The sequence below is a fragment of the Sus scrofa genome, chromosome 13, assembly GCF_000003025.6.
Source record: "Sus scrofa isolate TJ Tabasco breed Duroc chromosome 13, Sscrofa11.1, whole genome shotgun sequence".
Lineage (NCBI taxonomy): Eukaryota > Metazoa > Chordata > Mammalia > Artiodactyla > Suidae > Sus > Sus scrofa.
Genome location: NC_010455.5, coordinates 92,006,688 through 92,078,776, shown reverse-complemented (window position 1 = coordinate 92,078,776; position 72,089 = coordinate 92,006,688). Strand labels below are relative to the sequence as shown.

The following is a 72,089-nucleotide window of genomic DNA, read 5'->3' as shown; positions in this document are numbered from 1 at the left end:
CATATATGTTTGTCAAAATTATATCAATCTTTTTTCCATGTGTCTTTAATCTCTTCTTTCAAAGCAGTTACAACAAAAGACAACAAAAAATATAAACTTCCTAATGTTGCTTTCAAAATTTACTCACCAAAAGTGCTGACATAATGTGGAGTACAAATTCTCCAGGTATCCATAGGTCTTCAAGTAAGCCAGAAGCAGCTGGTTAGAAGCAGACTTTGCTCTTTTTCTTGGTCTGTAACGATGATGAATTTAATGTTGATTTTTTTTTTATCCAGGGCATTTCAATGAAGAGCAAGGTTTTAACTAAGGGAATATAAAAACGTAACTGTAGGGTTTATTACTGTAGATTTTCCATTCTGTGAAAATATAAAAACATTACTGCAGGGTTCCTGCTCAAGAAAACAGCCATCTATTTGTCAGTTATAACTAGTATCCTAATTTTCCTTTCTTTTCAATTTTGTGTAATTATAATCCATGAAAACACTGTAAACAAAGGGGAGTATTTTAAATGCTTTTATTTTACACACACACACACACAAATAGAAATGGGCCTGGACAATGATATGGATATGGATTCAATATATAGATAGGATATATAGATAGGCTATGTATAACAGGGTAAACATAGTTGCAGATAATGTCACATATAGGTGCATGCATGTGTACAGTAGACAGCCTCACTGTTAGGCTAATGTCCTTAGATTCATGCTGGTTGTTGAAGAAAGCCTGTCCATAAATCCTTACTATGAGGGCCTTTCCACAGGAAAGCTAACAACATGATGACTAGCTTCATTAGAATGAAAAACACAGACTGAGTAAGACTACCAGGAAAGGGGAAGTCAGTCTTTTACAATCTAGTCTTGAAAGAGCCATCCCCTCCCTCTTGCCCTATTCTATACCTAAAAGGGAAAACACTAAATCCAGTTCATATAAAGAGAGGAGATAACATATGTCTGTGAAGAGTAGGTGATGGGGAAATCATTTTACAAACTATCTACCACTAAGTGGATGATATTTTTTGGTCACGCCTGCAGCATGTGGAAGTTCCCAGGCCATGGAGTGAACCCACACCACAGCAGTGACCCAAGCCAGAGCAGTGGCAATGTTGGATCCTTAACCACTAGGCCACTGGGGAACTCTCAAGTACATAATTTAAAAAACACAAAGTACTAACACTGGTATTAAAAAAATAAGGTTTTATAGTCCTATACCTATTGCAGAAATTAAATCCAAAATCTTCTTGCAAAGAAAACCGTAGTACCAAATGGCTTTGATTTTGAGTTCTTTCAAACACTTAAGGAAGGCATATTATGAATCCTACATAAACTTTCTCACAAAATGGTGCTCCTACTCATTTTAAGAGATCAGCATTATAGCAATACTAAAGCAGAAAGGGTATATTACAATGAAAGGAGAAATACACCAAAATGTTCTTAATGGACATAGATAAAAATCTTGAGCAAAATATTAGCAAATTACTCATATAGAAAAAGTAGTATTTTAAAATGTTTCATTTTCTGCAGAGGAAATAGAGCAAAATGTGACATTCTGGTATGATAGTGACTGTCTCAACCTAGACAACTCAAGATTTTTAGAGAGGTGCTGTAGGAAAATGTGATTTTTCTTGGAAAACCACTATGAGGAGAATTTTCAGCAAAAAACTACCAGATCTTAAAGAAAGGTGGCCTAATGAAAATATTAACTGAGCTTTCTCTATTTTGACTACACATAATTATATTTAGTTGTTTTTTTCTAAAAACTTACATTTTTCAAATTGTACCTTTTAAAAAAGTTTTAATTTTTCATATATATATATTATTTATTTATTTATTTATTTTTGCTTTTTAGGGCCACACCTGTGGCATATGGAAGTTCCCAGGCTAGGGGTCGAATAGGAGCTACAGCTGCTGGCCTACACCACAGCCACAGCAATACAGGATCTGAGCTGCATCTGCGACCTTTACCAGGGCTCATGGCAATGCTGGATCCTTAACACACTGAGCAAGGCCAGGAATTGAACCCACCACCTCATGGTTCCTAGTTGGATTTGTTTCCGCTTCACCGCAATGGGAACTCCTTCATGCAATTTTTAAAGGTTACACTCTATTTATGATTACAAAATATTGGTTATCTTCCCCATGTTGTATAATATATCTTTATAGCCTAACTTTCACCCAGTAGTTTGCACCTTCCACTTCCTGGCCTCTATATTGCCCTCCCCCTACTGATAATTACTAGTTTGTTCTCTACATCTGTGAGTCTGCTTCTTTTTTGTTTTATTCACTACTTTGTTGTATTTGTTAGATTCTAAATATAAATATCATACAGTATTTGTCTTTTTCTGTACTTTAAAATATGTAGATTTATTTTAAATACATATGTTAACATTTTAAAATATGCAACCAAGTGGAAGGCTTGTCTAGGAGAGGTGGAGTAGGGATATTCGTCTTTATTTTATTACTTTTCAGAGTAGCTTCTGCTGACATTTTATGCTCTCCAGAAAAATTAGAAGCCCAGATTATATCAGGTAATTGCAACATGTAGAAATGAAGGAGGGTACACACCTGGAGGCTGTTGGAAGTAACTATGATTAAATTATCAGTGACGAACAAGTCAAAAGGAAAAGCATAGAACAAACTGGAATAACAAAGCTGAGCAAGAAATCATCACACTTCAAAAGCTAATAGGGAAGTTCCCATTGTAGCTCAGCTGAAATGAACTTGACCAGTATCCATGAGGACACAGGTTCAATCCATGGCCCCACTCAGTGGGTTAAGGGTTCTAGCATTGCCGTGAGCTGTGGTGTAGGTCATAAAAGCGGCTTAGATCTGTTATTGCTGTGGCTATTGTGTAGGCCAGCGGCTATAGCTCCTGGGGACTTCCACATGTTGCAGGCGCAGCTCTAAAAAGACAAAAGACCAAAAAAAAAAAAAAAAAAAAAAATGCTAATAATAAGGAGGCTCCAGAGGCTTTACATGCTGTGGGACAGCTGTGGGGGGTGGGGGGAGTCTATCAAAGATTTTATCAAAATAAATAGGCTTGGGAGTTCATGCCATGACACAGTGGGTTAAGAATCCAACTACAGCAGCTCTGGTTGCTGCAGAGGTGTGGGTTCGATCCAGGGCCAACACAGTGGGTTAAAGCATCCAGCACTGCTGCAGCTGCAGCATAGGTCCCAGCTGTGGTTTGGATTCAATCCCTGGCTTGGGAACTTACATACGCATGCTGCGGGTGCAGCCACACCAAAAAACAAAACAAAACAAAACAAAAACAAAAACAAAAAAAAACGGCTTGGCAGTTTGGCAGTGGATTGAATGGAATGATACAGTGCTAGTCTTATGGGGAGCACTTATGCCAAATGAGAGCACTTATGCCATATTCTTTGTTGTGCATTTTTATACTGGCTGCTAGAACTTTTGATTAATGCTTTCTCCTTTTCTTCAGCAGAGGGCAAAGAAGTCATGATGGGCAGTTGAAAAAAAGGTGGGGCTGAATTTACACAGGCATTTAGTGACTGGCTTGTACCCTGAATGCTTATGGAGTACAATTGAGTCTCTAATTTGAATAAAATATTTTCCTTAAAAAAATAAGAAAAAGTAATATATACAAAGTATTGCATGCTATTGTGGAACTCATCTCTGAAGAACAAAAACTGATTAACCTTATAGATTAAACAACTAGATAAACCAAATAAAGAAACCATATTATTTGTGGTTTATCCATAAATAATATTAGACAAAAAACATCCATATTAGACAAAATTCAACTCTCTCTCTTTTTTTTTTTTTTTTTTTTTGTCTCAAAGTCACCAAGCAAACTTGAAGTAGAAGAGAATATACACATTTGGTAAGAAGCAATCCTATTATGTAGACGTGATATCAAACAAAACATCAAAATAGCTAAAATCTGAATACTTTTCCACTAACATTGGAAACACAGAAGTATCCATTCTCACTACTTTTTTCCCCCATTAATGTTATACTGGAGGTCTTAGTGCAATAAACAAGAAAGAGATATAAAAGCCTTACAGATTGGAAAGGAATAATTGATTCCTTTAATTCTCTTTATTCACAGATTACAAGATTATGCTGAATTCTGATAAACACTGGGTTTTCTTTATCCACTAAATTTTTCTGTTACAGCATCCTTTGAAGTATGAGGAGGATAATGGTAAACACTAGAAATGGAAGGATTCAACAAAAGGTTTTTGAAAGACTTTTTTCAAACTATTATTATTATAATTATTGCTTTTTTTTTTTTTTTTTTTTGTCTTTTTGCCATTTCTTGGGCCGCTCCCGCGGCATATGGAGGTTCCCAGGCTAGGGGTATAATCGGAGCTGTAGCCGCCGACCTATGCCAGAGCCACAGCAATGTGGGATCTGAGCTGCGTCTGCAACCTACACTACAGCTCAGGGCAACGCCGGATCGTTAACCCACTGAGCAAGGGCAGGGATTGAACCCACAACCTCATGGTTCCTGGTCAGATTCATTAACCACTGCGCCACGACGGGAACTCCAAATTATTGAATTCATAGTGTTTCAAAAAGTCTCCATTTAGAGGCATACATACAATTTTTAAAAATCAATTTATTTCATATATAACATCTTTAAACTTAACCTATTTACTCAATAATTTATTTTCCTAGAATTAAATACTTATTGGTATATTGAGATTTGGTATATGTATATGTATTGGTTATTTGGTGCTTCTCCCATTATCATTTAGCCACTCATATTTGTAGCTATTTTCTTATATAGACTCTTTGCCAATCTCAAAAACTCAGATTAACCAAACATAAATGTTGCTTTTGTCTGGCTAAAGTAAGCTGTCTCTACCCTGTCATCAAAAGATCAAGAGAGCTAGATATTTTTCATATATAATCATTGAGATTTTGTTGCCCCGGACTAAGGAGTTGAGTTGTGTGTTAAGAAATGTATTCTATAAAGGTAGGCAGTTGATACTGAACTGGGACTAAAATAGGGTAACAACTTCATTCATGTGAGCAATAAATGGGGCTTCTCCAAGGACCTGAATCCAAGTAAATCCTTGGTATTACATAAGCAGACATTTCTTTGTGCTGAAATAAAATTTATCAAGAAAGAAAATCAAAAGGAATGTAAGAAAGCTGGATATTTTAAAATCATAATAGAAAAATAAATCTTTTATTCTCTAAGATACTAAAGTGAGTGAAGTACTTTGAGCCTAATGCATAAAACTCCTTCACTGACAATAACAATTACATATATATGTATTTAGGAAGACTGTTGTCTATAAAACACACATTTTTTAATATGAATCCATTGCATTTTCTTTTTTCCCGAAATAGTGGGGCTTATGTTTTTCTACATTGATCAGATTTTTACTATAGGTTTTCATGTAGCCAACTAAGATACTGACTGGCTGCTTTATAACTAACTTTAATAAACAGAAAAGAAACTGTTCCCTGGAATGCACTCTCTATGTGGTTAAGGACCACCCTAACTCCAGAATTCTGAAGTCAAATAACGTACATGAGCCCATCATCTAAGACATCATATTTACAAGTGATGACAGGTCAGAGGTAAATCACGCAGCTTGTTGTCATCAGCTAGCAAAGGTGCTACGAACCCTGGATTTCACATCTAGGAACCCTGGATACTTTTTAGCCAGCTCTGAACTACCATGAGTTGGAGTCTTATAAATGTGGCCTTTCTTAAACTTCTCAGGGAGCAAAGATCTCCAATTAACAAATCTGAACTGATGAATTGATTCCAGAGGTATGTGTTGGTTAGAAAGCACTGCTTTCTCAAGTGATCTATCTGTGGTAAAATATTCACTCCACAATCTGACCATGAGTGATCTGGACAGAACTGGAAAATGGGAATTTTCTCAATATGATGGTAAATCCAAATCAAAACTCTGAAGGATAGGATTTATTAAAGACTGGACTTTGATCTTGACATTGGGGTCTTCTAAAAGTGAAAAAAAATCAGAATATGTTGCTTAATTAAATATCTTTAATGAAAAAAAAAAACTACAATACAAAAAATGTATTCCTAAATCTAAAATCCTTAAAAATACAAAATAACACATTGATAAAAACAAAAATCTTAATATCAAATAATTTTTAGTAGTAAATGTTCATAAATTAAATGTAAGTTTTAATTTTAAAAAAAATTCAGTACCACTCTCTTCATAGGATGTGAAAAAGGATCTTTTATTATAATGTGAATTTCATACTTATGTAACCTGGATTTCTAATCTGAAGCTATATATATATATATATGATCCCCTTTTCCATTATTAAGAATATTTTAAATATCTAAGTATGTCAATAAGCATTGAAAAGGGAAAGACACAGCTCTGATACTGAAGAGATGTTTGATCCTGGATAAATCTAAACCATGTAGGACTATTAATTTTTAATTTTTTGAGCACTGCTTTGTCTTTTCTAGGTTTAGTTCCCTTCTTTTTTCCAGGAACACTAGAATTTTATAGTTTTTTTCTAAGCTAATTTTCCTGCAATGTGTTTCTGCTATGGGGGAAAAATGATTATTACATCAGTCATAAAATACGTATCTAGTAACCCATGTTTTTTTCTTTTTTATTGAACGGTAATGTTTGGGTAAATTAAAATTTTTAGACATTCAAAAGGTTGTTTTTCCAAACACTATCACCTTTACCTTTTATATACCTGAAGCACTAACATACTCAAGAAGAGTCAAACTGACTAGCATACTGAAAAATGGTATTGATTGCTTGTCATTTAAAGCACTGATCAAGACGAGGTATAATTGGGTAGTAGTAGTGTGTATTAAAATTCAAAGAGCAAACTTTTATTTTTTTTTATTTATTTTTTTTTATTTTCCCACTGTACAGCAAGGGGGTCAGGTCATCCTTAGATGTATACATTGCAGTTACAGTTTTTTCCCCCACGATTTCTTCTGTTGCTACATGAGTATCTAGACATAGTTCTCAATGCTATTCAGCAGGATCTCCTTATAAATCTATTCTAGGTTGTGTCTGATAAGCCCAAGATCCCGATCCCTCCCACTCCCTCCCCCTCCCATCAGGCAACCACAAGTCTCTTCTCCAAGTCCATGATTTTCTTTTCTGAGGAGATGTTCATTTGTGCTGGATATTAGATTCCAGTTATAAGTGATATCATATGGTATTTGTCTTTGTCTTTCTGGCTCATTTCACTCAGTATGAGATTCTCTAGTTCCATCCAAGTTGCTGCAAATGGCATTATGTCATCCTTTTTTATGGCTGAGTAGTATTCCATTGTGTATATATACCAAACCTTCCGAATCCAATCATCTGTCGATGGACATTTGGATTGTTTCCATGTCCTGGCTATTGTGAATAGGGCTGCAATGAACATGCGGGTGCATGTGTCTCTTTTAAGTAGAGTTTTGTCCGGATGGATGCCCAAGAGTGGGATTGCAGGGTCATATGGAAGTTCTATGTATAGATTTCTAAGGTATCTCCAAACTGTTCTCCATAGTGGCTGTACCAGTTTACATTCCCACCAGCAGTGCAGGAGGGTTCCCTTTTCTCCACAGCCCCTCCAGCACTTGTTATTTGTCGATTTATTAATGATGGCCATTCTGACTGGTGTGAGGTGGTATCTCATGGTAGTTTTGATTTGCATTTCTCTTATAATCAGCGATGTTGAGCATTTTTTCATGTGTTTGTTGGCCATCTGTATATCTTCCTTGGAGAAATGTCTATTCAGGTCCTTTGCCCATTTTTCCATTGATTGATTGGCTTTTTTGCTGTTGAGTTGTATAAGTTGCTTGTATATTCTAGAGATTAAGCCCTTGTCGGTTGCATCATTTGAAACTATTTTCTCCCATTCTGTAAGTTGTCTTTTTGTTTTCTTTTTGGTTTCCTTTGCTGTGCAAAAGCTTTTCAGTTTGATGAGGTCCCATGGGTTTATTTTTGCTCTAATTTCTATTGCTTTGGGAGACTGACCTGAGAAAATATTCATGATGTTGATGTCAGAGAGTGTTTTGCCTATGTTTTCTTCTCGGAGTTTGATGGTGTCCTGTCGTATATTTAAGTCTTTCAGCCATTTTGAGTATATTTTTGTGCATGGTGTGAGGGTGTGTTCTAGTTTCATTGCTTTGCATGTGCTGTCCAGGTTTCCCAGCAATGCTTGCTGAATAGACTTTCTTTTCCCATTTGATGTTCTTGCCTCCCTTGTCAAAGATTAATTGACCATAGGTGTCAGGGTTTATTTCCGGATTCTCTATTCTATTCCATTGGTCTGTCTGTCTGTTTTGATACCAGTACCACACTGTTTTGATGACTGTGGCTTTGTAGTATTTCTTGAAGTCTGGGAGAGTTATGCCTCCTGCTTGGTTTTGGTTTCTCAGGATTGCTTTGGCGATTCTGGGTCTTTTGTGGTTCCATATAAATGTTTGGATTGTTTGTTCTAGTTCTGTGAAAAATGTCATGGGTAATTTGATAGGGATTGCATTGAATCTGTAGATTGCTTTGGGTAGGATGGCCATTTTCACAATATTGATTTTTCCAATCCAGAACATGGAATATCTTTCCATTTCTTTACATCTTCTTTGATTTCTTTGATTAAAGTTTTATAGTTCTCGGCATATAGGTCCTTTACCTCTTTGGTCAGGTGTATTCCGAGGTATTTGATTTTGTGAGGTACAATTTTAAAAGGTATCGTTTTTTGGTATTCCTTTTGTAATGTTTCATTGCTGGTATACAGAAATGCAACTGACTTCGGAATGTTAATCTTATATCCTGCTACTTTGCTGAATTTATTAATCAGTTCAAGTAGTTTTTGGGTGGAGTCCTTAGGGTTTTCTAGGTATAGTATCATGTCATCTGCATACAGTGACAGTTTGATCTCTTCTCTTCCTATATGGATGCCTTTTATTTCTTTTGTTTGTCTAATTGCTGTGGCTAAGACTTCCAAAACTATGTTGAAGAGCAGTGGTGAGAGTGGGCATCCCTCTCTTGTTCCAGATTTGAGTGAGAAGGCTTTCAGTTTTTCCCCATTGAGGATTATATTTGCTGTGGGTTTCTCATAAATGGCTTTGATGATATTCAGGAATGTTCCCTCTATACCCACTTTGGCGAGGGTCTTGATCATGAATGGATGTTGAACTTTGTCAAATGCTTTTTCTGCGTCTATTGAGATGATCATATGATTTTTGACCTTTTTTTTGTTAATGTGGTGTATGATGCTGATTGATTTGCGTATGTTGAACCATCCTTGTGAACCTGGGATGAACCCTACCTGGTCATGGTGTATAATTTTTTTGATATGTTGTTGGATTCGGTTGGCTAAGATTTTGTTGAGAATTTTTGCATCTATATTCATCAATGATATTGGGCGATAGTTTTCTTTTTTGGTGGTATCTCTGCCTGGTTTTGGAATGAGGGTGATGGTGGCCTCATAGAATGTCTTTGGGAGTATTCCTTCTTCTTCAACCTTTTGAAAGAGTTTAAGGAGGATGGGCACCAATTCCTCTTTATATGTTTGATAAAATTCACCTGTGAAGCCATCTGGTCCTGGATTTTTATTTGTAGGGAGTGATTTTATGACCTCTTCAATTTCATTTCTAGTGATCGGTCTGTTCAGTTGGTCTGTTTCTGCTTGATTCAGTTTTGGCAGGCTGTAAGATTCTAGAAAATTGTCCATTTCTTCCAGATTGTCAAACTTGTTGCCGTATAGTTGTTCATAGTATTCTCTTATGGTTTTTTGTATTTCTGCTGTATCCGTTGTGATTTCTCCTTTTTCGTTTATAATTTTGGTTATTTGGGTTCTTTCTCTCCTCTTTTTAGTGAGTCTGGCCAGGGGTTTGTCAATTTTGTTCACCTTTTCAAAGAACCAGCTCTTGGTTTTATTAATTTTCTCTATTGTTTTTTGAGTCTCTATTTTATTGATTTCTTCTTTGATCTTTATAATTTCCTTCCTTCTGCTGACTTTAGGACTTTTTTGTTCTTCTTTTTCTAATTCGTTTAGGTGGAGGGTTAAGTTGTCCATTTGGGTTCTTTCTTCTTTTTTGAGAAAGGCCTGGATTGCTATAAATTTCCCTCTGAGCACTGCTTTCGCAGCATCCCATAGATTTTGAGAGGTTGTGTCTTCATTATCATTTGTTTCAAGGTAGTTTTTAATTTCCTTCTTGATTTCCTCATTGACCCATTGGTTTTTTAGTAGCATGTTGTTTAGTCTCCATGGAGTAGGTTTTTTCTCTTTGCTTTTCCCATGGTTGATTTCTAATTTCATGGCATTGTGGTCAGAGAAGATACTTGAGATAATTTCTACGCTCCTAAATTTATTGAGATTCGCTTTGTGTCCCAATATGTGGTCGATTCTTGAGAATGTTCCATGAGCATTTGAGAAGAATGTGTATTCTGCTTTTTTTGGATGTAGTGTCCTGAAGATATCAATTAAGTCTAATTTTCTATTGTTTCTTTTAGGATCTCTGTTGCTTTATTGGTTTTCTCTCTAGAGGATCTGTCCATTGATGTGAGGGGGGTATTTAGGTCTCCTACTATGATTGTATTCTCATCAATATCTCCCTTTATGTCTGTTAATATTTGTTGTGTGTATCTGGGTGCTCCTGTATTTGGGGCATATATGTTGACAATAGTAACATCCTCTCCTTGGATGGATCCCTTAATCATTAAATAGTGTCCTTCTTTGCAAAGAGCAAACTTTTAATAACTACCCATTAAGAATTATGATTCTTCTGTTTTTTTCTTATATACTTTTTCTAATTTAGGAAATTCACTTTTATTCACAATTTGCTAATTTGTTCCATCTCTATAGATACAGAATATTATCTGTAAAGAATTCATTTGTATTGAAATAGTATGATTTTCTTCTTTCAATTATTAATTTGGAGAATTGTATTAATAGTCATTTTAATGTTAAACCTATCACACTCTACTAGAATAAATTCAAGATAACAGTGATGTATTATGTTTTTAATATATTGATTAATTTTGTTTGATAGCATTTTCATTCAGGATTTTGCATCTATGTTCGTAAATGTGAATGCTTGTAATTTTCCCTTCTCAAACTGACCTTGTCAGGCTAAGAATCAAAATATGTTAGCTTCTCAAAGTGCAACTTTTCCAACATTTTGGATTTTTTCTAGAAGTAAAGATATTTCTTTTAAAAATATTTGTTAGAATTTGTGTTTGAAACTGTTTGATCCTAAGTGTATGTATGTGTGTGTCAAAACATTAAAATGACTATTCAATTTATTTTATGATAATAGGATAAAACTTATTTTCATTTGTCCTAGAATCAGTTCTTTTTTCAGAGAATCTTTCTATTTCATCTAAATTTAAATGTATTGGAGTAAAGGAGTTCAAAGTATACTACTGTATTTTTAATATCTGTAAGATATTTAGTTATATACCCCTTTTCATTCCTTATATTAGTTTAAGATTCCTCCTTTTTTTGTTTTGTTTTGTTTTGTTTTTTAGGGCCTTACCAGCAGCATATGGAGGTTTCCAGGCTAGGGGTCGAAGTGGAACTGCAGCCGCTGACCTACGCCACAGACACAGCAATGCGGGATCTCAGCTGCGTCTGTGACCTACACCACAGCTCAGGGCAATGCCAGATCCTTAACCCACTGAGCAAGGCCTGGGATAGAACCTGTGTCCTCATGGATGCTAGTTGGGTTCGGCAATCACTGAGCCACAAAGGGAACTCCAGACTCTCCTCTTTTATCTTGGTCAGTCTCACCAGAGATTAATACAATTAATCAATTGTATTACTTTTTTTCAAGGAACTACATTTGTTGCTCATCCTAGTATATTTGTTTTCAGTTTCATCTTCTATGTCCTCATCTTTCTCGTCTCCTTTTTTTCTCTCATTTCATCTTTTTTTATTATATAATGATTTTAATTTTTTTCCATTATAGCTGGTTTACAGTGTTCTGTCAATTTTCAACTGTACAGCATGGTGACCCAGTTACACATACATGTATACATTCTTTTTTCTCACCTTATCAGGCTCCATCATAAGTGACCAGACATAGTTCCCAGTGCTGCACAGCAGGATCTCATTGCTTATCCATTCCAAAGGCAATAGTCTAATCTATAAACCCCAAGCTCCCAATACATCCTACTCCCTCCCCTTCCCCTTGGCAACCACAGGTCTATTCTCCAAGTCCATGATTTTCTTTTCTGTGGAAAGGTTCATTTGTGCCATATATTAGATTCCAGATATAAGTGATATCATATGGTATTTTTCTTTTCATTTCATCTTTCCTTCTACTTTTTAGACATTCTTTTTCTTTTTTAATTTCATGGAATGGATGCCAACTTATTAATTTTAGTAATTTTTATGTATTTATTTGACTATATTTTCCTATGAATATTGAGATAGTTGTATTTCATAGAGTATAATCTATAATATTTTCATTACAATGTAGTTCAAATATTTTCAAATCTTCATTGTGATTTCCTCTTTCACACTTGGGTTAAATAGGAACTGAGTATCTTAATTTAAAAACATGATCATTATACAACTACAGATGTGATAAATTCATTTGAGTAATAAAAAAAAGTTAAAATGCAACCATAAAAAAAAACTTCATCAATTAAAAACAATTATTTAAACTATAAAAAAAAAATGGGGTTTTCTTAGTGATATTTTATTAGTGATCCAAAGCATTATGCTAACTGTGGACAGAGATATAATGGAAATAATTTGATTTCTCAAATTTTATTGTACATACAAAAGACTTGGATTTCTTGTTAATATGCATGTTGTTATTCAGGAAGTCTGTGGTAAGACTCATGATTCTGCATCTTTACATACCTATATGCTGCTAATGTTATTAGTCTGCAGAGAATGCTATGAATAGCAGGGGTCTATCTGGGTTCAGTTCTTTGAATTGATTGAAACTTGGTCTATAACCCTGCATATTCTTATTTAAATATATATTTTGTGTGTTTGAAAAGAATGGAATTCTGTTGCTTATTATTTTACATTCATTAGTCACAAATTTGTTATCCATGCTGTCCCAACAATCACTGAAAAATGTTAGTAAACTTCTTCCACTTTTGCTATTATTTTGCTAATTTTTCCTTTGTTTCTATCCATTTTACTCTGTGTATTTTGAGAAAATGTTATTTATTCATATAAATTGATAGGACTTTTTTATCTTCCAGTTGAATGGAATTGTCTTAGGAATGTTGCATATTAACTCTAGTAATAGTTTTTCCTCTAAAACTATTTAATTATAAAATAATTATAACAATTAGTATTTGCATGACATCTGTATTTGCATGACATCTTTTCCTATCTTTTTTCTTTCTACCTATCAATATATATTTTATTACATTCTATTCTTATGTTGGATTGTTAAATTTTATGTAGTCTGCCATTTTTTTGATTCTACCTGAATTTTAAGTCCATCTACACTGAAGTTTTTTTATTAATATATTTTGTTTATTATTAAACTTATCTATTATTGTGCATTCTGTTTATCTCACCTATTCTATTACTTTTCCTTTATTTTATATTCTTTTGGAGTATTGTTTTATCATTTCATTTTCCTATGATATCTTTTTATTTGTACCTTTTAAATAATTCTTTTATAGATTATACTAGGGATTAAGATAAAATTCATTAATTTATCAATGCCTAATATTAATTATATCTTTTAATCTTAGACAATAGAACTTTATTGGAATACTTTAATATTTTGATTCGTCCCTTCATGTATTGGCTATTGTCATTGTGTATATTAATTTTTATTTTTAAATGACAAGACTCAATTATTATTGTTTTATATAGTCAATGTTCATTTACATTTTGGTTTGTCAATATATTTACTTTTTCCTGAATGTAATTTCTTTCTGCCTTTTTGATCCTCCATCTGCAGTTAATGTTCTTCTACCTGAAATAATCTTTAAAATCCAAAATGACAGCATGCTGGGTTGTGATTTCTCTTGAGTTTTATATGTCAAAAAAGTCCTTTTTTTTGTCTACAGACTGGAAGGATATATTCATATTAGCCTTTCTCACCATATTCTTAATGTGTATTCTCATTATTTTATATTTTGTATCTTTAGTCTCTCTGTTCAATATTACAAATGATTTTTCTTCTTCCAATTTTCTATATTACTGTATTGCAGCCAATATGCTAACAAACACCTCTATTGTCCTACCAAGAGTGAACCCTAATATAAACTATGGACGTTGGATGATTATGATGTGTAAATATAAGTTCATTAACTGTAACAACTGTACCACTCTGGTGGGGGATGTTGATAATGAGGGAGGCTATGTATGTGGGGCAGAGTGTATATTAGAAATTTCTTATTTTCCTCTCAATTTTGCTGTGAATCTAAAACTCTCTAAAATATAATTTTTGTGTGTGTGTGTCTTTTTGCCATTTCTAGGGCCGCTCCCGCAGCATGTGGAGGTTCCCAGGATAGGGGTCTAATCAGAGCTGTAGCCACTGGCCTATGCCAGAGCCACAGCAACACGGGATCCGAGCCGCATCCGCAACCTACAGCACAGCTCACGGCAATGCCAGATCCTTAACCCAGTGAGCAAGGCCAGGGATCGAACCTGCAACCTCATGATTCCTAGTCAGATTCGTTAACCACTGAGCCACAACGGGAACTCCTAAAATATAAAATCTTAAAAAAAACCCTACATTGAGTGTTTAATTTTGATGGCTAATATTTTAAGTTATTGAAGTTTTAGGGTTTTTTTTTGTTTTTTTTTGTTTTTTTTTTTTTTTTGGAGGTTTTGAGTTTGTTTTTTTAGGGTCACATCTGTGCTATATGGACGTTCTCAGGCTAGGGATCAAATCGGAGCTGCAGCTGCTGGCCTACACCAGACATAGCAACACCAGATCCGAGCCACATTTGCAACCTATGCTGCAGCTTGTGGTAATGCCAGATTCCTAACCCACTGAATGAGGCCAAGGATTGAACCCATATGGCTCATGGATACTAGTTGTGTTCTTAATCTGCTGAGCCACAATGTGAGTGCCTGAAGTTTTATGTTTATTTTTCAAATATCTCAAATTACTTTTTATAATTTTTCTATAAGCATATTTCCAGGTTTTAATATACATTTTTATTTACATTAAACATACTCTATAAAACTTTTCTTAATGATAACAATATCTGAACCTGGGTGATACTTTTTCCTGTTCATTAGTTCTTATTTTTCCTCTTTGTGTATCTGCTACCTGCAACTCACTATTGATTCCCAGGATAAAAATTTAGTTTTATAAATAAACTGAAACCTAGGGTCTATGTTGCCTTCTCTTAGGGATGACCTACATTTGTTTCTAGGAAGCATACATACACATATTATGATATATTATAATGTATAATATTCTGAATATATATTGTGAATATACACAGAGTATATACAATATTCTCACGTCCTAATTATTATTATTGCTATCATTTATTGTTTTTCTCCCATGAAAAAGGCTAGTATAATATATAGGACATTATGTCAGTGTTTTACATAAAAAAGAAGTACTGAAGTATGAAATTATTCTTCTCAATGTTTCCTAATTAAGTAAAAGAAAAAATACTTATACATTATAATTTAAATTATCAAAAATTATTAAATGAAAGATAAAAGAAAACAGAGCAAGTGAAAATGCTGAACATCTTACTTGCTGAGTCACTGCTGCAGCTAAATTCCCTCCAGCACTGTCTCCAGAGATGCCAATCCTTCCAGGATCTTCACCATAGCTTTTGAGAACTTCTGGGTATAATTTAATGCAGTGTATACATCTTCAAACTGACTGGAAAAATGGTACTTTGCGGCTGGTCTGTAGCTGTAGATAGAAAAATAATCTTTCCTCAATCATTGATTTTTAGTCACATACCAAAACAAGGTATGTACTCCGGATCAAATCATCAAAAGTAAAATTTTGTTGTCATCCACGTGATATTTAAATGTTTTCTATTAATTGGAAAACATGTTTTCCCTAATCATAAAATTTGACTGGCATTCAGTAAATATTGCCATTTTTACAATCAAATTTTAAAGTCTGAATGTTAAATTTGTTTCAGTTTGGGGAAAGATTTCCTTAGCTGCTATCTTTTCCTAGCTAAAAATATTTACAGAATGATTGATTTTGGTAACTGCCAAATGTTTTTTGAAAAATCAGTCACTACTTTTACTTATTTGATTCTCCAGAATGACTTTTCCAACCTTATCAAAATATTTAAATTTGATATGACTATTATTACATTAGTCCACTAATTTTGCATTTGTAAAGGGTTAGGTAGGTTCTTAAAGAGAGTGTGTTCTATAAAAAATTTAAAACTCTTCCTAAAGTGTGCTCTAGAATGGACTTCTGAGATAGGTTCTGCCTCAACTTTAATGTTAACTTGTGTAATACCTGCTTTCATTAATGAATCACCAAGTTCTAGGGAACATTCCAAGCATTGTTAAATGTATTACAACATCTAACCCCTATATCAATGCTGAAATATGTCAATTATTATTATTTAGAGTTAAATATCTTTTAAAATATCACACAGTTACCAATTTGCAAAGCCTAATTTAATTCCAGTCCTCTGACTTCAAAGCCCTCATCCTTAATACTCTGCTATTTATAGGGAAAAAAATCCAGAGACGGTAGTTAAAGTCTGTGTCATACTGTAGGTTAATTTTACTTGAAAAATTTCTTGACTTTCTGGCCTTTGTTCTTTCTTGAAATATGTGTTTACACCTTTTCTCTCCAATGCTGGAGTGGACAGTCTCTAACTTTAGGTTTGTCCATAGTCAGTGTCATCAGAGGCACTGATTAACTTTTGGCATAATAAGACACTCTATGCAGTTGAATGTATACTGATATGTAAGGCATGTGACATCAGATCAAATCAGCACAGCTCAACTTGGTTGATATGACAACTGCATCAAGTCTGTCTGCTGTCCATCTTGACAGAAGGTCATAGTAATGAAAGCTGAAATAAAAGAAAAAAACACTAGACCACTAGTGAGAACTGAAAAATGATGCTCTTAAGTTAATGAAGTTTACTGTGATGACTTTTTATTTTTGCCCTTTATCTTGAAATTCTACCTAAAGAAAAAAAATCTAATAGTAGTTTCACACTGATCAATGCATATACTCACTCACATGTGACCCATTCTTTTCGATTATCTTTTTATTTGCCCTTGATCAGCTTTCCTTTCCATTTGCCAATTTTTCAAATTGACTATTCCAAACTGGCTTTGTTTAGCTGCCTATCAAGTGCCTGGCAAGTAGTTAGAGGCTGGGAATGCAAATTTGAAGACTTTAAGGAGCTGACTTTAAGGAGCTCTATGGGGTATAGGGCACATATATAGGTCAACAACAAAAATACAAAAAAACATCTGCCTTAATTAAGAGTATAAAGCAGTGTTGAAATATTGGGAGAAATCTCTCATTAATCTTCCCTGGGGTTCTGGGTAGAATTTAGAAAGAATTTGAGTAGAAACTGTAAGTTTGCATCAATGTTTTCAATGAGAAGTGTGTGTATGTATGTTTTTGTGTGTGTGTATTTTGGGAAATGGCACCTATACAGGTACAAATTTAATAAAACAGTTTGAGGAGCAAAACTTTGAGCAGTGGCCCATTTGAAAGACAAACTGTGGTACTTTTTTTTTTTTTTAGAAACACAACTTTAGAGCAGTTAACAATAACTCTTATGCATAGTAAGCATTAAACAATACTTCCTCAATTACTTTTTATGTTCCCACTGCCAACATACAATCTCTTCACTAAAGCCTTCTATTTCTTCCCTCTCATAGCAAGACTTGCCCCTCCTGTGTGTTGGCAAAACTTTGCCCTTGGATCACTTTCACTATTCACTCATCATAACTAGGCTAACATCCTATCATTCTGTAATTTCTGCTATCACAAAATCAATAAAAAATGTTCGAGGCATTTTTTTCTTTTAACATTTCAGGATTCCTTCAGCATTTGGTACTGCTAACTCTATCTTCTTTGCTGATGTTTTCTTCTCTCAGGTTTTCTTTATATCTCTGACCACTCTTAGTCACATGGAATGATTGTCACATCTTCCTTCGACATTTGAAAATAGCTTCATGCCTATACTCTCTAAGTCTCCCAACCTAGAACACCAGCAATCAGAATGCCCTTTAGACCTAGGGACTGGAGCCTTGCCCGGGCTCCATACTTTAGAAGAACTGTTTGGACTTCTGTGGTTGCCTGAGTCCCCATAGGGCATAGATCCAGCAGAGCAAAGTGGCATGTCTTTTCCTTGAAAACCATACTCTCAGTACCCTGGACCTTGAGCCTTGAACAGAGTCTTTTTACTTTTAATCTATAACTCTATCCTATGTAATATCCTACATGAGAAAAAGGTACTAAATGTCTTATTTCAACACAAAAACTAAATTCTTTCTGGAGTACATTTTGACCTGGGAAAGGGAAGAAATGTAGGAGAAAAAAATTGAAAAGAAAAGACAACCCATTATTTTGCCCTATACTGTTAAGCAGACTATACTTTAATATTTAATTTAAAGAAATGTGAAGTCTTTCCATCTGTCTGGGGCCTTTAGGAAAGCGTACTCTGAAATGAAAGACTCATTTGAGTCTTGAAGGATAAATAAGACATTTCTAGCAATATATTATTAAGTTCAAAAGACAAAAGAGGAGTTCCCGTCACAATATTAGAATAGTTATATATGAAGTGGAACTTCCATTATCCTTACCATTACTACCCAAACACCAGCCACTACCGTAGATAAAAAACAAGCTCCTTCTTAATGATTTTGGTTTCCATTGAGGCACATATATACAGACAGGAATGTTGTTAAATATTGTATCTTTCACAGTTACATTTTCATCTGATGTTGGTGGAACATCTAAAAGGTTGAAAGGAACATCATGGATTCCACAAAGTGGTTTAGTCCCAACTCTTCATCAAACAGGACCTAAAATGAAACACATACATAGACACACACATTTTAAGCATCAAAATGGTTTTGAACAAAGAAGTGCACATTAATATTCAATATGACCTTGAGTTCCCATTGTGGCTCAGTGGAAACGAACCTAGCTAGTATCCATGAGGATGTGGGTTTGATCTCTGGCCTTGCTCAGTGGGTTAAGGATCTGGCATTGCCAGGAGCTGTGGTGAGGGCCACAGACACAGCTCAGATCCCATGTTGCTGTGGCTGTGGTACAGCTGCAGCTTTGATTCAACCCCAGATGCCACACAGGTGTGGCACTAAAAAGCAAAAAAAAAAAAAAAAAAAAAAAAAAAATCAATATGACCCCAAAAGTCTTAATTACATTTTCTCAGAAAAATCACCCATGATACCAGCAGAAAATATAGAAACTCAGATACCATATTACCATATGATGAATTACTACAAGCGACACTACTACTTATACACACCTTTCACCCAATAAGAATACTAATATGGCATATATACAATTTTGTGTTAAATAATGTGAATGCCCAGCAAATCCAGGCAAACTCTTCACCATAAAAAAAAAAATCAGAGCCAAATGAAATACTTAAGTTATAAAAGGACAGCTTACTATATATAGAGGCAAAATTCTTTGGAAGAGTTGTAAAGATGCTGGGGAAGGAAAAGAATTTTTAACTTGTAGTTGAACTCAGACTTGGAGGGAAAGTAGAGTTTGGATGATCAACTGAGCAAAAAACCTTTTGTCAGATTAAATGAGGTTAGCCTAGAGGAAAAATATGTGATATAGAAAGTACAGGTCATTTGTTATTCCTATACTTACAGACTTCATGAAGATGAATGAGAGGAAAGAGTCCTTAAGAAGAATTTAATAAAATTTACACCTACATATATTAAAATCAAAACAAAAGCCCAGACACTATGATAAATGTATTGATAAATTCAGTTTGGTTAAGATTAAGAATTTATATTAAAAAATCTTCTAAAGTGATTGAAAATACAAGCCACAATGTGAATAATGACACTTGCAATTCAAAAGACAAAAGACTTCAATAGTTGTTTCATGAAATGTCTAGAATGACTGGGGCTCCATGGAACAAAAATACTCATTTTTCAAGTATATAAATCAAAAGGAATGGCTTATACAACAAGATGTAGAATAAGCATTGTTTTAACCTTCCCCCATTTCTCCAAATTGTATTAAAATGATGGAGAGAAAGTTTAATACAACTGTGTTAAGAGAGCAAAATACTATTAGCCCTCCATATCTTAGCATTTTGATCTGTGGTTAGTTGAATGGATGCAAACCCACTGATAAGGAGGACTGACTATATTCATTGTTCTATGCCATTTTATATAAGGGACTTGGGCATCCACAGATTTTTGTATCTGAGGGGGAGGGGACTCCTGCAACCAATCCCCTGTCCACTCTGATGATGAGGGACAACTGTATTATCATATATGCTTCTCAAATTTCATATTATAGGTATCATAATGACAAAAGCTAGTTTAAAAAAAAAAACATTAATCCTAAGATGTGTATGCACATAGTAACAGAGCTTTATAATACAGGAATTAAGAACTGAAAAAAAACTGAAAGGAGAAATAGAAATATCCAAAACTATTAGTTGGAAATTGACACTCCTACCTCATAAATTGATAAAGCAAGTAAATAGGAAAAGAGTAATCATATAGAAAATTTGAAAAACACTAGTAACCCAACAGAACTAATGGACATATTGAGGACATTTCACCCAATGACAGCAGAATACACATCTTTTCAATTGCATGTAGAACTTTCACAAAGATGTACTACTAGATGACAAATTTGGGGGAAAAAAATCTCAACAAATTAGAAAGGATTACAATCATTCAAAGTATGTTCTCTCTTCATATTAAAATTAAAATAAAAATCAGAGCATAATGATTTATGGTGAATCCCCACATACTGGGAAATGAAACAACATACTCCTAAATAATCATTAGTTAAGGAAGAGCTATCTCTAGACAAATCGAAAAAACATTTTGAACCAATTAAAAAAGAAAACATACCATAATAAAAATTTGTAGAGTGCAGATAAAGCACTGAGTGGAGGAAAATTTACAGCTTTAAGTGCATATTTTAGTGGGGAAGAGATCTAAGCTTCCTCCACTAAGAATTTAGAAATAGATGAGTAAATTAAACCGAAAATATGGAGAAAAAATAAAGGAAAAAAAACAGAAATTAATAAAATGGAAAATACATAAAGAAAATTAAAGATTTATTCCTTGAGCAGATACTATAAAATGGATCTGCTTCTAGTCAGACTAATCAGGAAGAAAAAGAGAAGTTGCAATTTACCGGTATCAGAAATGAATGAAAGGACACCATTTTGGATACTCAGACTGGTAGGCTTTGTAGGCAGCAGTCAGTGTGTGCTCAGATAAAGTGTCCTGTGCACCCAGTGAGTGTGCAATGTAGGGCACAGTGGGCATGGGAGCGACTCACTGGGGCCAGAGCCTAGGAGAAAAAAGAGGTTCTGCAAGGGCACAGCACAGGGATTGTTACAGAAAATGGCCTTGTTCAATTCATCCTCAAATGCCACAAATATTAAATCTCTTGCCTGAGCACTGGGACAGGAACTGTGGTGCTAAGGAAAGTGGACAGCTACATACTAAGAATCAAACCAGACAACTTCCTCATGTTAAAAAAAAAAATCAACTTCAAGAGTTATCTCAAGGTGTAGCGGTTTGAGGATTTGGTGTTGTCATTGCATCAGCTTGGGTCACTACTATGGAGAGGGTTTCATTCCTGGCCCAGGAAATTTCATACAGTGCAGGCATGGCCAAAAAAAAAAAAAAAAGCAGCAAAAACAAACCAAAAAAACCCCCTCAAAGTATATTAAAGACTTAAATGTAAGACTTGAAACCATAGGACTCCTAAAAGAAAACACTCTTTGACATCAGTCTTAACAATATTTTTTTTGGATATGTCTCTTCAGGGAAAGGAAACAAGCAAAAATAAACATTTAAGAAAGACTACATTAAGTTAAAAAGTTTTTGCACATTGAAGGAAACTATCAACAAAATGAAAAGGCTCCCTGCTGAATGGAGAAAATATTTGCAAATGGCATATCTTCTGAGGGTTAATACCCAAAATATACAAAGATTATTAAAAATTAATTGTAATCTTGTATTTGACAAAAGCAACTGATTTCATTTGCAATTACATGAATTGAAAACAAAGTTGCTAAAAGTATAGATTTTGTTGACCTAATCAATAAATTTATAGAAAAACAAACCAGAAAAATCTTATGATCAAAAACATTACATTAATAAATTATTATTAGTTACCATAACACACAAATTACATCAAGCTATATATTTTTTGCAACTTGTAACTTTTTATTATTCATGTATCATTGTTACCCGTATTACATTTCATGAGTAATAAAATATTTTTAAAGGAAAATGCTTTGTTTTGCTATTGTTGTACTTTTTGACCCACTTTTTTGTTTTTGTTTTTGTTTTTGTTTTTTTTGTCTTTTTGCCATTTCTTGGGCCACTCCGTGGCATATGGAGGTTCCCAGGATAGGGGTCTAATTGGAGCTCTAGCTGCCGGCCTATGCCAGAGCTACAGCAACTCAGGATCCGAGCCATGTCTGTGACCTACACCACAGCTCACGGCAACGCCGGATCGTTAACCCGCTGAGCAAGGGCAGGGATTGAACCCACAACCTCATGGTTCCTAGTCGGATTCGTTAACCACTGCACCACGATGGGAACTCCTTGCCCTGCCTTTTGAACAAGTGTTCTTGTGTTTTTATTTTACACTAGGCTCTACATATGATGGGGCCAGCTCTGATATGCACTTTGATATGTACATTGTACATGATATAGGTGCACAGATTGGGGCTAGACTATTATTTTGCTTCCAAAATGAAGCATATATACCAGCCACTATCATGAACACCAGTGCACCTGTAAAAACTGCAACAAAGCTGGTAGTTACAAAGGTGAAGGCATCTGATAACCTTGTGCAGGCATCCCCAGACTTGTCACATAATAGTAGCAATATGACTTAGTTTAAATGATTATCTTTGGGAGAGAAAGTTTCTGTTTCCTGAGTTTCTTAGGCAGAATCTAAGGGTTCCTTGACTCCCTCCCATCAAGAAGTCAACAAATAGGCCCCTTCCCAGTTCATAGCTCTCTCCTGCTTCCCTTCATATAACTGCTGGTCCTGCCAGTGAGAAATGCTAGGGAGTGATGTCAATAAACTGTTCTAAATTTGAGTGACTGTAGTGATGTGCTACACTGATTTATGGTGGGTTTAGTCATGGTTCAGGTTTAGAGTTTTTCTACAACAAAAAGGTAAGTTTACTTGGTAGGCTTTTTTGTTCCCCAATATCCAATTATAGTACATTTCATAAATTACATTTTTGGGGTCAGATTATTTCGTCTAGATGGAGTATATCAAATCTGTTGCCTCTATTCAATTAGAACTACTTGGTGTCCATGATGTCAGAGATATCAAAACCTGAAATTTTAAGTTTGTAAGCAGATTCCAGGATTCTTGGAAAGAAAGGAAGACCTTTGTTGGCAAGCTGAGATGAATTTTGCAAGAATCATAGAAATCAAAACTAGAATATCTTCTCAAGCTCTTGAGAAGAGACTTGATTTGCTCTTGGAAACACAATCATTAGCATTTATTAGAGTCATACAAAATATAGATATTGGTTACCATTTGCATTCCAAAAATATTTCCCTGAACAATCTGAGGACTTTTATCACAGCTGAAAATGTGAAAGTCACAGGCATTCCCTGACTTGGTGGATATTCTTATAAGTGCCAGTGAACTTTTAAATATAAGGAAAAAAATCCCAAATTGGGTTCACGGTAGGCTCCTGTGACAGTTTCCTAGTCTTCTTGTGTATGCTGCTCTGGATTGACATTTGGCTTTCATCCTGGCTACCTGCTGTTCGTTTAAGGCAATGTGGCCCCTTTATTTTGAATGCCAACCTTTTTCTTAGAGCACTGTACTACCTTGCCTATCTTAATCTAATATACTATGATAGCTTATGTAGGAGGCACTTCCTTTTGGCAACTTCTCAGAGGCCTGACCTGCACGAATCTTTTACAGGGATCTCAAATCAACAGAGATTTTAAAAGGAATGATACTGGATAGCAAGCTGAAAAAAGTTAAGCTCAATCTATAATCTCTCACTTTTTCTTAATATAAATTTCAACTGGAACAAGATTTAACTGCAAAAAGACTGGAAGAGACTATGGGTGAATATTACTATAATCCTTGGAAATTGAATTCCCTGATGACTCAGTGGGTTAAGAATCCAGCATTGTAATTCTGGTTACTGCTGTAGTGTGGGTTCAGTCCCTGGCTTGGGGACTTCCACATGCCATAGGTGCAGCAAAAAAATAAAAAGAAAGAAAGAAAAAAAAGAAAAATCCTGGGCAAGATCTTTCTAACTGCTTATCAAAGTCTAGGAGATAAAATTAAAGTATTCAGAAATTCTAATTTTAATTTTTTAAATGAAGAATAATAAAAATACTTCATCATGGCCAATTTATTATATTAATATTAATGACAAAATGAGAATAAAATTTGCACTTCTTCTCACATAGGTCTCATGTCCTCATATAGAAGAAAATAAAGAAGGAACAAAAACCCAATTAAAAATTGGGACAATGCAGCTTTCCAGGTAGCTCAAAGAAGAAATTCAAATGATCTTAAACATAGAAGATTCTACAACTAAGAGAAATAAAAAATAAAATTGTACTAAGATATAGTTTATCACTTATGGCTGATAAAAAAAATCAAGAAAAATCACAATACACTGTTGAGAAGCTGACAGGACATGTATGGATATTTTCATGCTTTGTTGGTAGTAGTGGAAAAGAGTTACAGAGCAATTTTGCAATAATTAGCAAAATTCCCACTGGCTCAACAATCCCACTTCACTGATTTATCATCGACAGAACCCAGCCTCCAAGTGCTTTTCATGTATTATTTTACTGGTTGCAATAAGAAAATACTATAAAGAACAAAAGTTTGTACCTCAATAGACCTGATTAGGTGAATTATATTTTATACATATAATGAATCCACTGTAGTATGTAAAAGAATGAAAGGGCTTTATATGTGAAGATGTGGACACATCTGTAGGATATATAATTAAATTAATAATGTTAAAACTTCAGTAGAACACTTGTTGTGTTGCTTCTTAGGTAAGAATGAAAGGGGGATAAGAATACTGGTATTACTTGTATAAAGAATCCCCAGTATGAATCACAAGAAACTGGTGCTCTACAGTAAATTGAGCTGAGAATAGAATGGATAAAGACAGGAATGGGAACATGATGCCTCACTGTATACATTTTTCATATTGTTTTGATTTTTGAACTATGTGGATGCACTACTATTCAAAAAATAAAATTTCTTTAAAATTATTAAAAAAAAATGCGGTATGTTACATAAGGTAGCGAGCTCTCCACTCCTGGAAATGTGCTTGTTGAGATCAAAAATTTCTCCCAGCCAGAACTCTAGCAGTTTCCAATCTCTACCCCAATCTTTGCTGACTACCCTTTCTCTCTCCATATATATATATATACATATATATATATATACACATACACATAAATATATATGAATATATATAATTTGTGTGTGTAATTGAGAAAGACAGACAGAGACAGAGAAGCTTAATTTTGTGGTGAAAGGGTGAGAGGAATAAACTGGGTCAGGTTCCCAGTGCAATAGTCATAGTAGAGATGATAGGTCCAGTGGCAGTAATTCATTGCCACTAACCACACCTCTCATGGTTCTTATTAGGCATCTTCAGTCAGCCAGTCTATACTATAAGAGCCTACTGTCATGTCCACAGTATATATTCCGAATCCATTATGAGTGTTTAAATCTCATAGTTAAATACAGAGTAGCTCAAAACTCATCACTTATGAGTTTTGTGTGAAATTTTAAAACCACAAGAGTAGAAAAAGTTCAACAAAAATTGTCATACACATACATATATTTTTACTTTACTACTACTAGAATAAATTCTTTTAGAAATGTAACCTGAATGGCTCTTTGGTCACCTTGTTGGTGGTCTGCTTTGAGATCATTCAGAGGTATAAGAAAGAAGTCAGAATTTGACAATAGGAAGCAAAGGAAATGTAGAACTTGAAAAAAAACAAAATAAAACCAGAATCTTAGAAAATTTGCCTCTCTGATTAATAAATGTTTCCACTTACCAAATACAATGGTGTTTTTTAAAAAAGCATTAAACAGTATAATTTTCCATGGTTCTTCAACATTATCTGGGAGAGGTTCATAAATGTAATATGCTATGAGAACCCCCAATATCAGAAAGCCAAAGGATTTTTTTCCCCATATTGTAACTGTTCTGTTTCTCAAGCAAGACAATATTATACCTCATTTCAATGTCTGAAACTAAATAGGCACTGGTGCAAACCCCACCGAGAATTATTGTGTAAGGTTCTGGGCCACAGAGTTTCCTCATTAGTACAATAGGATGTCACATGGCAGGTAATAAGGACTAGTGTTTCTAGTAAGAGCTCCGAAGTTTCAGTGTGCAGTTTATAAAAGAGAATACTAACATTCTGGAAAGTCATGTCACATCTGCCACAACTAGCAAACCAAATATTTGTGGAATACCAATTAGGAGAACAGTATGCTACTTTCAAAGATCCTGGAAAATGGAGTAGAAGCACATTCCAAGAAGAAAAGAAACGAAAACAAAAGGATTCATAAATAACTTTTGAAATATCATTAATGATATATTTGCTTTTTAGGGCTGCACCTGCAGCATATGGAAGTTCCCAGGCTAGCGGTGAATTGAAGCCACAGGTGCTGGCATACACCACAGCCACAGCAATGTGGGATCCAAGCTGTGTCTGCAACCTCCACCACAGTTCATGGCAACTCTGGATCCTTAACCTACTGAGTTAGGCCAGGGATCAAACCTGTATTCTCCTGGATACTAGTAGAGTTAGTAACCTGCTGAGCCACAATGGGAGCTCCCTATATTTTTTTCATTAAAGTTTTATTGACGTATAGCTGATTTACAGTGTGATGATTTTTGAGGTACAATAAAGTGATTCAGTTACATACACATACATATCCATTCTTTTACAGATTCTTCTCCCACACAAGTCATCACAAAATACTGGGTAGTGTTCCCTGTGCTATGAAGCAGGTTTTCATTGAACTTCCATTCCTTACACAATAGTGTGCCTATGCCAATTCCAAACCTCCAATTCATCCTTTCATACAACCTGTTTCCTTTGGTAACTGTAAGTTTGTTTTCAAAGTCTGTAAGTCTGTGTCTGTTCAGTAAGTTCATTTGTCTCATTTTTAGATGCCACATATAAATGATAACATATGATGCCTATTTTTGCCTGATTTATTTCACTTAGGATAATAATCTCTAGATTTAGCCATGTTGTTGCAAACGGCATTATTTCTCTTTTTATGGCTGAGTAACATTCCATTGTACCACTTCTTTATCTATTCATATGTTGGTGGACACTTAGGTTGCTTCCATTTTTAGCTATTGTAAATAGTGCTACAGTTACATTGGGGTGCATGTATCTTTTTGAATTATGGCCTTCTCTGGATATAAACCCAGGAGTGAGATTGCTTGATCATGTGGCAGTTCTGTAATTAGGTTTTAAAGGAACTTCCATACTGTTTTCCATAGTCGTTTCACCAACTTACATTCCCACCAACACTGCAGGAATGTTTCCTTTTCTCCACACCCTCTCCAGCATTTATTGTTTGGCTATTCAACTGGTATGAAGTGATACCTCATTATAGTTTCAATTTGCATTTCTCTAATAATTAGCAATGTTGAACATCTTTTCAGTGGTTTTTTTTGCCATCTGTATGTCTTCTTCAGGGAAATGTCTATTTGGATCCTCTGCCCTTTTGTTATTGGATTTTTTTCTTTTTTTTGATACTGAGCTGCAAAAGTTGTTTGTATATTTTGGCAATTAATCCCTTGTCGGTCACTTCATTTGCAAATATATTCTCTCATTCTGTGGGAAGACTTTTTATTTACGTTTCTTTTGTTATGCAAAACCTTTCAGTTTTACTTAGGTTCCTTCATTTGATTTTTTTTTTTTTTTGTCTTTTTTCCATTTTCTTGAGCCACTCCTGCGGCATATGGAGGTTCCCAGGCTAGGGGTCTAATCGGAGCTGTAGCTGCCAGCCTATGCCAGAGCCACAGCAACGTGGGATCCGAGCCGCGTCTGCAACCTACACCACAGCTCACGCAATGCCGGATCCTTAACCCACTGAGCAAGGCCAGGATCGACCTGCAACCTCATGGTTCCTAGTTGGATTCCTTAACCACTGAGCCACGACGGGAACTCCCATTTGATTTTTTTATGTTTTTATTTTTTTACTCTACAAGGTGAATCCAAAAAGACATTTCTGAAGTTTATGTCAGAGAGTGTTCTGCCTATGTTTTCCTCTGAGTTTTATAGTATTTAGGTCTTTAATCCATTTTGTAAAAAAATTTTTTTCCCCACTGTAAGCATGGGAACCCAGTTATACATACATGTATACATTTCTCCTCCCATTGTTGTGTTGTGATGTAAGTACCTAGACATAGTTCTCAGTGCTACACAGCAGGCTCTCATTGTAAATCCATTCCATGAGCAATAGTTTGCCATCTGTTGACTCCAAGCTCCCGATTCCCCCACTCCCTGCCCCCCAGGCAGGCACAAGTGTCTTCTCCAAGTCCATGATTTTCTTCTCTGTGGAAAGGTTCATTTGTGCTGTATATTAGATACCAGATATGGGTGATATCATATGGTATTTGTCTTTCTCTTTCTGACTTATTTCACTCAGTATGAGAGTCTCTAGTTCCATCCATGTTGCTGCAAATGGCATTATGTCATTCTTTTTTATGGCTGAGTGGCATTCCATTGTGTATGTATACCACATCTTCCTAATCCAATCGTCTGTCGATGGACATTTGGGTTGTTTCCAGCTCTTGGCTATTGTGAATAGAGCTGCAATGAACATGTGGGTGCATGTGTCTTTTTTAAGGAAAGTTTTGTCCAGATACATGCCCAAGAGTGGGACTGCTGGGTCATATGGTCATTCTGTGTATAGTTTCCTAAGGTACCTCCATACTGTTCTCCATAGTGGTTGTACCAGCTTACATTCCCACCAGCAGTGCAGGAGGGTTCCCTTTCCTCCACACCCCCTCCAGCACTTGTTATTTGTGGACTTATTAATGATGGCCATTCTGACTGGTGTGAGGTGGTATCTCATGGTAGTTTTGATTTGCATTTCTCTAATAATCAGGGATGTTGTGCATTTTTTCACGTGCTTATTGGCCATCTGTATATTTCCTTGGAGAAATGTCTATTCAGGTCCTTTGCCCATTTTCCCATTGGGTGATTGGCTTTTTTGGTGTTGAGTTGTATAAACTGCTTGTATATTCTAGAGACTAAGCCCTTGTCCGTTGCATCATTTGAAACTATTTTCTCCCACTCTGTAAGTTGTCTTTTTGTTTTCTTTTTGGTTTCCTTTGCTGTGCAAAAGCTTTTCAGTTTGATGAGGTCCCATGGGTTTACTTTTGCTTTTATTTCTGTTGCTTTGGGAGACTGACCTGAGAAAATATTCATGAGGTTGATGTTAGAGAGTGTTTTGCCTGTGTTCTCTTCTAGGAGTTTGATGATGTCTTGTCTTATATTTAAGTCTTTCAGCCATTTGGAGTTTATTTTTGTGCATGGTGTGAGGGTGTGTTCTAGTTTCATTGCTTTGCATGCAGCTGTCCAGGTTTCCCAGCAATGCTTGCTGAATAGACTTTTCCCCATTTTATGCTCTTGCCTCTTTTGTCAAAGATTAATTGACTATAGATGTCTGGGTTTATTTCTGGTTTCTCTATTCTGTTCCAGTGGTCTGTCTGTCTGTTTTGATACCAGTACCACACTATTTTGATGACTGTGGCTTTGTAATATTGTTTGAAATCTGGAAGAGTTATGCCTCCTGCTTGGTTTTTGTTTCTCAGGATTGCTTTGGCGATTCTGGGTCTTTTGTGGTTCCATATAAATGTTTGGATTGTTTGTTCTAGTTCTGTGAAAAATGTCCTGGGTAATTTGATAGGGATTGCATTGAATCTGTAGATTGCTTTGGGTAATATGACCATTTTTACAATATTAATTTTTCCAATCCAGAACATGAAATATCTTTCCATTTCTTTACATCTTCTTTAATTTCCTTGATTAATATTTATAGTTCTTGGCATATAATCCATTTTGAGTTTATTTTTGTGTATGGTGTTAGGAAGTGTTCTAATTTCATTCTTTAACATATAGCTGTCCAGTTTTCCCAGTACCAGTTATTGAAGACACTATCTTTTCTTCAGGATATATTCTTGCCTCCTTTGTCATAGATTAGTTAATCACAGGTGTGTGAGTTTATTTCTGGGCACTCTGTACTGTTCCATTGATCTTTCTCTTTTGGTGCCAGCACCATCTTGTTTCTATGACTGTAGCATTGTAGTATAGTTTGAAGTCAGAACCCTGATTCTTCCAGCTCTGTTTGCATTTCTCAGCATTGCTTTGCCTATTCAACGTCTTTTGTATTTCCATACAAATTTACTTATTTTTTTTGGTTCTAGTTCTGTGAAAAATTCCACTGGTAATTTGATAGGGATTCACACTGAATCTGAAGATTGTCTTGGGTAGTATAGTCATTTTGACAATATTGATTCTTCCAATCCATGAATACAGTATATCTTTCCAACTGTTTGTGTCATCTTTGATTTCTTTCAACAGCATCTTATTGTCTTCTTCTTATAGTCTTTTCCTCTTAAGGTAGGTTTATTTCTAGGTATTTTATTATTTTTGATGCAACAGTAAATGGTATGATTTCCTTAATTTCTTATCTTTCATTGTTAGTATATAGAAATGTGAGAGATTTCTGTGTATTAATTTTGTATCCTGCAACTTTACTGAATTCATTGATGAGCTCTAGTAGTTTTCTGGTAACATCTTTAGGATTTTCTCTGTATAGTATCATGTCCTCTGAAAACAGTGACAGTTTTACTTCTTCTTTTCCATTTAGATTCCTTTCTTTTTCTTCTCTGATTGCTATGGCTAGAATTTCTAAAACTTTGTTGAATAAAAGTGTCAAGTAGATATCCTTGTCTTGTTCCTGATCTTGATGGAAATTCTTTCAGCTTTTCACCATTGAGAACAATGTTAGCTGTGGGTTTGTTGTAAATGGTCTTTATTATGTTGAAGTAGGTTCCCTCTATGCCCACTTTCTGGAGGGTTTTTTTTTTTTTTTTTTTTTTTTAAATCAGAAATGGATGTTGGATTTTGTCAAAAGCTTTTCCCAAATCTATTGAAATGATATATGAGCTTTATTCTTCAATTTGTTAATGTGGTCTATTATACTGGTTGACTTGAAGATATTGAAAAATCCTTGCATCCCTATGATAAATCTCACTTGATCACGGAGTATGATCCTTTTGATATATTGTTGGATTTGGTTTGCTAGTATTTTGTGAAGGATTTTTGCATATATATTCATCACTGATATTGACCTGTAATTTTCTTTTTGTGTGGTATCTTTTTCTGGCTTTGGTGTCAGGGTGATGGTGGCCTCATATTTGGGAATTTTTTGGAAGTTTCAGGAGGGCATGTGTTAACTCTTATCTAAATATTTGATAGAATATTTAGAAGCCATCCATGAAGCCAGCTGGTCCTGGACTTTCATTTTACACAATTTTTTAAAACACAGTTTCACTTTCAGTATTTGTAATTGGTCTGTTCATATGTATGGGATTTGCTTGTGGTACAAAAATGCCCCTCTTACCGTCTTTTTGTGGCTTCTTTTTTGTATTTGGGTGTAGAATTTATTAGTAGTTGCCAGTATATTTTTTCAGCAATTGTTCAGCAGCAGTTAGTTGTGGTTTTGTGTTTTCACGATAGGAGGCGAGCTTGAGTCCTTCTACTCTGCTGTCTTGTCTTTAATCTTTTCATCATATCTTTAATAAAAGCCAAGTAATTAAACACAAATTGATTATCTTAAGTGCTATGTAGTGACTGGAGTAGTTTTGGAGTGAATAATGGAAAAAGCCTAAGCCAAGTCTTAGGACCATTGTTTGGTAAACTGGGGAAAGATAAAGGACTGTGTAAAATAAAAGGCACTGAAGTAGAATTTCTAAGTCCAATTTATAAAGTGCATTTCTCAGTTTTATAACTTGCTCTTTTGAATTCTATCTTGGTTAATATATAAGCTCGATTGATATGTTATTAATTAACTCCACTGAATACTATCAGAAATGAAGATGTCCTACATGTGTCCTTTAGCTAATTCTGCTGACTTTATGTAAAATTAGTGTTTTATTTGTCAATGTTCTACTTTCTAGAAAGCAAGAAAAAATTTGGATAACTCCTTTTTCTGTGTTGCTAAGGGAATTCCTATATAGAGGGTGGGTAGCCTAAAGGAAAAAATTTAATTTACAGCAAGCAGTACTTGCCCAGGAGAGAAACAAACCTAATGCTGTGTTTCACTACAACATTTCTAATACTAGTTATCTTAAATAGCATGAGATTTAAGTAACCCTGATCTGAATCTAACTGGAGATTTTTTGTTAATGATCAAGGGGACTTTAAACAGACATATTGACTCATCAGTACTATATGGAGAGCTAGTTTTCAATTCTTAATTACCATAACCATTGTGGAGCATGCCCTTTCACTCTAGTTCTTAAAAAAAAAGTCTCCTTTTCCTCCTTTGAAAATGATTCAGTGAATTTCTTGTCTGGTATGTGTACTCTGCCTGCCAATTAACTCAGCATTAAAACAAAAGTTTTCATAGTCTTTGTTTTATTATTTGACAGTAGGGAGAAAGCATTGAATAGGATTGAATAGTAGGTTAAGGCCTGTGTGAAAATGTTTAAAGATCACCTATTACATTTCTTTCTGTTTCTCTGTCTCTCTCTCATTCATTCTCTCTTTGCTTTATTCAACAGTCTCTTAAAAATATACACTTTAACTTTTACAACATTAAGGTGAAAATTAGTAGTAAGCCACAGTAACAGATATAAGTAATAGAAATTGTAGTCAATAATTTTCTTATGAAAAAGCAAATATTTCTCAGATAAAAATAGAGACGTGGAAAAACCTTTATTCTTTTTTTCTTCTTTTAAAAAATTTCTTCTTTAGGAACCTTCATACTGTTTTCCTTAGTGGAAATACCAGTTTACATTCAATAGTGTACCAGGGTTCCCTTTTCTCCAAATTCCCATTACCATCTACCTCTTGTCTTTTTGAAAACAGCCATCCTAACAGATATTAGGTGATGTATCATTGTGGTTTTGACTTGTATTTTCCTGATGACTAGTGATATTGAGTACTTTTTCTGTACCTATTGGCTATTTTAATGGAAGAAATTTTCATATATTGGGTTACGGGGAAGTCATTCTGGATTCTACACAATTTGGCTTGAACTTTATGCTAAGTAGAATAGCCTATCTTATAGCCTGTCAAATATCCAGGGCATATCTGTTTAAACCATTAAAGAAATGAATGTAGTTACCATATTGTTTAGAATGTCCACTTTCAACATAGGGATAAGTGCCCCACTCATGTCTCTAATGCTAGTACTCCTTTGAAGACAAGGTTTTCTTCCCAGACACCAACATCATGCTATCAATGTGTACATGCTATTCTGTCTCTTTTGAAACCTTGAAAGAATGTACCTGTCATATTTGATGTTTATTCTTTTTTTTTTCTGATAAAATATAAAAATGTACTTCAAGCATCCAAAATGGAACCATGTGGCCATTGCGAATGTGGTTTTGGACATGTTCCTGCATCACTGAGAATTTGAAGTTTCTGAACTATATAAAATTCAAGACCACCACCAGCCATTCTCAAAACGTGTACAAGAGTTACTGAACCTGAATTTAGGTCCACTCAACACACAGGAAAGTCAGTCTACTGACACTGGACTGTGGTGAAGGAAAGTATAGCACTTATTGCAGGGTGCCAAGAAAGGAAAATGGACAGCTGGTGCTCAAAAGACCCAAGCTTCCTGACAGCTTTTGGAGAAGGGTTTTTAATTGCAACATTAGGGGTGTGGGTTGTAGAGTACCTGATAAACTTGTGGATTGTCTTCTGATTGGTTGGTGGTGAGGTAACAGGGTGATGTTTGGGGAGTTAATATCATCAGTCCTTTGCTTGCAGTCTGAGGTCAGTTTGCTTGTGCTCAGTAGTTTGTTTGTAGGAGTCTGGTTTCCATGAGAACAACTTAGGAAAGTGCGTCATTGTTACCAAAGTTCTTCAGAGAGGTCTCTATTATGTGGCTCATCTACTGGTTAAAGTGTTACCAGTTTCCTGGCCCAATAGCTATTCTTTGTTGCTACATGTAGGTTATTTTCGTAATCATTAAATCTTGGGCCAGATGTTTGAGACTCAGGGGAGGCCTGAAGCAAATCCTTTCACATCAAGGGACAGGAGACACAAGGGGCTTGGATGGTTAAGAGACCCCCTAAAGGTCCTGCTTGGTTTCACTAGTAGCTGCCAGGTGCAACTTCATGGCCTCAAGGTCTCCCCTTGTGACTATTCAACCATTTCCGACCCTAATTAATCCTTGCTTAACAAGTACCGTTGCTTCTTGCCAGCTCCAATCCTAATTCCTGACAAAAAGTTTAACTTTGTGCATTTTGCTTATACAAACGTCCTTCATTTTGTAGTGTTGCAGAATACGATTCAAGTGCTTCCTGAATCTATGAATCCTGAGCTATGTCTTCAATTTGGCTCAAGCAAAACTCTTTTCTATTCCTATTATAGATTGTTTATTAATTATTCCCATCAACAATCTGCATGTCTCCTTTGAAAAATGTCTATTCAGATCTTTTGCCCATTTTTTAAAAGGTTTTTTTCTTGCAATGACTTGTATGATTACTTTATATATTTTGGATATTAACCTTTCATTGATATGTCATTTGCAAATATTTTCTCCCATTCAATAGGTTGCTCAATAGGTTGCTCAACAGTTTGATGTAGTTCCACTTGTTCATTATTGCTCTTGCTTTTGGTGTCAAATTCAGGGAATCATTACCAAGACCAATGTCAAGATATTTGTACCCCCAGGCTTACTGCAGCATTATTCACAGTAGCCAAAGTATTGAAAACATTATCAAAAAAAAAAAAAAAAAAAGCGTTTGCTGCCCAAAATATATAGAAGCCAACATATGGCACTGGTTTTTGAGGAAAGAGCAAGATTTATTGCCAGGCTGAAGGGCAAGGAGACAGGTTCAAATCTGTTTTCATGATTCAGGGTTCAGGGGAAAATTTAAGGGGCTGGGGATAAAAGCTAGTATGCAGAAACACTGTGGGGCAGGTTTTGATTGAAGGGCTTTGGAACTTGGTCATTTATGGTAAGGATGGTAAAGGGGCTTCAGCATCAGATCTTTAAGACATTTCCTTTGCTTCTGAAAGGGTTCTGGCACTCAGGTTCTAGTCATTTCCCATTCCTTTGGTTTGGTGTGAGGGAAGAACTTCGGTGAAGTAAAAAATTTCTCTTCTATACATGCCTTGATGAATGACCAGTAGTCCTGTTTTATTTTTTGTTTTGTTTGTTTTAGTATAATGACTTTTATTTTTTTTCCATTATATCTGGTCCTGTTTTGTGGTCTTTGAGATACAACTCACTATCTTGTTAGAAACAGGATATAGAACCAGTTTGGGCTCTGGTTCTGTGGTTACAACCTAAATAAGCATCTATAAACAAATGAATGGATCAAAAAATGTGAAAAAATATACATATTTAAACTTTACAAAAGGAGATCCTCTTATTTGCAAGAACATTGCTGAACCTGGAGGGCATTAAGCTGTGTAAAACAAGTCAGACAGAAAAAGACAGATACTGCATGTATCATTTACATGTAGAATCTGTTTATTTATTTATTTATTAAAGTGAAACTGAGAACAGAAAAGTGGCTCCCAGGAGCTGGAGTGGGTGGAAGAAATAGGGAGAAGTTGGTCAAAGGGTAAAAACATTCATAGTAATATAAGATGAATAACATTTGAAGATTTAACATGTAACAAGATGACTACAGCTGACGACACTCTTATATAACTGAATTTTGCTAAGCGTTAAATGTTCTCATCAAAAAAAGGATTGGGTTTGGGCAAAGAAGATATGGGATTTTTGCCACTCTTCTATAGTGCTGCTCTTCTCCACCCAAGATTATACTTAAGGGAAGCTCCTTCAGGATTCTCCCCAACTTTATGTTTGTGTGTGTGTATACCTTTCTCTTCAAAATATAATTTTGACAGGTTGTCTTTCTGGTAACTTTCACTGCTTGAGAAGGAAGCCCTCGTAAATTCTATTTAACCAATCCATGTTTTATGTACAGAATCACAAAAAGAAACAGAGGATTCCAAATGTGAAGAGAGAATACTAGGATCAGTACACTTTGGGTAGAATTCTATCATGTTTCAGTCTTGCATTCATCACTTTGAGGCCAGTTCAATTCCAGTGTAATCAAAGTTTTGCCATGTGCTAGAGATCAAGAAGCTGATGTTCTAAGTAAAATCAAGGTACAGAATGCTAATAAGCAAACCCTCTTCTGTTCAATTATAACCTATCTAATGAAGATATTTATTATCTAAATATAATTACACTATGATTACAATATTAAAATGAGATATTGAAACTTACATAATTATTAGCTCTATGACCAAAGGGCAAGTTCTTAAATTATTCTTGATGCAATTAATTTCATTTATAACATCTTATAGATGTTGCTCATGATAATCCACAGGAAGAGGTTGTGGAAAGGACAAAATCAGAGACAGGGAATGTCTTACAAAGATTAGGATGTGGGATTGAAGGGTAATTAGGAGTGATGACTGATGTGGAGAGGGGTAAAGACCTACTAGTAATAACCAAACCTGATGGCTTAGGATTCAGGAAGCACCCAACAAGGTAGGGAAACCTATAATTATTTATCCTATTTTACTTTACAAAAACCAAAAGTAGGGGTCTGGATGGACTTTATACTAGAAAGTTAATCTAAGGTAAACAACAGAGAATTTTATTGTTGCTGTTGCTTTGTTAGCTATTGCTCCCTCCCTCTACTATATATTCAGGCTAGAATTCTAGGAAAACATCATAGAGTTAATATCAGTTTGTTGCATCATTATTATTTGTACAATTTTTCAAAAGTACTTTCTGTCATATCTCATGTCCACATTTAAATGTATCCTTCTATTCCAAATTACAACCATGTCCTCCAGGTAGTTAACATACATTATTTTGATTTATGGGTAGGTGGTTTGAAGGAGGTAAAAGAGTGAGAGATGCAAGTAAAAAAGAAAAATGAAAAGCCCTCTCCAACTGAGTATACAATTATTAAAACACACAAGTATCCTAATGATGTTCCATGGGGAACCATAGGTATGATTCATTTATACATTCAACCCATGTAATATATGACCACAAACATTCCTATTTATTTTCCACAAGTAATTTTAATCATTTATTCCTATAGAATTTGTGACCCAACTGCTAGCTGCTTCTTTATTTCTCACTTATGGTTTTATTTGAAAAGATACTAATTTTGTTTAGGATGATATACCCAGGTTAAAAAAATATGACTCCTTAAGGAAACTTGATAGTTAAGGGTATCCACGTGAAACACAGTTCTGTAAAATGAGACAAAAAATGAGGCATGTACTGGATGGGACTTCTAGTAATGCTATCATTTTTCTTGATTAAAAAGATAGATGAAAAATTGTGATTCTCCCATTCCCCCAACGCACAACTCTTTCTGATAGCTGAGCAGAAAAATAAAGAAACCTTGATTTCTGATGGCTGTGGGGAGACTCCCTGGGGGGAACAGTAGCCCTGAGCTAATTTCCTCAATGTTTCTCCAAAATTATCTCCAAATATTACATAAAATATGGTTATTACAGTTTATTCTCCATGGCCTATGTTACGGACTGAAAATTTATGTCCCCCTAAATTTTGTATGTTGAAACTCTGCCTTCTAATGTGATGGTATTATATGGTAACTAGGAGTAGATGAGGTAATAAGAATGTAGCTCTCATGAATGAGATTAGCCCTTAATAAGAGTCATGAGAGAGCTTACTCCCTTCCCTCTTCTCTGCCATGTGAGGATATAATGAGAAGTTGGCAGTGTGCAGTGCAAAAGAGGGCTCTCACTAGAATTTGACCATGTGGACACCATAAACTCCAGAACTGTAAGAAATAAATTTCTATTGTTTATAAGCCACCAACTCTATGGTATTTGGTTATAGCAACCCAAACTAAGACAGTCCAAGAACACAGAAATTTAATTGTACTTTTCCCGCTACTGAGTCCACATGGACAAAAGAACTTTCAGAGATTCAAATTTTTCAATTTGGTTTTGTGACTTCTTCCATGTCCTGAGCTTCACTCACCACTGCTACATGTAGAGCTACCATCTCCCACATAAACGGCCCTAATCTGTCACAAGAATGGAGTCTTATGAGATGACTGCCATTAATTTTGGTATCCCAGCACAAGAATAGATTTGCATTAAGAAGTGAATTTTGCAGTGATAAACAAGTGACATTATACTGAGTGAAGTGCTCTGAAAAAAAGCTGGCATATAATTTATATTAGTGCCTATAAGGTAGCATTTCAAGGCTTTAAAGCCATGCCAGCTGCAGCTCTGGCTGTTTGCAAGCCAGATGTATTCACTTAAAACTTTCTTCTCAACAGTAATACTATTAGCCAGTAAAAGAAAAGAAAAGGAAAAAAAAAAAAAACCAAAAAAAAAAAAAACTAGGGCTATAAATTAGAGCTATAAGAAATGAGCAACAGCAGCAAGAAAAAAAAATAGAAAATAGGTATTCTCTAAGGTAAAGAAGTTAGAACAACACTTAGAATAAGGAATAAAGAAGAATGTTGAGTTTCAAACAAAATACAATGGCTATGAGGAACTTAGGTCACAGATGAGAAACATACATTCAAACACAACCCTTTGATTCTCACTAATTTGTTTCCTATTCTGAAGCTCATATACTTTTATGAACCACTGCTGAGATTTTTACTATAAGTTTTGACTTAGCCAACTCACATGTTGATTTTCTAGTCTATATCTGATTTTAAATCCTTGAATGGAAACTGCTCCATGGAATCCGTCCTCAATGTGGTCATGGGTAACCCTAACCCCAGCTTTCTGAAGTCGGGTGACATACATGATTCCATCATCTCTTAAGACATCATACTGACAGGTGAGGACATAGGTCAGGGGCAATTTATGTAACTTGCTGTCATCAGCCAGCAAGGGGGCTGCCCTCACGTCTAGGAACCCTGGATATTTTTTAGCCAGCTCAGAACTCCCATAAGTTGGACTGTTATAAAAATGCCCTTTCTTAAACTTCTCAGGGAGCAAAGAACTCCAATTAACAAATTTGAATAGATGGCTTGATTCCACTGGTACATGTTGATTGAAGAACATGGCATTTTCAAGTGATCTGTCTGTAGTAAAGTATTCACTCCAGAACCTGACCATGAGTGATTTGGACAGAACTGGAAAATGTGAATTTTCCCGATATGATGGTAAATCCACATCAAGAATCTGAAGGGCAGGATAAATTAAAGACTGGGTCTTGAGTTTAATCTTGACATCTGGGTCATCTATGAGCTGAAAATAATTTAAAGTTAAGTTGCTAAAATAATTTTTATTGAAAAATATATTTTTATTCAAAAGCAATAGGCTGATGATAAATTCACAATCTCAAAAAGATAATCAAAAACAACAAAAATATATTTCAAAGAATGTTCCAATTTTTAATTATATCCAAGAATAGATGCATATATTTAAATACTGTGAATATAAAGTTATTTGTACTACTTACTTATGGGTGGGGAAAGAGATCATCCAATTTGTGATTAAAAAGCAAAAGATCTACTCTTACAAGCAAAAATGGCAATAAGAGGAAACTGATTTTTTAATGTAAAAAATTTATGGACATATATTATTATACCAACAGGCATTTACATATAAGGAAAATATCATGTCACCAGGAATTCTAATTTTGCTCTGACACTAAACAAATGAATCCTTGGTAAAAGCTTAATCCATTTTAATGTTTATGTGTTTTAAATATTCAGTTACTCTAGTGCATAAGACAAATTCATGTGTAAATTAATATTAATATATTTGGATGTACTAAAATTTTCTTATCAGTAGGATGCATGACAAAAAATATCTGGAGAGCAGTAATATTAAGGATCCAGTTTAGGATATTTTTTTTAATGTACTTTTAGTTGGAATGGCCCCATTGTGTCTAGATTAGCTTCTCAAAGTTGTGGTCCTTGGACCACTAGTACCTGCATCATTTGGAGATTTGTTAGAAATGAAAATTCTTAGGATCTATCCCAGACTCACTAAATCAGGTAGAGAGGAATCAGCAATTTGAGTTTTGACAAGTCTTTCAGTTGATTTTGATGCACATAAAAATTTGAGATCTGGTGTAAGTCATAAAAAGTAATTATTGATGCCATATGCTTCTGAGAGTAAAGTATAATAGCTAAACTGATGCCCATTTCTAAAAACCTTATACAATATTGAAAAAAAAGCACATAACTATGACATTTCCTTTGATATAAATATGACAATATTCAATACACACACATAAACACACACAACTGCAAAAGCAAATTTCACCAATGTTCCATCTAGTCTCAGTTAAACAATGTTACTGTGACTTTAAATGCTTTTTCTGCAAGAGATCTGATTTTGCTTCTTAATCTATCAACATGGCAAAATTCAGTTATTTTTATAAACTATACCTTTCCTTGCATTATTAACAACTTGGGCATAAGTCTGGACAAAACATTCATTCAAAAAGATATGTACCCCTATGTTCAGTACATCACTATTCACAATAGCCAAGATAGAAACCTAAATGTCCATAAAGAGATGAATGGATTAAGAAGATCTGGTGAATACATACAATGGAACACTACTGAGCCATAAAAAAGGACAAAATGATGCCATTTGCAGCAACATTGATGCAACTATAGATTCTCATACTAAGTGAAGTAAGTAAGAAAGGGAAACAAATACTATATGGTTTCACATTTATGTGGAATCTAAAATATGTCAAAAATTATCCTATCTATAAAACAGAGATAGATCATGGCCATGGAGAGCAGACTTGTGGTTGCCAGGGGGGGAAGGGGAGGGAGTGGGATGGATGGGGAATTTGGGGTTGTTGGATGCAAACTGTTACATTTGGAATGGATGGGCAATGTGGTCCTACTGTACAGAACAGGGAACTGTGTATGACTGGGTCACTTTGCTGTACAACAGAAATTGAAGAAATATTGTAAATCAAGTACATACTTTAATTAAAAAAAGAACTTGGACAGGGTGTATGTTTGATATATATTTTGTCCTAATATTTTATTCATGATAGTAATATTTTAGTTTCCTGAGTGTGATTAGATCATTGTTTTCCTTTGTGAAACTGTCCTTGCCAGATTGGTCACACAGATCAAGCTTCTCTGAAAATAACCGGAAAGTGTATACTTTTATCCTCTTCTCTGGCATATTTTTCATTTATCTGGAATTATTTCTTCTTTAATGCTTGATATAAATTACCTGTGAGGTTTCTTACTGGGACTATTTTTTTTACTATTGATTTAATTTATTTAATAGTTATAAAATGGCTCAGATTTTTATTTCTTGTTGTGCTTGTTTTGCAAGTTACATTTTTCTTGGAATTTGTCAATTTAAACATTATTAAATGTTTTAATTTCATTTTTTTTCAAAATATCTTTCATGAATTAGAATGTACATTCTTAACTAATCAAAGGCTAATTCTTGTTCATGTTGAAGGGTCTGCAGTATTGTCCTGTTTTCAATCCTGAAAATAATTATTTGTACCTAATTTCTGTTTGTTCGCATTTGTCTTACCAGAGATTTAAAAGTTTTATTAGTACTTTAAAAACATTAATCTTTTGATTTTTGTTCACATCTACTGTAAACTTGTTTTGAATACCTTAATTCCTATTATAATAATCTTCATTCTCTTTCTTTGATTTCTTGAGTCAAATGCTTATTTCAGGCTTTTTTCATTTTCTAACATAAGCTTTTGAGGAAAAACAACTTCCTACAAAGATCATCCTAATTGGGAAAAACATATAAAAGACATATTATTTTAAATAATGACCAATTGATCCTTAATACTTTTTCTTTTTTGGGGCCACACCTATGTCATATGGAAGTTCCCCAGGCTAGGGGAGGAATTGGAGATGTGGCTGCTGGCTGTCGCAGAGGTTGTAGCAATGGCAACACAGGATCCTTATCCACCGAGCAAAGCCAGGTATCAAAACTGCATTCTCACAGATACTATGTTGGGTTCTTAATTTGTTGAGCCACAGTTGGGAACCCCTTTAATTAACAGCAAAAAAGCCAATCACCCAATGGGAAAATGGGCAAAGGACCTGAATAGACATTTCTCCAAGGAAGATATACAGATGGCCAATAAGCACGTGAAAAAATGCACAACATCCCTGATTATTAGAGAAATGCAAATCAAAACTACCATGAGATACCACCTCACACCAGTCAGAATGGCCATCATTAATAAGTCCACAAATAACAAGTGCTGGAGGGGGTGTGGAGGAAAGGGAACCCTCCTGCACTGCTGGTGGGAATGTAAGCTGGTACAACCACTATGGAGAACAGTATGGAGGTACCTTAGGAAACTATACACAGAATGACCATATGACCCAGCAGTCCCACTCTTGGGCATGTATCTGGACAAAACTTTCCTTAAAAAAGACACATGCACCCACATGTTCATTGCAGCTCTATTCACAATAGCCAAGAGCTGGAAACAACCCAAATGTCCATCGACAGACGATTGGACTAGGAAGATGTGGTATACATACACAATGGAATGCTACTCAGCCATAAAAAAGAATGACATAATGCCATTTGCAGCAACATGGATGGAACTAGAGACTCTCATACTGAGTGAAATAAGTCAGAAAGAGAAAGACAAATACCATATGATATCACCCATATCTGGTATCTAATATACAGCACAAATGAACCTTTCCACAGAGAAGAAAATCATGGACTTGGAGAAGACACTTGTGCCTGCCTGGGGGGCAGGGAGTGGGAGGAATTGGGAGCTTGGAGTCAACAGATGGCAAACTATTGCTCATGGAATGGATTTACAATGAGAGCCTGCTGTGTAGCACTGAGAACTATGTCTAGATACTTACAACAGAGCACGACAATGGGAAAAAAAATTATGTATACATGTATGTGTAACTGGGTCCCCATGCTTTACAGTGGGAAAAAAAAAAGAGTTCTTGGGGGAAATAACAATGAAAAGTAAATGAAAAAAATACGTTATTTTAAAAATTTCCATACAAAGAAGGGTACTTTGTTATTTATCCTTTCCTCATTGCTTTCCTATATTATTGCACTGTGGTAAAAGTCTAAAAGTTGTATGAACTAAATTCTGTGATTTTTTTTTTTGAGTCTTGTTTTATGGCCCAGTACTTGGTCAATTTTTAAAAGTGATTATGTGTACCTGTGCTTGTTTCTGTGTACTTTGTAGGTCCATTGAGATAAATGTATTGATTATTATTCCAGTTCTTTATAGCATTATTATTTTTGCTGGCTCTTCTCTTAATTACTGTAAGAGGTATTTTTAATTAATTTCTCAATGTGGTTGTAAGCTTGTGTATTCCCCTGTAGTTTTGTTAATAATTTTTTCATGTTTACAGCCATGTTATTAACTCTATACAGATTTACAATTGTTATGTCTAATCTTGGTGATTTAAACTTTTTCTGTAATGATATGGTCTTCTTTACCTAAAAATTCTTTCTGATGTTATTTCAGGGTACACCTTTTCCATTTATTTACTTTTATATTTTCTGTATACTTATGTTTTTAATCTGACAGTTTTGGTCCTATAACCAGATAATTTTTAGACCACTAATATTTATCTACTAAAATAACTCGTTTCAATCTACCATCTTATTTTGTGCATTTTTTTTTCTCTATTTTTCCTTCTTTCAGGTCAGCCAACCTTTTGGACAAATTTTTCCTTGTGATTGTTTATAAGTTATACACTGTTTTCATTCTTTAAATGATTGTTCTAGGATGACAATGTGTATTCTGAACTTCTCCAAGACTAATGAACTTATCAAAGGCCAATTCTTAATCTTTATTTCTTCTTAGACAATAAAAAGAGCTTATAAAACAAAATCTATCTTGCCCTCTTTCCTCACATTTTATTTTTGTATATCTTATTATCTTAAATTACCCAAGTTTATTAAGATTTATCCACATCTTACCACATTCTTGCTCTTTTCTGCTTTCTTCATTTTCATTTTGTCTGAAACACTTTAAAGTATCTTTTAGTGTGTTCTGTTAAAAGCAAGCTCTCTTGATTTTTTTATTTGAATATGTCTATACTTTGCCCTTATTCTTAATATTTTTGTGGGGTACAGAATTAGATTGACAGTTGTCTTGTGTTGCACTTTGATAATATCATTCCACTGACTTAAAATTTACATTCTTGCTATTGAGAAGTAAGTTGTATGACTTGTACTTCAGTGAAGGTACTCTTTTTTTCTCTGTCTTAAATTTTCCTTATTTTTGTATCATTGTTAGTTATCTATAATTATTTTATTGTGGGTGAGAAGTTATTTTTATTTTACTTTATTTTCTTTTCTTTGGTTGCAGTTTTATTTGAATCAATATGACCTGCCTTTCAGCTTATAAATTGTCTCTTCAGGTGTGTAAAATCACATGAGCAATTCCAGACAGTTTTGATTTTGATAATTTTATTTTCTAGTTTTAGAATTTTTGTTTTTCAAAACCACTTTTCTGTTGAAATTTTCAGTCTTAATTATAAATTAATTGAAAAAGTAGGGGAGTTATTTTATATTTGTGGTTGATAACTACAGTATCTACATTTGTGGAATGTCTTTCCATTGGCTATTGATTTTTCGCTTTCCTTCATGACTTCCTGTTTACTTGTTTTCCTGGATATGTTTTATCCAGAGCCAGATACTGAATTTCCAAAAATAGTTGCAGCAAGAATTTAAAGTCTATGATAATACTATATTTCTTCAGGGAGAATTTGTATATATTGCCAAGCCACTCCAATATCAACCACTCACACCACCTTAATTTAAGTTCAAGGCCTGAGATTTCCTGTGACTATCTAGGCGATGTGAATTGAAGCAAAGCTCTAAATACACATAAGATCTATTTTATATCAGGTCCCCCGACACTGACAGCGTATCATTTCAGGGCCTCAAAGTGAGGAGTGGTTTATGAGTATCCCTGTATTTGGAGGGCCCTAGAATTTGACTTCAATGCTATACCCCGAAAGACTTCCAAAAGCCCATCCTGGTTGAATATGCCTTTAATTGGCATATGCCTATAGGGCAAAGAGGACATTGAATGCCAGCTTATTTTTGTGTGTGTGTGTGTGTGTGTTTTAATCTTAAAAAAAAAAATTGGCTGAAAATTTATCTTATTAGTTTCTCGATGCTTTCCAGAATATTATGATATATTACACTATATTACATTATACTATACTATATAATATATTATCTGGGTTTTCTGGTTATCTGGTTTCTTAATAATTACGGGTCAGAATTGGTTCACCTAATAGAAGCCTAAACCACATAAGAGGAAGGGCTCATTATACAACACAGTAAAAAGAATTGATGCTTGAAGAGATTAGGTGGTCTGCCCAATGTCATAGCTGACACTGCTTTTACAAAATTCTGTCTCTTGAAGTGTTCTTTGTATTGCATTGATGCCTTTCAGAACAGCAATGTAGGGCTCAATTTCTGAGAAGTATCAGGTTTATATTCTCCTGTACTTTTAGAACAAACCAGAGAATTTATATGTTTCTTTTGGCTAGAAATCATAAGGTTATCCTAAAGGTACCAATAGCCAAAATTTATATACTCTAAATTTCCTATAAAACGAATAATAAAATAAATAAAATTAACAGCAAAGTTTGTTTTGTCACATAATAAATTTACATGCAATATTTATTATTAGAGTTAGTTATTAAATTGCAGACATTCATTTGAAAATCTATAAGGAATTTTTTTCCTATAGGACATTGTTTCTAAGCCATCAGTGCCCTGTGAACTTCCTAGGTCAGATACTTGGTGTCAAAAACACTTTTACTTACAAACTATCAGACTTATAATAATGTAACACTTTAAACTGATAGTTAATAGGCATCTGGTTTTAGTTAAATGCCACAGAAATAGTGTGATAAGTGATATCTGAAAATCATAATTCCTCGTGTAAATAAATATTATCTATGAACCTGCTAATATTTTTCTCTATAGGCAATTAGGTTTTCCTGATAAAAACAATTTTCATGCAAGTTTAGCATACTCTGCTGAAGAATACTGGAATCATCTGATTCTCTATGGCTATGATGATTGATATCACTGGTTAATTTCACAATCCAACCCCTAATATAACAAAGCAGTATGGTACTCAGCCGACCTATTATTTTTGTTTAAACTGATGATCTAGAGAGGATTTTATCATTTTATTTTTAAAAATATGACAGGAAGTAAGGGTAAAACCACTAGATATATAATGTTCTCTAACACTGATCTCTATGTATCTTTAATTTCATATATTAATACAATAACATAATTGCATTGATATTTCTATGCTTGAAATAACTATATTTAACTATAGAATATTTTTTTAAAAAACAAAACAAATCAGACCATCATACCTGTTGAGTCACTGCTGCAGCTAAATTCCCTCCAGCACTGTCTCCCAAAATACCAATTCTTTCAGGATCTACACCATATTTGTCAAGAACATCTTGGCGTAAGAACCACTTCAGTGCATTATATACATCTTCAAATTGATTTGGAAAATGATGTTTAGGTGCTAGTCTGTAGCTGTGGGCAAAGTAACAATGTTCTGTAAGTCAGCTATTTTTGTTTTAAAAATGTGTGTGGGAATTCCCATTGTGGCTCAGCAGGTTATGAACCCAACTAGTATCCATGAAGATGCAGGTTCAATCCCTGGCCCTGTGCAATGGGTCAAGGATCCAGCATTGCCATGAGCTGCAGTTTAAGTTGCAGATATGGTTTGGATCTGGTATTGCTGTGGCTGTGGCATAGGCCAGCAGCTGCAGCTCCCATTCAACCCCTAGCCTTGAAACTTCCACATGCCATAGATGCAGGCCTAAAAAGCAAGCAAACAAACAAACAAAAATGTGGTGATAAATTTGTATTCATTATACTTTATTAGTAGCCAATAGCAAATAAATCTTAGGAATTATTCTATTCCAACTTAATGATCAAGTTGACATGCAGTCACTACTGTTTTATCATTTTCTATTCTTTCTAAATTTATTGTTTATTATTGATTAATGACCTAGAATGCTTTTTGAGAATGGCTTTTTGCCTATATTCCCATATGTTATTTGGTGACTATTTTTACTTATTTATTTTATTTATTTATTTTTTGTATTTTCTAGGGCTGCACCCACGGTATATGGAGGTTCCCAGGCCAGGGGTCTAATTGGAGCTACAGCTGCCGGCCAACGCCACAGCCACAGCAATGCGGGATCCAAGTCATGTCTTCAACCTACACCACAGCTCATGGCAACACCAGATCCTTAACCCACTGAGCAAGGGCAGGGACCGAAGCTGCAACCTCATGGTTCCTAATCGGATTCGTTTCCACTGAGCCACGATGGGAACTCCTGGTGACTATTTTTAATGAAGGATTAGACATGAAATAAACTATGCTAAAAGATTTCATCATCTAGTCCTCAAAACAACCCAATGATATAGAAAATATATGACTCTCAGTTTACATATTAGAAAATGGAGCTAAAATGATATTTACCGGGCATAGTCATTTAATTAATTCTAGGGCCAGGCCTTGAACCTCATTCTCTGATTCTGAAGCCCTCCTTCTTCACTCTGCAAATTAAGAATAGGCTAAAAGTCCAGTGGAGGTCATTTGTCCATGAGATATAATAGTTTCATTTTATTCTAACAATTTGACTTCCTGTTTTAGATCCCTGTTTGACATAACTATACAACTCTTTTCTGGTCATGCTCAAGCTCACTTTCTCTATTCTCACCTTCTCAATTTCATTTGAAAGACTTCCAAAAGAATCAAGGAATGACCAAGATGTCTCTGAGCATCTTACTAGATAAGGCACCTGGCTAAAACCCAAACACATTCCAGTTCTCTTACTTGGTTGAAATGACAATGGCATCAAGTCTTTCAGCAGTCTGTCTTGACAAAAAGTCAGTATCAAACCAAGCTGAAATAAAAGACAATAAAATTACAGACTGACAGATGAACTGGAGGGTTTTTCCTTCAGCAGAAAGCCTACTACTAACATTGTTCTTCATTGAAATGTTCTCAGAAAAACATTTCTAAAGTTTCATCACAGCAACAGAACATATATTCTTCTGCTCAGTGATCCTTTTACATGCTCATTGTCCTTCCCCACATTTTCACAATGGATAATTTTAACCAGCTTCATTATCTTCAAAATACCTGCTCCCTTTATTTAGCAGGGGTTATGTATTGACAAACCCCAGGAAGTCACAGTCTACTGGAAACAGGAACAGGGAGGGGCAGGCATACCAAAAGCAATATTACAAAATATTACTTTCTTTTTTTTTTTTAATTTTCAGGGCCACACCTGCAGCATATGGAAGGTCCCAGGCTAGCGGTTGAATGGGAGCTGCAGCAGCTGGCCTACACCACAGCCACAGCAATGCCAGATCCAGGCTGTGTCTGCGACCTATACCACAGCTCACGGCAATGCCAGATTCTCAACTCACTGAGTGGGGCCAGGGATCTAACCCATGTCCTCATGGACACTAAACAGGTTTGCTACCACTGAGCCACAATGGGAATTTCAAAATATTACTTTTTTAAATGGAGGGGTACAGAAAGTGCTGCATGGAAATAGTATTAGACTTCATCAAAACCACCAGGTGAAGATAAAGAAGTGTAAAGAAGAAGCAGGGAAAGCTGAGACCTGATTAATGTATTCATATTTTCTAAAAGCAGACAAGAAAGTGTATGTTTTCCATTTTTTGTTGTTTTTTTTTTTGCCATGCATATGAAATGGGGATAAGTTACACATGTTTGCTATTGGCTTGGGGAGATTCTCCCTTTTGCATGTAAGAAATTTTAAGAAAATAAAATAGAACTTGCCAGAAACAATAGGAAGAAATCATAAAGTGCTAAAGGGAAAGTACCAGCAGTATGACACTGTCAGAAAGGTTACATCACATAGGCCACGAAAAGCGGAATACATATTATCTTGTGATTTTTCAAAGTTCAGTGTTGAATATTCTTAAAATGTCAAATACACTTTAAGTTTTAAACTTTTATTTAACATTTACTATGAAAAGTCATGCTTATATTCTGGACTAAAACACATCTTTTTATCTTTTTCTTTAAAATAGAAAGCTCAGTCAAACACTATTTTGTTTCAGGGCTTATTCTTACTAAGTTCCCTTACCTTGTAAGCATACTTCTATTTCTTCAGGTATACTCTGAATGCAAAAATTTTTCAAGAAGTGCTTTGGGCAGTGGGGACTCATGAAAACTAATGAAGCATGTCATAGTCAGATTTTGTCTTAGAAATATTGCTTTAATGCCAGCTAATGACTTTCCCACCTGAATTTATAGAAAATGATAGGCAGGAGAAATTGCTCCAATTTACATCAATACCTCTTTTCTTCCTATCACAGAGAAAGTTATGTTCCTCCTCATGTATGCTGTCATACCTCTCTGCACTGAGAGTCCAGTTTCCTCCTAGAATTCTCTAGGTCAGGCAAACATCATCCCTTCCTTCCACTCCCACCACTCCCTATTAGTCTAACATACCTCTATTAACTTCCACCTTTATCTTCAGCTTATAAACATGTTCATAGACCTTCTATATATAAATACAAAATATATAATGTAAAATACATATTTATATGTAAATAAAATTTTATAAAAGTAAAATTATATGTAATAAAATGTTATATATTAAACATATATAGAAAACACATAAATAACTGAAATGGATGTGTTTTCGTAAAATAAAAATAAAATATCCTTACTCAATTCTGTGCTTCTTTTCCATCTAACACTTTCTTATTTCCTTCATATTTTTATTTCCTTCATCTAAGCTTACTGAAAGACTGGAGTCACCATCTCCATTTCCTCACTTCTCATTTACTATTCAACTCACTTCATTTTGCTTTTCATTACAACATTCCATCATTTCCACAATTAACAAGTTTAATAATAAATCTATAAATTCAGGAAATACTTTTCCTTCTTACCTGTTACTTGCTATAGCTTTTGGTATTAATTATTCACTTTGGAAAAGAGATTTAAAATAATTCCTTTAAACAGCATGGGTCCAAAGAGATAAATTTCAGAGAGCTGAAATGTTCTCTGTAATAATGTTTAACAGATATGCCTTCCTGAAACGTCAGAGTCAATATCTTAATAAAATGTATGTTAGGTGATTAAAATTTTCAACACAGGATACATACCAGCACTCCCCAAACACCAACCTCCACCATGAATATAAAATAAGCCCCTTCTTAATGTCTGTGACTTTCGTTTTGGTACATATGTACGGACAGGAACACTGTTGAAAGTTGTCTCCATCACGATGACATTTTCATCAGATGTGGGTGGGACTTCTTGAAAGGTCATTAAGAAATTTACAGTGTTTATGAAATGACTGATTCCCAATAGTTCAACAAACAGAGCCTAAAGGGAGAGAGAAGGGAAAAGAAAAACAAAACAAAACAAAACCCGGATTACAAATATCAAATGCCAATGTTGTTTATGAACATAGAAATATGTGTTTGTGCTTCTAAAGGTCCTCTGTCACACTGTCAAGAGTGAATTTTAATGGGTTCAGAAACCTTATTATAATAGTTGCCTCAAGTAAGAATAAGATATTTAAAGATTTACTGAGGTATAACAACTTGGCAGATTTTATGCTTTCTACTTTGAGTAAAAAGATAAGCAAGTTAAATTCTCCAAATAAGCTTATGGTCAAGTGGAAGAAATGGATACACAGACAATTATGAAACAACATGACATGTACAGAGAACTTTGACAGAAGTCAATAGGGAGATAAACTAGTTGCCTGGACATAGGACCCAGGGAGGGGTTTTCAAATAATAGGTGAACTCTAATATGAGTATTGAAAGGGGAGTAGAGTTTGGCCAAACAAATAAAAGAGTAACTCTCACTCGAGGCCAAAGGAACAAACACAGGGAAACTCCTATTAAAATCAGAGAAATGCAGGCAGTAAAACTATGAAGTAGGAAAGCTAGTAAGACTATTTTAACAAAGCATGATTGACAGAACGTAGTCTAGAGGAAATTCTCAGAAAGGAGAACTTTTAAGACGTTCTGGAATTAGGTAACTGACTTGCTTACATTTAAAGATAATAATGGCCTCGCTGCCAGTATCAAATGTGACATATTAATGCATGAAATGTAGTAGCAAAATGGTTATTGAATTTAACACCTGTAATAGTCCCTATAAGGGAGAGGTTTGAGAGAACAAGTAGATGCTACAATGAAATATTACGGTGAAAATACTTAGTTCAAGCACTGACTGTACCTGAAAGACTATTAAAAGAATAATTACATCCCTGGGGCTTTAGTTTTTCAGCTCAAATCATGGCAACTAAAGCAGATGCTCTGTATACCATTTTTTTTTTTTTAAAGAAATCGCTTATTGCTTACATCTCTGTAAGTAGAACTAATGCTTATTCTTGCAGATCGAGGAATTAAAATGCAAGGTGAAGTCACAGTCCTGACAAATATCTTAGTTGAAAATTAAAGCCCAGACTTACTTTCATATCTAAGTGACATTCTGAGTACTGAGTTAGAAACATGTGTATGGATTCTGAACATCCTCAACTCCCAATCTGTTAAGTATTCCCTAACAGAAACAAAAGCAACCAACTTCAGCAGTGGATACATTTGAGGAAAATTAGATGCTGAATTTCCCTGGTACTGTAGAGGAAGATATCCAAAGGCCTATACAAATAAAAATATTGGATCCAATATATTATTTTAACTCATAACGTATCACCACACTATGTATTTCAGCAAAGTTCAGAGGATACTCTCTATACCAATATATTGAGAAATATCTTAGTGAGTGGAGCTCTAGATGATGTAAAAATACCCACGATGGTAATCATCTGCTATCCAGAAGTGACAGGGGAAAACTCTGACATAGACAAAGAACTTAGAGTTTCAACAGAGATAATGAGATTCCAAAGTGTTGTAGGCTAAGCAGCAGAGATTAAATATCAAATACAAGGTGGAGTTACCATTGTGGCACAGCAGAAACGAATCTGACTAGTGTCCAGGAGGATGTGGGTTCCATCCCTGGCCTTGCTCAGTGGGTCGAGGATCTGGTGTTGCCATGAGCTGTGGTGTAGGCCAGCAGCTACAGCTCCAATATGACCCCTAGCCTGGGAACTTCCATATGCCGTGGATGCAGCCCTAAAAAACAACAGATAGATAGATATAGATAGAAAGATAGACAGAGATAGAGATATATTGCTGTACATGTATATCTATATATATATAGATATACAGATATCAAATACGATGCTTATGTAGTTATAGAAATGAGCAACAGTGTTGAAAATCTGAGTCCTCTAGCAGCAACTAAGTGATGTCCAAAAGACTGAAATGGTAGGACAACTGACTGAAGTCAGGCTTAATCTGTATTGTTATGGCTTTTCATCCAACATTCAGAGCTAAGCCTCTTCACAGACTCAGACCCTTTGAATTAAGGAAAAGTCGGTATCCTCACTGGAGGTGCATGAGACATGATTACAAGTATGTACCATAAGTCAGCCTCCAAGCTTTTCACCGGAGAACCAAAAGCTTTGGCTTAGATGACTTAATTGGAGAAAGAGGAATACCCAAACTTTGGAAACAGAATACTAAGTACTGGTTCTGAAGTAATATTAATTTCTGTGGATTCCAAAGCAGCCATGGCCATCAAAGAGAGTAGGGGTTTAAGGATATCAACTATAAAGTGGGGTTTTAGACTGATTCCATCTTAAAATGGGTCGAGGGGGTCTGAAAATCTATGCTCTGTTTATTTCTTCAGTTTCTCTCAATGGATACTTGAAACAAATATAGTTGGCAACTGACAGTATCCTTATATTAGCTGCTTATTCCATTAGTTGAGAGATTATTATGGAAGTCAGGACCATGTAGAAACAGTAGAACAAAAAGCAAGAGTATATCCCAGGGAATCAGAAAGAGCCATGCCACAACCAAAGATTTGAAAACTTAACAGGTGATGAGTTCTGCTCTGAGATATTTCTGTGCTTTTATTTCCTTCTTTTACCCCAGTTGCAGTTACTAAGTCTCTTCTTTCTTCCTTTATGCATAGCGCCTGTCTATGTAACCTTCAAAGGACTCCAAATTCACCAAAATAAAATGGCATCAAAGAAACAGTCATTAAAATAAGCACACCTTTACCTTTTAGCAATTATAAAACTTATCATTTTACCCTTTTGTTGTTGTTTAGTTCAAAAGTTTCCTATTTTTTAAAGACTCCCAACTGAATGTTCATTTTCTCTTACAAAAACTGTACTTCCTGCAGCCTTCCTGACTTTTAAAGGAAAAGATACAGGAGTTCCTGTTGTGGCTCAGCTGTAACAAACCTGACTAGTATCCATGAGGACACAGGTTTGATCCCTGGCCTCCTCACTCAGTGGGTTAAAGATCCGGCATTGCCCAGAGCTGCTGTGTAGGTCACAGATGTGGCTCAGATCCTGCATTTCTGTGGCGTAGGCCAGCAGCTGCAGCAACCATTCAACTCCTAGCCTGGGAACCTCCATGTGCTGCAGGTGCTGCCCTAAAAAGACAAAAAATGAAAAAATAAAATAAAGGAAAAGATACACTGAAATTACTTCTAGCCTGCTTATTGGATTGACAAGATTATTGAGGAGCATCCCCTTTAAGAGCCCTATTTCCTCTGGAATCTTTGCAGGAAGAAAGCAAAGAGTCAGGCAGTGATGAAGGGACTCAGGCCAACCTCAGGGAAGTCCCTGAAGTCAAATCTCTTCAATGTACATGAGTTATGATATGACCTCACAATATGAACTGAATCTTTCCTGTGTTCAAAACATACTGCTAAAAAGTGTAATTAATGCTCGACGCCTGTGATATAATACCCAACCTGCAAGATGTCTGTGACATAATTTCCAACCTTCATGGACTATTGCTAAAAGCAGACACTTACATAAATAAGCTCTAATAAAAGGCAGAATAAAGAAAGACCTTGGGTGGTTACTCAAGATAAGAAGAGAGGGATCAATTCTGACAAACATGAAGAAAATTTCTGATGGGTACTCTATTTTATTTCAATCTGTTAGATCTGAAAAATTACGGTTGTTCAAAATTTTTAGATTTAGCCAGAAAGGCAAGAAAACTTGATCAAAGGTCTGAAGGAAAGAAATTTCAAAGGGTTTACAAAAACCTTTTTATTTGGAAGCTAATGAACTTCCTTGGCCTATATGGTTGAAACTATAGTGGGAAGCTCTGTTGAGACTGAACAGTGGGGAGTTTTTTCAGAACACAGTGTCTATTTTCCTTTGTACAAGTATTAACAAGCAATTTAAGGTATTCTAACTAGCCAACGACAAAATAAATGATATATATATTTATATGTATCATTAAATAAAATGATCAAAGAAATTACCTCTCTGCCTTAATTTGTGATGGGGTTATGTCCTGATCAATCGATCCATTGTAAACTGAAAATGTCTTAAGTCAAAAATACATTTAAATACACCTAACCTACCAAACATCATAGTTTAGCCTGGCCTATCTTAAATGTGCTCAGAGAATACTTACATTAGCCTACAGTGGAGAAAAAACCATCTAACACAACATTTACTTTATAATAAAGTATTGAATTTGTGTATTTTACTGAATACTGTAATGAAAGTGGAAAACACAATGGTTGTAGGGGCACAGAATAGTGTAAATGTATAGGTTGTTTACTTGTGATCAAGGGGACTGAGAGCTATAGCTCCCTGCCACCTGCCAGCATCTGAGAGAGTATCTACTACATATCTCTAGCCTGGGAAAACATCAAAATTCAAAATGCAAAGTACAGTTTCTACTGAATGTGTATCACCACTGTAAAGTCAAAAAATCATAAGTCAAGCCAACATAAATCGTGGACTGACTGTATTAAAGCATAATTTTTTTAAAACTGTGAGCACTGTGAAACATAATCTGAGAATTAAACTGACTATATTCCATTGATAATTTTTAATTCCATTTCTAGTTATTATGCTCTATATTTTAGTCTAATGTTTCAGACTATTTGATCCAAAATTGACAGTATTATCACATGTACATATACTGTACTCAGGATTGTAACTAGATTTTCCTGAAACTAAGAAGTTAGTTATAGTCAAAAGAAATGGTAAAAGATGCATATAAGCAACAAATAGATTGATGATACATAGGTACGCAGATGACTAGACAGAAAGATACACACAGTATTAATATAGTCATTTATGCTGTCTATATTTATGTTGAGTTATATATACTTATTTATATCCATATCTAAACCATGTCAAAATCTGTATTCATATGCATATCAATATCCATGTCTATGTTTATGTTGACAAAAATTCAATTAACAAGTTAAGAAGAAAAAGGGGGAATTTTACTTGAAGCAAACTGAGGGTTATAACCCAGGAGACAGACTCTCAGAAAGCTCTGAGTAATGTCCCACTTGCTATAAGTCAAACGCACCATCATAGCACATTTTTGAGACAAGAGGTCGTATATCAAAATGACATACTGATATTTTACGTAAAGGTTCACCTAGGATACACAGTCCAAGCCAGGGCATACAAAGTGGGCAGTAAGTCACCATGACCCCCACAGAGTTGGGAAAGAATACTATTCATTTAAGAAGTTACTTTACTAGTATCAGAAGAAAGGGAAAAAATTTGATCTTTACAGTCTAGCAGGCACTCCCACCTTTGAGGAGGTCTAGTTAATGTATAATCAAAGTGATACTGTGCATTAGTGAGGGAGGAAAGGGGCCCAACATAGAAAGAACTTCACCATTTAATTTTTTTGTCCTGCCTTAAAATATAAATTTTATTTCATCATTGATCTCTATAATACTTTACACATTTTTCCACAAAGTTTACTTGGACATTATTTTTAATATTTTTTTAAGTTTTGTTAAGGTTCAGCTGAGAATTTTTCCATTCAATTTCATCTGGCTGTAAAATCACAAACATCTAGTAATAATACTGGCAGATGCATGGAGATAAATATAAATATATTTATAATCTTTGCCAGATTTTATGCTATTTATGTACCCATTCAATTCTTATTAAAATATGGTATACATTAATATATTCCCAGATTTTCAATTGAGTATACTGAAATAGGAGAAGTTATAAGACCTGTTCATGCCTAGACAATAAGTGCTAGATTTGGACTCAAGCTTGGGTCTGACCCTGGAGCCAGGTGTCACTCCTAACTAGACAATATGTTGCCCCTCAGTGGCCATAATTATGAAAAGCCCATTGAAGAGAGAGGGTGACACCCTTATGTTCATTGCAGCACTATTCACAATAGCCAAGACATGGAAACAACCTAAATATCCATTGACAGATGAACGGATTAATAAGATGTGGTACATATACACAGTGAAATACTATTCAGCCACAAAAAAGAAAAATAATGTCATTTGCAGCAATATGGATGCAATTAGAGATTCTCATAGTAAGTGTAGTCAGAAAGAGAATTGGAGTTACTTGGGATAGACAATTATGGAAGATAATATAAGAAAGGGAATGTATATATATATATATATATATATATATATATGTATGACTGGGTAATTTTGTTGTACAGCTGAAATCAGCATAACATTGTAAATCAACTATACTTTAACTAAAAAATACAATTAAAAAAAGGAAAGAGTGTGACAGTGGATACAGTAGTCAAGGGTCCCTCTGTATTCACAGAACTTTCATGGGTATGAGAAACTGAACAAAAGTCTAACTCTGAGGGCACCTTGAGGCCTGCTTGAGTCCAGAAGAATGGTGGTATTTCCCAGGTCTAACTCACTTCCCAGCCTACTCAAGCTATATCTGGTTCAAGAAACAAAAAAATTCCCCTCCTTACTGGAGCCCAGCAGCTGATCCAAAAAGCCTTCAGGTGTTAAAATCACAAAAAGCACAAACCTTCAAGAAATGACTGACGTCTTCTCACAACTGCAGCCAAAGGAGCAGAACTTCATGCAGGTGAAAGTGAAACACAAATGCTTGGTCAGTGCCTGACAAGCTTGGGAGACTAATTATTCTAGCTATAAAGATACTACAGGTCTTCTCCACATTCTGGATACCCTTCCACACACAGACAGCTCCACACATGCTGTCCTTGCCTCCAACACTGTGGTATCCCCTACCTGCACCTCTCTGCAATGACAGAGGAGTAGAGACCCCTACCTGCAGCAGACCATCTTCCATCCTCTTTATTTCTACAGTGTTATATGTAGAAATAATTTCAGTCAGGTCATAAGCATTTATTTATTTAACAAACAAATTTAAAATTTCTACAACCTATGATATATGTGTCCACATTTTTCCCAAGAAAGTAATTTATGCTAATTTAGTTGACCGTCTGGCTTTAATCAAAGTTAAATACAAAAAATACAAAGCTCTCTTTCAAAAGATAAACAACTGGACTCAAATATTTTATCTGTAAAGAATAAGATAATTTAGTTTCAAATAAATATTTTTAAATGATAGGAAATGGTATACGTTATACAAGTTAAAGACGTGTATTTTTATGAAAACAATAATTATAATACATTGTGTAAGAAAGTACTAGGTATGAAAAATTTTAAAGTGACTGTAATTTCACAAGCTTTTAGAGTTTATTAGGAAGTGTAATAAATAAATAACAAAAAGAATAAGAAGTCACCAGTGAACTACAAATATTAACCAATATCCCTGTAGTCGGAATTGAACAAAAGGGTTTTACGGTTTCTTTGACCTCCTCTTTGGTGAAATATGATTAATTACAGCAGTAGCTCATGGAAATATCTTCTCAGATCATCTTATACCCCTTATACTGACACTATACCCTAAAAGAAATTTTTGATGTAAATTAAAAATATCAAATGTTAAACAAGGAAAATTCTAACCAATGTAGGAATGTATATCCCTCAGTATAAGGACAGAATTGTTTTTTTGTATCTTAATCAGTCATAAAAGGATCTATCACCTAAAAAAAAAGAATAATAAAATTGAATTTCTGTTAAGAAACTGTTCATGCCATTGGCTGCACCCAAGTTAAAGTTTTGCATATAAAGTGTGGTTATTGAACAATTTGGAAACTCAAATGATTACCATGTTTCAAAATGTTCATTCTTTAGAGGCAAACTAGTGTATTTTTGACGAGGCCATAGCAGCAAAACAAAATAAAAAGGGCTGGAAGAATCAATGGCAAATTCAGAAAAAGGATAAGAGAAGATGATAAAACTAATATATACATTTAAATAGCCTCAAACCTAGAAAGCTTAAAATTGTCCCAATGCAACTAAAGAAAACCTTGCAATCTGGTGTAAGGGTGAAAAATGCTTCCACAAATGCTAATAATCCCATATCTTGGACAGGTATGATAGTGTTATTTGACTGCAGTGTTATTTCTTACCAAGACTGGATGAAACCTCAGAGTCCTTGAAGAGTCTCAGATTACTTTACTGGGTAATGCTGAGTAGATTATCAGAGTTAGCATTTTAGTTAACTACATTTGATATTCTTATACTAGGAGATAGCGCTGCATCACAGATTAGTTGACAGATGATTGCATTCAATGTCTTTGATTTATCTTCATCACTGGATTATTAAACATTTGAATTACCATTATTTAGCTTATGTTCAAATTGACTGGTAAAGCACAAAGCAGGACCAGATGGCATTAAAATCAAGCAAGAAGTTGTGTTTTTTTTAGATCTCCTATATCTTATTTTTTTTTCTATTTTTTAATTTTTTTAATTTCCCAAATACATTATTTTTTTTTCTACAGTAGAAACAAGTTGTTTGTTTTTTTGTGGGTGGGGGTTAGGGAAAAAGGGGAGGAGGAGGATTAGAAACAATCCAGCTGCTTCTTCAACAAGTGATGGATTCATAGAGGTTTTGAAAATATGCTATATTATATTATAATCTGATGTCCTTCTATAGCAAATTAAATTTTTTCCCTAAAAAAAAAAGGGTGAAGGCTTTCTGGTAAATCTACATTTTTCTTCTGTTGTAAACCACTCAAAACAAGGACAAAAAACAAGAAATAAATAATCACAAAGATACCAGTTAGTTCTGGGCCCAGTAATCAAGCCTTGTTATGTTACAGTCCTACTCATGGGAGTCTTTGATCATGGCGAGTTTCTTTTATTCTTGGAGTATATATCTGTTGTCTTTTTCTATAAATTTATATTTATGTATATATAAATTTATATAAATATATGCATAGCAATAGGATTCCCTGAACAAAAATAATTTAAGAAAAAAAAATATCAACCCCACCTCTATTCCCAAGTACATTCTTACAACAGTTTGTCAAAAAAAGCCATCTCATCCAAATAGAAATAATACAAAAGGTGCATGCATAACTTTCATGCAAGGTACTATGGACAATAAAAAAAATAGTAATAGCTTCCAACACATGAAGAAAACAAACTAGAAAAAAGTTGGTACAAAGTGGGTGAAACGAATTACACAACATTGCAGAATGAATAACATAAGGAGAAACAGCACAGAACAGAAATACAAATATTCAAGACATAGGCAGATATTTGGAGGTAGTCAAGGGGTGATTAAAAATGGTACCGGTAGAAATCAGAAAAGGAATAAGAAAAAAAGACCAAATAATTTTGGAAATAAATACCAAATTAAAAGAAACTCAAGGTATTATACATGACAGAAATGAGAAAAAAACAAGTAAAAAATATAAAAATGTAAAAAAAGATTTAATAGTACAAAAGAGAAAATGACGTTTGAGAAGACAAACAAGGACTACATGTGGATATAAATGTGGATACCTATATATACTCATAATTAATCCAAAAATAAATAAAAACATTAACAAAATAAATACTTAAAAGGTATAATTCAAGAATAACTTTAAAAAATGACTTGAAGATATATTCCACTGAAAATTACCCAAATCCAACAACATACGTACAAATAAAATTACTAAAAATGATCAAACCATTTAGAAGAAAATAAAAATAAGAAACACATTGCATTTATTTAGAGCTACACTGGATGTCAGAAGAGTATTAAAATACCAAAAGAAAAGAAAGAAAATAAGCCAAGGGTTCAATATCTAGACTGTCTTCAGATCGTTTTTGTTTTGCTTTTGCTTCTGAAAGGCAATTTGCTACAGAGTTAAAGGAGCTAATGCATGGCTTCAATGTCAAGTAATCACCCTCATTAGAAATGAACCACAGGTCTTGGAGGGCCAGCCACTCAGTGGCCCTGTTTTTCACCTGCTCACCCTAGTACAAGTGGAAGTCATGAGAGTCTAGTTTCTCTTGGCTTTTTACCAGTTGACTTGTTTACAAATATTTCAGTAAGAATGCATCTGTACATCTGAATACAAGATTATTGCATAGAATTCTGTAACTAATCATAGTGATGCTCAATCTTACTGTTTCTCAAGTTCATACTTTAAAATACTTCATTCTGGAAGCAATTATGCCATGAAACTCACAATAAGTCTTATTTGTTTTTCTCAGTCAGCACATTTCCTCTTTTAATATTTAAAATTGAAACTAACTGACTACTTCCTCCCCCTTCATTCTGTTATGGCTCTTAAGGAGTAGTTATAATATTTTTTAAAAGTTTTAAAGCAAGCAGCAAACTTTAGAAGCAAAATATCCAAAAGAGCAAAAATTTTAAATATAATAATAAAGGTAATTCTTTTCTCCTGATTAAACTGTCAAGTATTCATTCAATAAAAGTCTATACTTACCAAATCTGTTATAGCGTTTATATATGTGGCCAACAACACTAGTTTCCAGGGCTCCTCAATATTATCCGGGAGAGGTGTATAAAAATAATATGCCCCAAGGACCCCCACAATCAGAAACAACATAGTCTTTCTTCCCATGATGTTTCCCTTTTGTACCTGCTACTTGGCAACACATCGAGTAGACTTTTAAAACATTCAGATGCTGCATTTTTATACCATTTGGCCTCATCAAAAAGTATTATCTAACTTCTTGGACACAACTTTCATTGCTCAATTTGTCATTTTGCAGGCTATCCACAAATCATTAACTCAGTAAAAGTACAAAGAACTCTCTGAAACACATAGTTTATATTATCTCCAGGTTCTATCAAATACAACAGTATGTGCTAGGCAGTCAGTAAACAACCATTTATTATTGCACAATTGCTAGATGCAGAATAATTTACTAAGAAAAGGCCACAGGAAAATACCAGAAACTCAGTGTATGCTTCAAACAACAAATCTCAGAGCTGAGGAGAACAAATACTTTCAACGTATTGAGAGCTTTTATGAAATAAGATGGACTTTATTATTCTTACTGTCATATGTATTTTACTCTACTATCTTGCTACAAATTACACTTATTAGTGAAAAATACTATATAAAATTATCCAACAATCATGGACATAACTAACAGCTTTTGAATATTTACTCTGTACCCCAGGCAAGGTACTAAAACAATTAAATGTTAATCCTCAAAAGTAAATTATTGTCATAAGAGGGAGAGAGAAACTAAGAGGAAAGTTCAAAAAGTTGTACAGACTCATTCTCTAGTGTGGACTGAAGCCAGAACAGTCTTCCATGAGTGCACATTAATACCTCACTTGTCCTAGTCTTTAATTAGCCTCAGATTACAGATAAACAATTACGTAGGTCATACAAAGCCAAGTAGCAAATGTCAGAAACGTTACTCTACCCTGAATATCCATGTGCCTCTATGATTTTTACATCCCTTCTCTTGCCGTTAAGTGATGTTATGGGACTAGTGCTAGCCAAAGAGACCTAAAAAATGGACTTCTAGACAGAAGTAGTTATGATTCATAAGACCTGGAAACTATCTTTTAAAACAGAGGCATCACAAATTATGGGTAGTTTGGATTGCTAAGTGACCCAAGGGTTCAGTTCCTCAAACTCCATAAGAATTTTCATAAAAAGCAAATAAATTTCAGGTAAAGCTTAAGTACTGTATGACTGTATTAATTCTCATATCATCATATCAACCCTGGAATGTAAGAACTAATATTATGAGAGACTATCTTTCTTTCCTGAAGTCACATCATTTATCACTTTAGCTACCATTTCCAAAGCTATCATTATAGCTGAGATCTTCTTGCTCTGAGGTCTTTATACCTGAATCTCTGCAAATTAATGAGAAGTGGAGATCCATAGCATTATGGATTATTACATCCATGTAGTGTCACTGTTTAATTTTATCTGAACAATTTCTTGAACTTTCAGGACTTGTATGTACCCCTCTTTACTATCTGTATTTGTCTTTTCTCTGTAACTCAGCACTGAGCAAGTACTGGCATCAGCTTCTCTTTCCATACTGTTTCATCTAGGACACAGATTTATTTGGGGAAGAATAAATAATTCAAGAAAAGTGAGGAATTCCCAGTGTGGCTCAGCAGTAATGAACCTGACTAGTATCCATGAGGACGCAGGTTCAATCCCTGGCCTCACTCACTGGGTTAAGGATCTGGTGTTGCCACAAGCTGCAGAGTAGGTTGCAGATATTGCTTGGATCTGGCACTATTGTGGCTATGGTGTAGGCTAGCAGCTTCAGCTCAGATTCGACCATATGCCACGGGCGTGGCCCTAAAAAAAAAAAATGAAAGAAAACTGAGAGGATTTTGGTATATAGGGCAATAAGGCATCTGACCTAAAGTTTAACCAACACTGCAATTACTTGACAACACATCAGTTCTGGCTAATATGCATTTGACAAAAGATCATATTTAAAAAAGAGTTCAACTAAAAAAAAACAAAATCAAAATAATAATAAATAATAATGAGAACAAATGACATAATGTGATTTTTTTTCCTCATAGAACGCCTATGATAATTTTATACTTCTACAGTTTACTCATAAATCCTAGGGAGAAAAACTACGATGATCTCGAACATGATCGTGGTGCTCAGTAATTCTCTGACTTGCTCACGATGATCAACTTTCTTTTCCATTTCTGCATTTGTTATCTAAGCAGGCTCCATTCTCTCAAGATCATCCAAATCCTTCTCCAGTAGCCAACATCAATGTACCTGCCTTCTATGTGATCAAAATGGTATTAGGTTCTGGGAATGCAAAGATGAAAATAACTGTTTTCTGGTTTCAAAAGGCTCATATTTTTAGAGAACATATGTTTAAGTCAACACTCTCTCTTGAAGAGGGGAGTGGGGGGCTAAAGGAATTCTTCAAAAGGTTACAAAATATTTCATGAAGCAAGATAAATATAAGAGATGAATAATAGTGTGCAAATTGTAAAGGTTTATGGCAAAGGTTACAATGAGCCATATATTTTGGAAAGACTGATGAGTTGGTAAGTTACTAACAGCAACACTTTCCAGTCAAAATTCTTTTAAAATAAAGAGGACTGAAGGAGATGGAGTAAATAAATTTTTTAGGGAAATCTCTCAGTCAAATCAACTATTCTTTCATACATCAAGTTCTATCTCAGTTAATATACAACTGTGGCTGGTAGTATTCTATTTGCTACTGATTAATTGCATTGATTTTTATTGGTTGAGCATTGTAAGTGTATGAGTGTGTGTGTGCGTGTGTGTTTACTGTCTAGAAGTTGGATGACCACTTCCTTCCTCGTTGCTAAGGGGCTTCCTGCACGGAAAGAAGGGTGGTATAAGATGAAAAATTTCAACTTACATCATTACTTGCTAAATGCTGTACTTCATATCAACTGTACCATTGCCAATCCTCTAAAAGAACTGTGACCTTGATAACTTTGATAGGTAAGATCCTTTCTGAAGGTGGTTGAAGATTTTTTCCGACCAAGGAATAATGCGACTTGTTTTAATCAATAGCATACAGATCTATGGACTCATGTGCCCTAATTGTTTAGCTACTTTTCAATAGTTAATTAATCATTAAATACCATTACCTCTAAGAACCATTATTCACTTTCTTTCTAGCCCTTAAAAACTTTGACTATTTTCCTCTCAGAAAAGTACCTAGTACAATTCTTGCCTTGCAATAATCCTCCTTTTTAACATGTTTTCTGTGTATGTGTTCACTTGGGAAGAGTAGTAGACAGAATGAAATGACTTTTTAAGATTCCGACTAAAGTGAAGTAATGTGTGAAGATTGCCCATGAGTATGCCAGGAGCTGTACTATGGGCTTTACAACAGTTTTTTCATTCAATTTTTATAAGTACTCTATGAGTTCTGTATTATATTACCAATTCTTGTTAATGAGGAAAATGAAGAATAGGGAGGAATAAGGACTTTGTTCATGGTCATGAAGTAAGCAGAGCTCTGTTAAATAACCATAATCTTTCCTAGTTCTTAACCCTTTTTTTTTTCTCTTTCCTTTTTTTCTTTTTTGGCCACCCTGCCAGGGATCAGAACTGAGTCACAGTTGTGACCTCTGCTGCAGCTGCAGCAACACCAGATCCTTTAACCCTGTGCCGGGCCAAGGATCAAACGCGTGTCCTGGTGCTGTTGAGACGCTGCTGATCCTGTCGTGCCACAGCAGGAACTCCTTGACTCTTCTGCTAAGAATCAGGGTGTAAAACTACGTAAATTTCTCCTTTTTCTTTTAACGTCAGTGGCTTTCTATCTTCCTTCAGCCTCAATGGAGTTAAAGTATATAGGATTCCATTAGTAGTGATGATTCACAGTGGGAGTCATATTCAACTAAGAACTTAAGTATCTCTTAACAGTGCATCAAACTTTAATGTGAAATTAAGAGGGTGCGGTAACCATAGAGATTTTTTTAAAATCTCAAATTATTCTAACACTGCCTTTTCTATAATGTTAAGAATCACAACATATACTGCCCTGCCTCTATGAATACACTCTTTCATTTTTAGTTTTTATTTAAGTATAGTTGATTTACAATGTTGTGATAATTTCTGCTGTACAACAAAGTGATTCATTATACATGTACACATGTCCATTCTCTTTCATATTCTTTTCCCACATTGATTATCACTGAGTATTGGGGCCTACACAGCAGGTCCCTTTGGCCAATCATTCCATATACTTAGTGTGCATATGCCAGTCTCAAAACTCCCAGTCCACCTGTCCCCATCCCCACACTTTCCCCTTCAGTGATCATAAGTTCTCCAAAGTCTGTGAGTCTCTTTCTATTCTGAAAACACTTTTATTTAAATAGTTCTAACTTAGATCTGGCAAGAATGGGATGGTGAATTCTTACTCCCAGTTGCTGGAGGTGAAAAATCTAAATAAGCAACTGGGGAATATGAAGTTGTACAAAGATATCAGTGAAATGTTTTTAACTGAGAACATGTTATTGCAGAAATGAAATAAAAGTTTTGGAAGTCTTACTTCAACTTGCCAAGGGAAATATGGACACCAAGAAAAGAAGCCCTTAAGCTTGGACAACCTCACGTTTCCTAATCACCTAAAGTACTATGAATGCATCTTAATTTGTTTCTAAGTGTTTTTCTAGTAGATCCTCTTGTGGGGAAAAAAATAGGATATAATTTTGGAAGAGATAAAAACTTCAGCAAATATAAAAAGTGTAAAAATATCTATTCAGATTATCTACCCCTTTTATAATTTAATTGCTTGGGGTATTTTTGGTTATTGCATTATGTGAGTACTTTATATGCTCTGGATATTAAACCTCTTTTTGAATATAGGATTTGCAAACATTTTCTCCCTTTCAGTAGATTTCTTTTTATTTTGTTAATGGTTTCCTTCAATGTGCAGAAACTTTAGTTTGATGTAGCCCCATTTGTTTATTTTTGCTTTTGTTTCCTCTGCAATTATAAGTTATGATGTGCAATGTAAAGTATGGAGAATATAACCAATAACATTGTATTAACTTTGCAGATGGTAATTAGACCTATTGTGGTGACCATTTCACAATGTATACATTGTCAAACCACAATGCTGTACAACTGAAACTAACATAATATGGTTAAGTCAATTATACCTCAGAATGCAATACAAAACATCTCTTTTTGACTTAAGTATAATGTCAACAAAATTTAATTCTTAAACTCAGGATAAAATGTCTAAAACATGCCACAATGAATAGAAATACATAGATATCTATAAATTTAATTCTCTAGGGAAAATGGAATATGAAAATTTAATTCTTCATCTTTAAGGTCTATTTTTTCTGTCTATTTTTTCTGTTATTGTGTTAAAAATCTCAAGTTTCTAAATTTTTAGAAACACTAAAAATTTAGAAACTTGAGATTTTTAACACAATAATTTCAGAAGCAATATGATGAAAGAATATTAAGATCAGCAATCATAAAAAGCATTTTCAGAAAGATGAGTTCCAGCCCAACAGTGTTAGAAAGCAGGGAACTTGAGTTCTAAAGAAAATCAAGACCAGAGAGCCAAATAAACCTCCATTACATCTTATTCCACATAATAAATGTGCTTGGCAGTCTAAAACAAAACTACAATAAAATACTGCATTGTAATATTATTTTGAGCATTTTATAGATGAGGTAACTGAAATTTACATAATTGCGAGATTATGATCATAATAAAGGTTCTTGACACAATTACTTCATCTAGAGTACAGGCATGCTAATACTTATCTTTCATGGTTACTCTCTGGGTTAAATTTGATAATGAAATTAGAAAGCTCAGCATACATCATCAAAAAATCTACAAATACTAAATATGGAGAGGGTGTGGAGAAAAGGGAACCTCCTACACTGTATGAGTGGGAATGTAAATTAGTGTAGCTACCATGGAAACCAGTATGGAGGTTCCTTAAAAATTAAAAATAAAGCTATCATATGATGCATCCCACTCCTAGGCATATATCTGGAAAAGAGAAAAGCTCTAATTCTAAAAGATACATGTACCACAATGTTCATAGTAGCACTATTTACAACAGTCAAGACATGGAAGCAACCTAAGCATCCACCAACAGATGAATAGATTAAAGATGTGGTATATATGTATGTGTGTGTGTATATGTATGTATCTAGATATACTAGAGATATATATATATAAATGTATATATACACACACACACATACACTGAATATATTGCATTGTATATATATTCTATATATATAGTTCATTGTATATATTATACACAATCACACACACACACACAATGGAATATTACTCAACCATAAAAAGATTGAAATATTGCTATTTGCAGCAGCATGGATGGACCTAGGGATTATCACACTGAGTGAACTAAGTCAGACAAAGAAAGACAAATATTATATTTCACTTACATGTGGAATCTAAAACATAATATCAATGAATTTATTTACAAAACAGAAATAGATCGCAGGCATACAAAACAAAATTACTTGTGGATACCAATGCAGAAAGGGGGGAGGATAAATTCGGGATTAATATATACACATTACTACATTAAAAAAATAGATAAACAATAAGAACTTACTGTATTTCACAGGGAATTATATTTAAAAGAATCTGAAAAAAAATACACATATAGCTGAATCACTCTGCTGTATACCTGAAACTAACACAGTATTTCAATTAAAAAGAATACACATCAGAAAAAAAGAGAGCTTAGCACACAGGTTTCGACACATAGGTAGCCATTAAAAAACAGTAACATCATAGTTAATGTTATTACTACTGTTCATTTTATTAATATTGTTGTTATTAAAGTGAGAAAGGGACACAATCAAGATTTAAGCCCAGGTACATCTGAACCCATACTATGTATTTCATCTCTCCATGATGCTGCCTAGACAGAGGGGCTGAGGTAACTGGAAATTCAATATTTTAATATAAGTCATTTAAGAATAAGGCCGTTCAGACTTGTGGTAAGACTGGGAAAGGCCATGTTTATATAGTGCAGAAAGAGAAGTTGGAAGAAGATATTCTGAATAATGAGTGTCCAAGTCTTATTTCCTTTGATCTTTATGAAACAATCTTTTTATAATTTTGCAAATGGGCAAAATAGATAATGCACAAATTAGTCATTCTAAGCAGAATTTTAAGATTTTTTTTTTTTTTTTTGGTCTTGTCTTTTTTAGGGCTACACTCGCAGCATATGGAGGTTCCCAGGGCAGGAGTCCAATTGGAGCTATCGCCACCAGCCTACACCACAGCCACAGCTACTCAGAATCTGAGCTATGTCTGCGACCTACACCACAGCTCAAGGCAACACTGGATTCTTAACCCACTGAGCAAGGCTGGGGACAGAACCCACATCCTCATGAATGCTAGCTGGGTTCGTTAACCACTGAGCCACAATGGGAACTCCAGAATGTTAAGATTTAAAGGAGCACAGTTTATACATATACAAGAATTGTGTGGTCCATCCCTGCCCACTGTCCGCCTGGGCCACATACCTGTTTTTGAAAAACAGTACTATTAAAAAAAATGTATGTGGAGTTCCTTTTGTGGCACAGTGGAAATGAATCCAACCAGTACCCATGAGGATGAGTGTTTGATCCCTGGCCTTGCTCAGTGGGTCAGGGATCCAGCACTGCCACTGCCATGAGTTGTGGTGTAGGTAGCAGACATGGCATTGCTGTGACTGTGGCACAGGCCGGCAGCTGTGGCTCTGATTCGATACCTAGCCTGAGAACTTCCACATGCTGCAGATGTAGCCCTAAAAAAGCAAACAGAAAAAAATTACTCAAGGCAGGCCTTCAAAAGGTGTTAAAGAGAATCACCTTCTTTCTCTTCTATGAGAAAATACTGAGTAGAGATAGCATGGTGGGGAGTGTAAAGGTCAGGAGAAAAAAGCAGTGCATTCAATGGTAAAGTTGCATCTGTTTCTGACAGCTTTACTGAGGTATAGTTGCAATACCAAAAAATTGCACATATTTATATGCAATTTGATGAGTTTGGACCTATTCACATACCTGTGATACCTTTATCACATTAAAGGTGATAAACATAACCATTACCACCAAGTATTTCCTTGTGTCCTTTTGCTTGTGTGTGTGTGTGTGTGTGTGTGTATGTGCGCGTGCGCGTGCACGTGATAAGGATATTTAAAATGAGATCTACCCTTTTAGCAATTTTTTTAAGTGGACAACACCATGGTATTTTTTGTTGTTGTTTGTTTTTTATCTTTTGTCTTTTTAGAGCCTCACCCACAGCATAGGGAGGTTCCAAGGCTAGGGGTCAAATTGGAGCTGAAGCTGCAGGCCTAGACAACAGCCACAGCAACACAGGATCTGAACCATGTCTGCCACCTATACCACAGCTCATGACAACACCAGATCGTTAACCCACTGAGTGGAGCCAGGGCTGAACCCTCATCCTCATGGATACTAGTTGGGGTCATTACTCTCTGAGCCATGACAGGAACTCCTGACAATACCATGTTTTAAACTATAGGTACTATGTCATACAACGGATTCTTAGAACTTAATTTGTCTTGTTTAACTATACATTTATACTTGCTGAACAACACCTCCCATTTCCCCCGCACCCATCTTCTAGCAACTACTCTTCTATTCTCTGCTTCTGTAAGGTTGGCTATTTTACACTTACTCATATAAGAAGATTCATGTAGTATTTGTCCAACTGTCATTGATTTATTTCACTTAGCATAATGTCTCTAAGGTCCATCCCTATTGTTGTGAAAAACAAGATTTCTTCTTTTTAAAGAAAGAATAACATTCTATTTTATATATAACCACATTTTCTTTATCCATTCATCTGTAGATGGATGTGGGTTGTTTCTATATCTTGACTATTGTGAATAATGCTGCAATGAACCTAGGAGTGCAGATACCTTTTCAAGATCCCGGTTTCAAGTAATATATAACCAGGGGTGGGATGCCAGACCATATGGTAGGTTTTATTTTTAATATTTTTTGTTTGTTAATTAACTTTCTTTTGTTTCTTTAATTAATTTTATTTGTTGGGTGTGGCATATGGAAATTCCAGGCTAGGGGTGGAATTGGAGCTACAGCTGCTGGCCTAACAGCCAGAGCAATGTGGGATCTGAGCTGCATCTGTGACCTGCATCACAGCTCACTGCAACGCTGGATCCTCAATCCCCTGAGCAGGGCCAGGGATCAAACCCACATCCTCAGGGATAGTAGGCAGATTCATTTCTGCTGAGCCACAATAGGAACTCCTATTTTTATTTTTATTTTTATTTTTTTGTCTTTTTAGGGCTGCATCGGTGGCATATGGAGGTTCCCAGGCTAAGTGTTGAATCAGAGCTGTTGCTGCTGGCCTATGCCAGAGCCACAGCAATACCAGATCTGATCTGTATCTGTGACCCACACTACAGCTCATGGGCAATGCCAGATCCTTAACCTACTAAGCAAGGCCAGGGATCAAACCCACAAACTCATGGTTCCTAGTAGGATTTGTTTCTGCTGCACCAAGACAAGAACTCCTATTTTTAATTTTTTAAAGGAATTTCCATACTGTTTCCACAGCAACTGCACCATTTTGCACTCTCACTAACAGTGTACATGGGTTCCAGTTTTTCCACATCCTTGCTAACATTTGTCTTTTGTTTTTTTGATAATAGCCATCAAAATAGGTATGAGGTGATATTGTGGTTTTGATTTTCCTTTGATGATTAGTGATATAGAGCATATTTTCATATACCTGTTGGCCATACGATTATCTTATTAGCAAACTCTAAAACCTCTTCCAAAAAACCTTCAAATTTAGTACAGCTGCGGGTTACAAAATCACCATACAAAAATCAGTTGTGTTTCTATATACTAAGAATGAACAATCTGACAATAAAATTAAGAAAATAATCCCATTTAATAGCATCAAAAAGGATAAAATATTTAGCAATAAAATTAACTAAGGAGGTGAAAGACTTATACACTGAAATCTGCTTGAAAACATCATCAAAGAAATTAAGGAAGAATCAAATAAATAGGAAGATACACTGTGTTCATGGATTGAATGAGTTAATACTGTTAAAATGTCTATACTACCCAAAGTGATCTATAGAGTCAGTGCTATTCCCATCAAAATCTCAATGGAATTCCTTATAGAAACAGAACAATAATATTAAAATTCACATGTAACAATAAAAGACCCATAACAGCCAAAGCAATCTAGGGAGAAAAAGAAAAAAGCTGAAAGCATCCTATTTCCTGATTGCAAAATATATAGCAAAGTTATGCTAATTAAAACAGCATGGTTTGCATCAAGAAAAACATATAAACCAATGGAACAGAAAGCCCAGAAATAAACCCATGTGTGTACAATCAACTAGTCACTGACAAGGGTGCCATGATGACATAGTGCAAAAAGGGTAGTTTCTTCAACAAATAGTGCTTTCAAATATTAGATTTCCACATGCAAAAGGAGGAAATTGGATTCCTATCTTACAACATACACACAAATCAACTCAAAATGGATTAAAAATTTAAACTTAATACCTGCAACTGTAAAACTCCTATAAAAAAATCACAGAAGAAAAGCTCCCTGACACTGGTCTTTGCAATGATTTTTTTTTGGATTTTAAAACAAGAGCACAAGCAGCAAAAGCAAACATAGGAGGGACCACATCAAACTTTCTCCATAATAAAGGAAAAAAAATCAGAGTAAAATGGCAACTTATGGAATGGAAGAAAATATTTGCAAATCATGTATCTTGCAAAAGGACTGGTATCCAAAATATATAAGTAACAGCTACAAATCAATAACAAAATAAAGAATCCAACTAAAAAAGCAGTATATACTTTTGGGCAAATCTTTTTTAAAATTTTAAACAATTTAAGATTTTGATTAATAATAAACCCATTTTATTTTAAACAATATTAACTATTGAATATTATTATTTTGTATTTAATTTTTTTGCTTTTTAAACAATATTTATTATTTAAAACTATTTTATTATTTTTAAT

General features: G+C 34.8%; 1 protein-coding gene and 1 pseudogene across 2 annotated transcripts; both read right to left on the bottom strand.

Moving 5' to 3' along the window:
* On the bottom strand, window positions 5,132–26,534 carry LOC110256337 (annotated as a pseudogene).
* LOC100623616 (arylacetamide deacetylase-like) lies at window positions 35,833–61,282 on the bottom strand. Of its 2 annotated transcripts, none has more exons than XM_021069630.1 (5): window positions 61,044–61,282; window positions 50,520–50,742; window positions 48,202–48,271; window positions 46,715–46,886; window positions 35,833–39,599 (listed from the first exon to the last, which is right to left on the bottom strand). In XM_021069630.1, the coding sequence occupies exons 1-5, from the start codon at window positions 61,179–61,181 to the stop codon at window positions 39,003–39,005; spliced, it is 1,200 nt and encodes a 399-aa protein (XP_020925289.1). In that variant the 5' UTR covers window positions 61,182–61,282; the 3' UTR covers window positions 35,833–39,002. The 2 variants fall into 2 exon arrangements, with proteins under 2 accessions (XP_020925289.1, XP_020925290.1); XM_021069631.1 differs by lacking the exon at window positions 61,044–61,282 and adding an exon at window positions 57,251–57,557.

Bases quoted from the DNA above. Each gene is read 5' to 3' on its own strand.
- LOC100623616 (XM_021069630.1), bottom strand. From the start codon at position 61,181: ATGGGAAGAAAGACTATGTTGTTTCTGATTGTGGGGGTCCTTGGGGCA. The intron at 50,743-61,043 runs GTAAGTATAGAC...CTCTCCCTTTAG, and splicing joins TAAACGCTATAACAGATTTG to GCTCTGTTTGTTGAACTATT. The intron at 39,600-46,714 runs GTATGATGGTCT...AATTATTTTCAG, and splicing joins CTGCAGCAGTGACTCAACAG to CTCATAGATGACCCAGATGT.